The following is a 66939-nucleotide window of genomic DNA, read 5'->3' as shown; positions in this document are numbered from 1 at the left end:
ATATATTCTTCCATTGTTTTGAACTTAATTCACGCTGACCTTCATGATATTTCATTTGCACTTTTTCAAGTTAAAGGATTTAACAAGCTCGTGTGATTCCGCTATATTTCGCCATTTTCTGTCATCTTTTAGTCTTTCACCTGCTGAATTTCATAAATGGACTAGACCAATTTCCACATTTTTGAACAGTCCGTTCCATGAAATAAAGATGACAATAGGAAGCCATCAGTTTCTACAAGGTTCCGACAAGGCAAGGTTTAATAATTATACTATTCAAAATTTGATAAGGACCAGTTTTATAGTCTATAGATTTTTTCGTGCATTGAATAGTTTATGATATGTTTTGTTCGTTTATTTAATGAAACCGATGAAGAATGAATTTTTCTCACTAAAACCATGAAAGACTCTCCACAGTTACTGTCATGTTCCGAGATAAAAGCATGTGCAGAACGTTTCTTTCTTGTCTTCTTCACTCTCTGGCGCGTGTCAGTAAAGACAACAGGGGTCCAAATGCTGGGTCTTTATTGCACATGGTCAGGGGCACAACTTTGGCGTTTTCAGTACGGAGCATGTGTTGTAGATCAGAACGAACACCACTGTGTAAAGTAACGTGCTACAATTCCTACGATTTGAATAAAATACCACATTTGTGAAACAAAACTTTTGGTAAACATTCAAGTTTCTGACAACTTGCCTCTGAGACATGCCTGTCTGCAACATAACACTCCCCCTCACCGCCTATTTATCTCGTCAAGCATATGGCGTAGTCTTTAATTTTAATTCATTATATTGAACATTATATTGAGATGTTTTTGTCTTCATTTCTTAATCTATTAAACCTATTTGTAGAATCAAAACGGAAATGACATCTCAGTTCTGTGTGACTATATTTCAGGGTATCAGAGACAATGTGGGCTCTCCTCACCAGCTGGCAATTACAGATAACAAGACAACAACATTTTTTTTGCGAGATTATTTTATTAGACGATTTTAAAAACTCATAAGCAGAATAAAACCAAACCCGAACAGAAAATCTATTGTATTTGATTTGCGTATAAAACATCACCAAAATCAGTTTAAATACGATCCAATATATTAGTTAAGTTTATGCAAGCAATACAGTGAATAATAGAATAGCATTTTTATACTAATCAAATATGTATTGGATATATGAAATATTATATTTTGATAAAGTTTTTTGCAAGGGTATATTACTATAACACATACTTCGTCATCTATGTCTCTCACAGTTGTGTGATATATACATGTATGTAAATAATAGAAAGGGCATCGAAACACGAGGTTATCTGATTTTTACGAGGGGGCGTAGCTCCCGAGTAAAAATCAGATTGCCGAGTGTTTTGATGTTCTTTCTCTTTTGTGTAACTAATACCTGCACTCCAGTTAACGTACTATGCATGTATATGTATACGATTTAACTCTGACACATTTTCAACAGAATGGTCCCCAAACTATGATACAATACTAAATTAACGTAGCAGTGCAAGACTATGACACGTTATTAAACGTTGTGTCGCTATCATATATTATTTGCATTGTAATCAAATATTTAACATTATCATTTATCATCATGCAACTCTTTCTATTATCTTCAACAATAATTTGGTTAACAACATTATTTTTTTTTAAATCATTGTTCAATATTTAAAGTATAGTTAATGTATCTATTACAGTTTAACACTTTCTTTAAAATTAAAAATATCGCACATTTCAGTCCACCAGGCTAAAACTGTATTTTCCCTTTTCCCTTGCTTTACTTTTTAAGATATTCAAGACAATCCTGATTACATAATTATGAGAACATTTATGGAAGCACTAGATGGCCCTTTTGACTTCTGACTTAATGACTTTTGACTATTGACTTGGGAGTTATGACTTGTGACTTCTAAGTTGTGGCTTGTAATTTGTGATGATGCATTGCCGCTCATTTTAAGCCAGGAGATGCAACATGGCGGACAGCGATTTGTCAGATGATGTAAGTTTTTATAGTTTGCTTGAATATTCTTCTTCAATAATGTAATTTAGCGATGATATACATATCCATCACTAATCGAGCAATACAATTTGGACGGTCTGTGTATTTTTGTTCACTGAGATCTAGATGCGTTTAACCTAAGAAATTAACACTCTCCCTCAATGTGAGAAAAGTGACTCATTTCAAGCCTCACGGGGGAACCGAGTCTAACTTCCATCAATCAAACAATCTATACTTAATGAAACTTATAAGTGCTAAGATTTAACCTTGCAGATAAGGTCGAGTTTTCAAAATATATGCCAAATCATTGGCTTCTTGTTAAGATTGAATTATTACAAAATGCATTTACTGATATAAAATCATGATACTATGATAAGTGTTTATACAAGAATCGTTGTAATTATTCTATACAAGTATATATATTCATAATTATTCTGATCAATTATATATACATGTACATATAAAAGGTTGTCGGAATGATCGATTTCGTTTAGTGTATTAATACCATTCACAAAACTAAAAAACAAAGAAACATTCTTCTTTAAATGACTGATTATGCATAAAATACAATTACACACCAATTTTATTCATCAGTCCTTTCCATGTATATGAGAATTAGATTTATCACTGGATTCGGTTGGTCAAACACATTCGATGTTCCCATATTTATAGTTTACTGTACATTACGGGAACAAAATGCCTCCTCAGATGAAAAAAAAACGGCATATTATATTTGAAAGCCAGAACTAGACACAGGAGGCCATGAGTGGCTCAAAAACACTTTGGTTCAGCTAGCTAGTTGATCAGCTAGACCTTGTCAGAAATCAAAATAAAAAAAACAACTTTGCTATCAGTAATACTGTACAGAATACCGTTAGGGCAATCATGGTTGAACGTTATAATCCAAAGGGCGACAATGTGATAGTGCGACAACGCGATGGCGATAGTACGAGAGTACAGTGACGATAGTACGATAGTGCGATGATGACAACGCGACAATGCAATGGCGACAATGCGATGACGACAGTACGACAATGCGACAGTGCGATAATGCGATGGCGACAATGCGATAGTACGATGACAATAATGTGAAAGTCTATAGCATTGTCGTCCTCGTGTTATCGCGTTGTCGTCATCGTACTATTACCATTGTGTTGTCGCACTATCACATTGTCGCCCTCTGGAATATAACGTACAACCACGGTGGCCCTAACGGTATTCCGTAATACTGTGCTTTTCGCTTCATAGATTCATTGAATTTAAGCTTACTTGAAAGAAGAATTAACTTTGATAAAGTTAGTCCTTCTAAACTAAAGTGATTCAGTTTTTAATTGTGCTTAGGACAAGTAAAAAAAATATGTTGGTTTGTTGTACCCGCTACCTTCCCATCTTCAATTGACTTGATTTTGTTTATTTTCCGATATGTATCCTGTTCTCCCATAATTACCTCCCCTTAATAAGAATATGCCATTATTAATAAAGATTAGTAACGGAATATATTTGCTTTGTTTTATTAAAACAACTAAACAATGTGTAATCTGATTATCTCATGACAGTATACTTTGTGTCGTTAATGGTTAGTATTAGAAAATTGTAATTCTGAAACTTCAATTAATTGAGAATGTTTGAATGAAGGACACAAAATCACTCTTGTGCAACAGTGATTAAATAATATTATTAAAACACCAGGTAAACAATGTTGATAAAATGAAGCACAGAATGAAGCACCTTTCGAAATTTTATCTTTTTGCTATTTACAGGACATACATAGGAAACAACGTATAAAGGAAGTCATAGACAACATTAAAAATAAAAAAGGCAAAGAAGAAAAACAGCCCCTGGCAACTACTAGTTCGCTGCTCCAAGAAATGGAACAAACTTCTACTTCAATTGTTAATTGTTAAATAAAAACTCTTTTTTAAATCAATATTGTAATAAATACTAACATTTTTAAAAAGATATTGTCATGTTGTGCTTTTATAACACAATTGTGTTAATCGTCCTTTTACATCCTGTAATTTATAGCTCGACTATTCGAACAATAAGGACGGCTTTCTCCTCATCCGGGCGTCGGCGTTAGTTTAATGTTCTGTCCAATTTTTCATACCACATCAATTATGTTCCAAGTATCGCTTTGAAATTTTGCAGACTTGTTAACCACCATGACCCCAACCCCTAGACATGGGTAGATAACTCTGTCAAGCATTTTGTTAAAATTGACTGCCTTGTCGACTAAGATGGTTTTCATTTAGAATAGTCGAGTGTGCTGCCCATGACGCTCTTATTGTAGTTTTTAATTCGTGTGAGCTTAAGTAGAAGCTTTGCTGAGAATGATATTGTTGTCATCTAGTTTTCTTTTTAGGAAAATATAACAAAAAGAACCACCTTCCGTGTGCTGGTGTCTCATATCCAAAGCTTTGCTATGTCAAGCTTAAATTTGCTATAGGAAATAGGACTGGTGGAATAAGAACAAAAAATCATAGTTTTGGTGCATGACCTTGCCCTACACGGGCGCTTTATACTAGGGGTAGAAAAGGTCTAGTTGTTTAATCCATTTTGAGGGCTTTTTACGAAACGGTTGTATCTTAAACTATTTGTAATAGAGGTCGATACGTAAAAAGTCAAGACCACAAGTGTTTGAAGTCACTACTCACAAGTTGGAAGTCAACAGTCACAAGTAGGAAGTCACAAGTAAGAAGTCAAAAGTCACAAATACGAAGTCACAAGTCAGACCATTGTGCACGAAGTGTCATTGCACTATCGTTTAAAACGTCCTAAGCTTTACAAATGCGTCATCCTGGAAATTCTTGAAGCTGACCTTACCACGGATAACTACCTATTCGAGCTAATAAGAGCCAATGCTTCTATAAGCGCCCATCCCTTCTTTTCCATTTGTAAAAGGTTAAGCGCCCAGGATAAATTGTCTTAAAAGAAAAAAAAAACAACTGACCACAATCGACATTTAAAATTTTTATGCATGTCCGCGGGCCTAGAAAATTTCACTGTACAAGGAAAGACTGTGGATATTTACATTTCAAACCCACTGTAGTGATTTGTCAGTAAACGGGACCACTTTAAATACGAGATATCAACAGAAATTGCATAGCTGCGACTCTTACATATTGTATACTATTGTAAGACCTGACTCCTTATAAGCGCCCACCTTTCACAATTTTCTAAGCGCCCTGGGCGATTACTAGGAAGAATACGGTAGTACTGGCTAGATATCCTGTGCAAGTTTCGTACTAGGGCATTTGGTCTACAAAGATGAACGTGAGACAGTAAATGTATTTTAATAGCCAGATTCTAATTAACTGAAAGTTAAGTACATAGGCCCTAGTAAGTCTGCACACCTGCACAGACTAATTCGGTCTACACTTGTCACAGGTCCGTAGTTTTTCTTGACTGAAACGTTAACGGTTACAAACAGAGCTTTGTGAGCCATGATGTATTTGAACGTAGAAATAACATTTGACTTTCGTGATATATACGTTTGTTATAATTGACTGTCAAACATAAGAATAAACATATGCCACTTACGTTATGAACTATAAAATATATTATACTATAGTTTACAGCATCATCACGATCATCATCCTTAATATAGTTATCATCATCGTCATGATTATAATCATTATCATCGAAATTAACTTCTGCTTATCATCAAGAACATAATTATTTAAATTATATAGTCGACCTTCATCATGAGGAGCAGCATCATGACAATCATCATTGCAGTCAACATACTTATAATGATAATCATGATGATGTAGATGATGATGATGATGATGATAATGATGGATCGTGTTGATCATTTATTCTCTCACAAAACAACTTTATGGCTAAAAAAGACTTTAGTCTTCATACGAGTTTGCCACTAAATCATTCAACTCCAGGAACCAATTCAATGCTGAATCGGCATATACTGGCATTTGGAGGTCGGGCTTTAACAGATAAGCCAATTCGCTGAATTCGTCAAACTTTCTCTTTGGAACTGAATACATGTCTTTAAAACAGGTCACATCACGTTTGTCAACCGCAGTACCATAATCAAGCGTGCCAAACGTTTCAGGTAGAAAATACATAATGTCAGGTTTTCCGTAATGTGCATCGGAATTGTGCTGAGGTCTAATTTCATGTACATTCCACTGTTTAGCAATTCTATCCAGGTGTGTTTGTATTAGATTCATAATTTTTTTTTTCAAATTTTCACAATGTATCTGGTCGAGTTCATTGAAACGACCAGAATCGCGCAAATCCTTTAAAAAGTTAATCCACTACTGTATTCCTTGTTGACGTAGCTTACCCCACCATCTTTCAATGCGCTGGTAAGAAGTGCTTCTTCCAACAATAACGCTGCGACTACTAGCAAAGTGGTCGGTTGCTTCATTCCGAAAGAACTGCTGTAGAAGACAAACAACACTGTTTTCTGCTCCAGCATCGCAACGAAGTATGCGAGGTGTTTTTTCAATGCGTTTCAATGCATCCAAATAATATATCGCAATCAGTTTTGGATCGTTGTTAGTGTCAGAAACTTCCAACCAGATAACTTTCCTGCTAAAACCATCTACCGCTCCGTGTATACAAAATCCGAATGGTTTCAACTTATCATAACCATCTAAATGCCAAATATTGTTTGGCCCTTTTGCACAACAGAAACGTCTTTCAAGTCGATGTGCTTTTCTCAGTCCATCACATTTTGGATCTATTGCTTTCATTATGTCCATAACATCTCTATGGCTTAATTTACATCCATATTATGACTCACTTTCAGCCGGCGCCATATCGTCCGATAACCGACAGACTGTCCACTATAATGCATTTCCGTGCCAATTACACGAACAACGTTTTTCAACTGCGATTGCAAATGTACACCTCGACGTTTCAGGTTCAACTTCTTCAAGATTCTTTTCAGCTGACGCAGTGACAACAAAATACCATGCTTAAGTAGCAAAAATCCAAGAATTTCACTGTATTTAAAACCTTGTTTGAAATATTCTTCAATGAGTGATGCTTTATCAACATTCGGAGACGACAAAGGCAGGTAAGCTGGTACCACACCAGCTGTTATCTTCAACAGAGTGCACAGAAAACAACACGCAAACACGAATTTCATATTTTGGCACAACACAGCCATCTTCGCTTATTACTCACGTGCTCTCTTAAAGTGTGGTTCAATTAATTAATTTCACAACCAAGACGTAATAAGTCTCGAGTTAAAAGTCAAAACTCCCAAGTCAAAAGTCATAACTCTCAAGTCAAAAGTCATAAAGTCAGAAGTCAAAAGGGCCCTCCAGTGCTTCCATAACAACATAATGGAAAAAAGTAAAAAAGAAATACAAAAAAATAGAATGCAACTACGACTCTACAAATTATGAGAGGTCTTTCAAAACTTTATCAACCGATGCTAGCTGACTCTTCAGCCTTTTGTATTGGTCCAAAGTTAAAGATATTCCTGAAATGTTAAGAATACAGAGTCCGTCATAACACCTTTTTCTCGAAAAGCAGGTAAACAGTTAATTTCGACAACAGACGTATGGCCGGTACAGACCGGAGTATCTAGCTTGAGTGTAACTGTTTATGGCGTTAACGATGCTCTGTCAAGTTTCTGCTCAACAGCTACCCGAGAGCTAGACAGTCCCGTCTTCAAAAAGACACCTGGTTTCTTACTTTGATTCATTTTCTTGCATCCTACATGCTAATTATATTTCAAAAAGAAACTATGAAAACTAATGTTCGAATATACGAATTTTTTTACACAAGTAGTGTATAAACTTAACAAAATATTCATTTTCCTTGAGAATAACTTTGGGTTTTAGTGTTGAGACTCACGTGTCTATAAATATTTTACTTAATAGTTGATTGTTGGTACATAATAATGTACAATAAAACAATCAGAAATTATATATGCATAACTTTATGGAATAGCAACCATTTTTCAACTTTATAAAGACAAAAAGCTTTTTGTTAACGGTAAGCATAAATAATAACGGCAAGAAATGGAAGTTACCTTCTTTACTTGGCAGTAACTGCCCATCATCATGGTAAAATTCTCTGATACCAACCGTTAATTTTCCGTCCTTTTTATTTGCTGTCAAATACTTCATCATCGAAAGCTGTCCAAAATGATTAAAATAATTACAATAAATGACATACTAGTAGTAGAATTTATTATAACAATAACTTATACATTTTTTAACTTTATTTAAAGAAAAAAAACTAGCCTAAAAAGGATAAATATTGTTTTTCTATTCAACTTTCATTTATAAATGTTTTAAGGAATGCGAAATTAATTGCCTGTTTAAAAATTTCACCAGTTTTATATTTCTTTCTTCTCTTTTTTCAGGCTATGGTGTCACTTTCTCACGTGACTAAAATTGTACTTATATGAGTGTTACAAAAACTGTCAAAAGAAGGTGACATCGGCTTTAGATTTAAAACGATATTACGTTTTTAAGATATTTCTGGAAATATTGGTAGAGATAGTGGTTCACAAATCGGAGTACTAATATTAATGTATATCAATTAATACCTCAAACATGATCTCGCCACCATGACCCATTTCAGAGCCTTCATACGCCTTCTTTTTCTTACTGGTGGATGGTCCCGCTGTTAACGCCTTTCTTTTTGCACCTGTCACGCCCTCTGTCTTCTTTGGTTTTGCTTTCTCGCCTGGTGTCTTCTTTTTTGGTGTTTCTGGTTTCTTTGTTGTCGGTAAATCATCGAGAAACGAAAAAAACTGGAAAAAGAATTAAATGCACAAGTTCTTTGATTCTAATTACATTTTAACCAATTTTTTGATAACAAAATAAATGACAGATTTATGACAGAAAGATATTTCTAAAAATAGGTAGAAAATTTCAATATATCCAGTACATGATTTTTACCGTCTAACCTTAAGTGTTGGTTGTATGTGTATGTCTATAAGACTGTTGTACCGGTTCTAGAATTGTCAGACAAGCTGACATAACTCAAGCATTTTTATGAACGAATACTTAGTATGACGTCATTTCTCCACTATAATTGAAATTGTATATATATATAAGCTATTTAGAAAAAAATGAAAGAGAAAATTATAAAAATTCGTAATTTCTATCCGATGTTTAAAGTATAGTTACAACGTTAGAAAAGGAATTTTAAAAAATGGGAAACTGTTTTGCGAAAACAGCCGGCGCTTTTAACGCATACTCTCGAGCTAGATATTTTGGTCTGTACTGATACGTGCACCGAAGTGAAATGGCCCCTAAGTGACTCCCGGTCAATATTCTCTCTGTTCTTGAGATATTTAATGAAAAGGTGTAAAAATCTTTCACACACCCTAGCACCGTTTTAGGCGATATTCAATCCTCAATATTGTTGATCCCGAAAGATAATAAGACCACAGTGAGATAAAGTAAGGGACATTTTACAGCTGTCAGATTTTATTACAGTCAATACAATCGGAACGATCGGCTATTATGACCGACTAAAAGGCCCGAGAAGTTGCAATTGCCCTTTCTCATTCCATAAGAGGCGCCGCGCTTCGGCGCGGACGCCAAATAGACATTGTCATTTTGTACAAGGTATTCATTTTTTTTTAGATTACAGGATCATAGTCAACGGCATAAGTATCAAGTTCTAATTTTACTTCAGACGTCCAACATGTTCGACATACATTGTGAAATTTACTATGTACAAATATTTTACGTTGCATAAAGTTAATCATTATGAAATACAACATCTGATAATTGCGGTGGTTCCTCTAAATAAAATAGAAATTGCATGGTAATTTTTTTAGACACGCTTGTATTTGATGAAATATTTTCTTAAAAAGAGCTGTATGTCCTTTTAAATGTTTACCCGTTTTATGACACTGTCAATTAGAACTTAATTTACACCATATATACAGGTACTGAGTCATTGACTTTCCGTATGAATATCATAAACATACATTTTCACGAGTAATAGTGGAAGTTTTATTATACCCTAAGATAAAAATGTTTTTGTGTAATATTTAAAGTAAAGTGATAATTCATACCTGGGAGCTCGAAGAGTCAATCCTTGAAAGTTCTTTTTCTTCCGACTCTTGTTGTTGGAAAACATTATTGGATGACGTTTTCTGCACCTGAACTTTTTTTGAGCCTATATTAGAAAAAAACAACAATTCTGACTATATTAAGAGAGAGACACTACGTGATGCAAGAGTATGCTGGGTAAAGACATTTGAGAAAAGGATCGTTTGGAAAGAATACAAAATACAAAAGACTACAAAGTCAAAACTTAGCTCAAAATGCAGTTACTATTTTCACAAAGGAGCAAAAGAAATTTGTCACTTCTGTTATATTTTAAAGAATGAACCGTTTATTTGACCATTGAAAACTAGGATACTGATGTACATATGAGATTCTATTTGCATTTTTAGCGAAATCTCTCAAATATACAAAACTTTGGTCCGATGGAAAGATATAAAATGACTCTAAAACAACTACTCCTTTGATACTGCGGATGATCACGTGACCAAAATCGTACAATGGGCTCATAAAATGGCGGCCTAAACGATCGGTAAAAGCAGTGAAATTGTGGTAAGCATACAGTTAACGTTAAGTTTATATGTAAAACCAAGCCGCACGGAACCCCTATATAATCAAAGTGCTGAAGGCACTGCAGTTGGGACGTATGAAGGATCAAATAACTATTTTTTCTATTTCGGGGCAGATAATTCAATGAGTGAAGGGTGTTGCCGGTTGATAAATATAAAGTGCACAATTCAGTAAATGAACAGTAGATGATACAATTATTCTATGACACACATGTTAAATATAATATTTAGGTTACATGTATGTGTAGGTCCATCATAAACCGTTATTGGCCTTTTTTGACAAGAGCAACAAGTGAAATTAGAGCTACCAGAGGAAACTGCAAGCTTGACTATTTTAACACATGACATTATAAAGGGAGACAAAGCTATGAAAAAATAATCAATTGTGATATATATCAAATTTTCTGTATCAGTATCAAGTAAACACTCAAATGGTCAATATTTTTTGCATCACATTATATGAATGTGACCATGTCATTAGAACTTATAATGGCCTTTGTTTACTGCAATTCTCATGCTAATCTCTTTCACTGTATAACGTTTATAAAGTTTCAATTAAATTCCTTCAATATTTTAATCCTCTCTCTGAACAGTATCATGAAATATATACGGAGATAATTCAAAAACTAAGTAATGTAAAATTTTGGTTATTTGACACAAGACTTTTTCTCACTAGTCTCTACAACTGTATTTTAAGTTTGAGTGTGATATCATTGAAAAGACTTACTCCAGACAACCATTATTTTGAAAGTTGTAGTACATGTATTTTAAGAAATGATAATTGTAAAATTAAGCTAGAAACTAGAACTCCGCAAGTCGGATGTGTCGCCTTTAAACAATGTAGTTTAGGAGAAATGGCCAGGACAAAAATGAAATATGAAAAATAACAAAGGGCAATAACTAAAAAAATAATAAGTGCAGAGCAGCAGTTTCTGAACACTGCACTTCTTATCAATAAGATCTATCATTCTATGATGGTTCAAGTCCATAGCTTTCATACTTGAGGAGAAATGACCAGGACAAAAATAAAGAAAGAAAATCAACAAAGGGCAATAACTCAAAAAATAAGAAATGCAGAGTACCAGTTCTTGTGCACTGCACATCTTCTTAATGAGATCTATCATCCTATGAGGTTTCAAGTCCATAGCTTTTATACTTAAGGAGAAATGGCCCGGACAAAATTAAAGTATGAAAATAAACAAAGGGCAATAACTCAAAAAATAAGAAATGCAGAGTACTGGTTCTTGTGCACTGCACTTCTTCTTAATGAGACCTATCATCCTATGAAGTTTCAAGTCCATGGCTTTTATTCATTAGAAGAAATGGCCTGGACAAAAATAAAGTATGAAAATTAACAAAGGGCAATAACTCAAAAATTAGGAAGTACAAAGTACTGGTTCTTGTGTACTGCACTTCTTCTTAATGAGATCTATCATCCTATGAAGTATCAAGTCCATAGCTTTTTTAGTTGAAGAGAAATGGCCCGGACAAAATTAAAGTATGAAAATTAACAAAGGGCAATAACTCAAAAAATAAGAACTGCAGAGTACCGGTCCTTGTGCACTGCATTTCGGGTTATTAAAAGAAGCATGCATACCAAGTTTGAAGTCAATCAGACTTATAGTGACTGAGTTATGCTCCGGGACGCCGACAACGACACCGACAAAAGTAACCCCTATATGTCACCTTTTCAAGGCGACACAAAAATTAGGGTTATTTGAAAAAACACTTTCTTTCACTTGATTATTTTCGCTGTGTAAAAGTTTAATCAAATTTCATCAACTCTTTTTCCAGTATTTCTCTGGACAAGCATAATTAAGTACATGTATAATAAAGGTAGATAATTAAATAAGAGGGCCATGATGGCTCTGAGGTTGCTCACCTGTATATACCCCCCCCCCACACCCTGCAGGGCCAGTTTTAACCCAAGGGCTTTTATTTGAACAAACTTGGAAGACATCCATAAGAAAATGATTCATGCTAAACATCAAAGCTCTAGCTTATTGGGTTTTTTTAAAGAAGATTTTTTAAGTTTTTACTAACACATACTGTTAAAAACAATGACAACCCTGGAGCAGGGCCAGTTTTGACCCCAGGGCTTTTATTTGAACAAACTTTGTAGACACTCACTAGAAGATGTTTCAACTTATAATATAAACTCTAGCTATTTGGGTTCTTTAAAAAAGATTTTTGAAGTTCTTACTATATGCATATAGGGAAAATCAATGATCCCCTTGGGCAGGGCCAATTTTGACCCCGGGGCTTTTATTTGAACAAACTTGGTAGACACTCATTAGAAGATGTTCATGCTAAATATCTTAGCTCTAGCTCTTTGGGTTCTTTAAAAGAAGATTTTTAAGTTTTTACTATTTGCATTTAAAGAAAATTAATGACCCCCTGGGGCAGGACCAATTTTGACCCCGGGCCTTTTATTTGAACAAACTTGGTAAACACTCATTAGATGATGTTTCATGCTTAATATCTTAAGTGAAGTTTACATAAAATCCCTTCAATACATATCTAGTTATATTCATATTTCGGACAAGAGTGTGAAGGACAAATGTCTTCCTAAGTTCAGACTATGTTTTTTTTCCTTTATCAACTAAAATCTCAAAAACACCATTAAAAACATATTTTCCTCCCATGAGCAACCTTTTTCCCCAAAAGTACAAGTCTGTATGGAATGAACACAGATATTTATCCAGAATATTACTTGAGTCCATACCGACAGATGGTTAAGACCGCAACTATATTCTCTCCCTTTCAGGAGCATAAATTATAATAACATGCTAAATCTCTGTATAGTTCTATATCAGATACCAGTATGATGAACCTTACTTTTGTACCATTTAAGTTATAGCAAAATTCAGCTTTCATTGACATACAGAAATGGGTCAGCCTTTAGTCCCCTCTTAATGAAAATAGAAGGGGACTAATAACAACAATTTATTCTCATAGTTTCAATTCTCAGGTTTATTACTTATCATTACACCAGGCAAGCTAAGATACATGTTAAAACCACAGGCACTATATACCACATTTACCCATATACGCTCATAATACTATATATAAAGAATAAAGGTCCCTAACGAGAGAAAAATATCATGCAAAACAAACAAGAACTGTTCGGTAAAAATACACCAGATCACTATTTTATTTTTGTGGTTGTCTCTAGGAATAATGTATCCTATCATAAACACTTTACTTCATCGAAATCCTACAAAATGCTCCAAAATACGAGCAAGTTTCCAAATTTCACTGAAATGTCATTGCATGTCGTTTTCGACGTCCAAGCAATGCGTGTAAACAAAGGTGAATTCTGGTCAATTTCTACAAAATCAACGAATAACTGTTAAGATTTCGACATACTTTCTTTAAGGCAACTTTTATACAGTCAAACTGCGATGTCTTTACTTCACAACTGTCCGACGATAACACTAACAAGCTAAAAAATTAAAAATAATTGACAGCTCCGTTCCAGAAAGTAACCATTTCCTACATTACCGCACTGAATATAAGGTAAAGTAATGATTGGTTAAGCGGGAAATCCGAGTTTTAACATTTTCCTTTAACACAATGTTCATGACTGGCCTTTACTATTGACAGGGGATTCAATTCAGACTAGCCCTCTAAAATACTCCAACTAGTCCAAAGTGTTAATGGTGCCTATACAGTTTATGATCACTACATCTGGAAACTGGAGATTCCCACCGAGTGTGATGCTTATCTTCATTCGCTTGACAGTGACACATGTCCACCTTAAAAAAAAGCAATAAAAATTATATGAAGTGCAATAATTTGCAAAAAAATGCTTATCTTATTTGTCTCTTCTTACATTTATAATGCAGAGCACTAGATTTGTGTGTCTGTCATACAAAATGACTTTCAATAATACTATTTAAATATATTTGAAATACAATTTCTTTAATAAATACTCATAGTAATAATAAATTCCTTTTTTGTGATATTTTTTCTGACACATATGTGCAGACAGTACATTGTGTACACCGGTCTTACTGACCTGTGTGAAACCACTCTAAGCATGATGGAACGCACTACTTTTACATGGCGGCTTTAACACCGAAGTGATAGAACAAAACGGAAATCAGGCCACTTGAAAATTTAAACTTTTTCCATACTCTGTTGGTGTAATAGCCTTTACATCATTTTTTACTCAAAACATGCGCAAAACACTCCTTCTGACAATCCTTTAATGGTATTCGTTCAACACTCGTATTTCGTCAATTGTTAGTTTAAATTAAAACCGAAAGTGAAAGTAGTTTTGAATATTTTAATACATAGTAACACAGTGGAACTATCAAATTTGCACTTGCAATATTAAACTATGAAAAACAATGAGCAATGAACAATATATTGTGTTTTATTAATAAAATTGTCATCCCTACGCAGACTTTTTTTATGTCAGAGTTATTTTTACCCTCATTTGGGGTGAGTCATGCATTGTGAGAGACTGGTGTGTATACAATTCAAGACAGTATACAATTAATTTGTTTCGACGGCATACAATTTAAAGGTATAATTACTTATTGGCTACAAAATAAAGTAAATAATGGTTAGTTTAATAACCAATCTGAATGTTTCAAAGATTATCCCTTCAAACTTTAAAAACAGTCTGTCAATTAAATAGATCTTAGCAATAAAGGCACACTAAGAAGAAAACTAGAAATGTGTCCATTAGGACACGGGGATGCCCCCACAAGCCACTGCTCTGTCAATCTTATGACTCTAGGTCAAATATTTTTTGGACTACATGTGCCACAAGTTGAAAACTAAAAATCATCAAAAAAGGGCCATAATTCTCTAAAAAATTTGGTCACAGCAAAAATTCCTTCCTTTACTACCATCTTACACATTAAGGTTGTTCATCCCTGGAAGTTTAAGAAAAAATCTGCCATCTGGTTTAAGAGGAGTTGCGTTCACAAAATTTCTACATAGTATATATAATGAAAAAATAAAAAAGGGCCATAATTCTGTTAAATTTGGTTGCAGCAAAAATGTCTTTCTTTACTACCATCTACACATTAAGGTTGTTCATCCCTGGAAGTTTAAGCAAAATCTGCCATCCGGTTTAAGAGGAGTTGCATTCACAAAATTTCTACATAGTAATTATTGTGAAAAAATCAACAAAGGGCCATAATTCTGTAAAATTTGGTCGCAGCAAAAATTTTCTTTCCTTTACTACCATCTACACCTGAAGGTTGTTCATCCCTGTAAGTTTAAGCAAAATCTGCCATCCGGTTTAAGAGGAGTTGCGTTCACAAAATTTCTACATAGTATATAAGTGAAACTAGAAATGTGTCCATAGGACACACGGATGCCCCCACACGCCACTGTTCTGTCAATCTTATGACTCTAGGTCAAATATTGTTTTCATTAATTTTTTTTTGGAAAATTCAGTTTGGTTTGTGAAATATACATTAAATATTATATAAGTACCTGTTGTTTGTAATAATCTTCTAGTCTTTGTTTAATCTTATACTGTACTTTTTTTCTAGCTACATGTACCAGCCTTTCCAAGTGAATATTAAAGTAAATGATCTTTTATTTCCCTGAAAATATCAATTTAGAGATTTCATTTTCAAATTCATCTAATACTACTCTCTTAGTGTGTGTATATACAATGTATATATGTGTCTATACAATGTATATATATGGTTTACACAATAATATGATTGTGTACAGCATGTAATGACATAATTAAAATTTGAAAAATTTATGATAATAAAATATTAATAATATTTCTTCATATTACTCCACAGTATTACCACTAAAATAGAAAATGTTCTATCATTTTATTATGATCTTTATTTTTTACATGTAGATTTGTGAAAAAATGTGAATATCAGTAGTGTCAAAAATTGTTAAATCATATAAAATGTCTAATTTAAACACTGATAAATTACTTCAACCATGTATTGAGAACAGGTATAGATCATTTCCAACAGTCTTGCTGTTGTGTTGACATTTTTCGCGACATGGTTGTGTGTCTGCCTTGTAATCAAGAGGTCTGGGGTTCAAATCCCTTTAAGTGCCTGAAGATTTTTCAGGTTAACAATTATCAAGGTGGCAGTGATTTTTTTTTCAACTTTCAAAACAAACCTGTGGCTTTATAAATGGGAAACTATAGCTTGATTAATGAGAAAAGAGGAAAAATTTCAACCACTGAAAATGGAATTTACCCATACATTAAAAAAAAGTGTAATTCAATTTAAAGGGGTTCCATTGAGGTATTTTGTCATGATGGAACTGAAATATTTTTTCCAGATAAATGTACCATTTGATGAATGTTTAGAACACTAATCTTTGTACAAACCTTTAGATCATTTGCGCACTTTGTTTTTTCCAGAATAATTATTCAAATTGTAAAAAGATGACCCAAAATGAAATGGCTAGACTTTAAATAGATATATTTTTTCCAGATATAATAATTTATAAAGGTCAAAATAAAATTATTCTGAAATATTCAAGAATGTGCCCCATTTGGTAGAGACGTAACGGCCGTGACAAGACCAAAAAATTGTAGGCATATATGCCGGTTTTCCTGTAAAGGCAGACATCTGTGTAATATCAATTTGTAAAATCTGTCGATTTGCAGTCTAAGTATGATCGAAATGTCTTGGGTACGAAAGACTCGAGATCTCCAAATTACTTCGAAATCACAGGCAAAAGTATCGGACCTGGGAAGAAAAAATATGACCAGATTGATAAAAAAACCTGTGTTCATCTTAAAAGTGTCAAAAAAACAAAAAAAAAATGTATATAATGACCCCCTTTAAAAATATACTATAAGTTAAGAGAAGGCCGGAAACTCCAGATTCGAGCCTACGAGCAAGGGATTCATTTCCCGGGCCGTTGTGAAAACGATTGGCCAGACAATTAAAAAAAAACTTTTATCAATATTTCACGTTTATATAAAGCTTCAAAATGAGACCAACCCCAAGTCTCTAGCCCTTCCCGTTCATGAAATATCTATCAAGAAACGAGCGACTTCATGCTAAAAATCATTGGTAGACATAATTGCGGCACAACAATTCGGTACGTAAACATAGACTAATACATGTATGTCAGCTGACTACGTGTAAAAATTACTTGAATTTACTAAATAATATTACTAAATACATTAAGTTGGACCACTCACAACCGTCAGTAGCATCTGATATTTCTACAAACGGCTTATGTGGAAAAGATGGAAAGAACACAAAGAAATGGTTACATACAGAAAATGTATTAAGAAAACGAAATAAGGTAATCCTGGAGCAATATATTGCCCTATTATTTGCAGCGGCATACAATGTACCCTTTGTGTTGAGAAATGATAGCATTACACATGTTCCTAAAAGGATTCAGTTGAAGTACAAAATTTTTTATGAGATCAAATATTATGAAACCCGGTTATTATAGCTCCAATACCGTTAAACATAACATGGAATATTTACATCAATAATCTGATAGTATTTCTAAAATTCTAATGTGTTTCAGTTGTTTCAGAGCAAACAACCATGGCAGATGAAACTGTTTCAGGCAGTCAGTTCGCGACAAAATCTGAACTTGAGCAACACAAGTTATTCACTCAATAAATTTCATTGACGTTTCTGCACGTGACAAAAGTCAACTGAAGCAAATTAGAATTTATAAATACTATCAGATTATTGATGTAAATATAGCTTCAATGTTGTGTTTAACGATGTTGGAGCTAATATAACTGGGTTTCGTAATATTTGTCCTCATAAGAAATTTTGTATACTTTAATTGTTCCTATTTAGAAACATAATTATATAATGCGTTCATTTCTCAACACAAATGGTACATTGTATGTCGCTGCTTAAAGCAAATAATGGGGCAATATATTGCTCCAGGGTTATCTTATTTCGTTTTCTTAATAGCTTTTCTTTATTTACATGTAACCTATTTACATGAAACCATTTCTTTGTGTTCTTCCCATCTTAGACACTCAATCCGTATGTAGAAATATCAGACAGCTATGTACTTCATGTATAATATGCAATTTACAAACCAATGTCTTTGCAATTTGCCGAAACTAAGGAACCATGTCCCACAGCATGTATGGGGTACTTTCCTCTTGTGTGCCGGCTCGTGACGACATGAAGCTGATCGTCTTCTAAACGATTTGACATAATGCCGGCAAATAAACACATCAGAATTTCCGATTCCTGTAAAGATATTGAATTCCTTAATATGGTGTGATGAAGTATTTAACGATAATATAAGCACAATTTATTATAGTAAAATTCAAAATATACAATACATGTATATATTCCTTAGATATACGTATAATATAATGTTAATGTTTGTATTTTATTTTTGTATTGTAAATTATTTTACGCTGATGAACATGTATGTTATCAAAGCAGAATACTATTATGATGAGAATTTATAGCAAGCAAACTGAATTCATTTAATTTAATACTTCTTTCTACTTTTCACTTTCAAATATTATATTTGTATGATTTCAAAGACAGGAAGCGAGAAACAAGCATAATTAAATGAAAAAATTAACAAAATAGGACAGGCAATAAAATCGTTCGGCCATTGTACTCATTAAATTTGATTCGACCATTGTACTCGTTTTTTAAAAATATGCACAACTTCGTTATGCAACTTTACAAAGGATGGAATTTGTTCTTGACGGGCAAACTTGCAATTGTGCACAAGATGTCATTGATAATTTTGCTCAGAATGCGTTTCTTTTACTGAAAACAATGCATTTTAGTAACTGTTCGGCCATTGTACTCATCACCCAAAACAACTTTTTCGACTTTCAGGCTAAACAGAGAGATAGTTACAAAGTAACCAATAACAGAACAGTACGTGGTTTTTATATAGGGGTTCCGTGCGGCCTAGTTTTACAACAAAGCTTGACGCCATATTAGCATGTTGATCATGACGTCGCTATATACCGTCACAAATGTTGACACACCTGACAAGTCCAACATATTTATTCATTCATACTTCAACCTGGGAAGACGTAAAAGAGGACTGGAAGCACCCTATTTATTACAAATAGACACACATGCATCCATTTGCACTTGCAAAACTATTTGTTAAGGACTAATATTAATAAAACTAAAACTGATAACCATAATAATATCTTCCATGAATGTGCTAAATTTCTGAAGTAAAATATTTTGCAAGGTTCTATGTAGAATCCATGAATGGCAAAATCCAGTTTAAAGTCTGTGGTTGTCCAGGGGAATGCTATTTTTGCAATAAAGACAAAGAACTTGCAAAATCTTAATTCTAAAAAAGCAGTATTTCATGTCATCTACTAGTATTATTATTGGTAAAAAGTAGTGTATGAAGGCGATCAGCATTAAGAACTACCATTATAACGAAAACAGCATTCAAAGTTTAAAATTAAACGTATTTATTACATGCTTTTCGGTGGTTTATAGAAATATATCAGTGATATAAAACGGGTAATTTCACTGTTTGAAACAGTGAAATTACCACTTTGATAATTTCACTGTTTTGAATTTAAGCCCCTTACGTTGTTTCAGTGAAATAGCAGCGTGCACAGTACTGGGTACCAACTTAATGACGTGACGTCGTAAATGACGTCACGTTGCATTATTATTTTGGCGCGCTTTTCATTAATTATTAGATTAATTGTCTTTTTAAAACGTTTCTTTGCATGTAATAAAAAGAAAATTTGTTTAGTTTAGTGTAAGATTGAAATATATTTCACCTTGTGAACACCAAAAGTTCATATTTCACTCGTGGCTGCGCCACTCGTGAAATATACCTTTTGGTGCTCACTCGGTGAAATATATTCCGATCTTACACTGAACTAAACAAATATCCTCTATATATTTTGTTACAATGGTGTATCTACGACAGATTAAATATCTTGTTTAAATAGCCTGACTTTTGGAGTATGGAGAGCTATTGTACTCAGTCAAGCGTCCATGTTGGCGTCACAATTTGGTTAAATATTTGTGTGCAAGATGGTTTCCCCAAAACTACTGAAGGAAGTTGAATGATACTTCAAACAATTATTTGAGAGCATAATAGGTCAAAATCTAAGGCCTAAAACTCTACAGAACTATGGTCCTTTTTGAACTTAGTAAATTCTACATTATTCAGGCTCTTGTTTCAAGCACTGAGAATAGTCGAGCGCATTCCTCTTGTTAATAGATAAGTAGCGATTTTTTTTATAATAATAACATTCTGTTTCGAAGAACATTCACTATAGCTACAATTTACGAAAGAAACATGCGAGAATTAAAGTTAATCATCGCGTTTATTATTAAATTTCAATTCTCGTGGGCAGTTAAACATGCGAGAAATTCAACGTTGAAAGGCGCAAAATATGTTTCATGGGAGAATCTCGCTTCTAAAATACAAAAGGGTAACACAAAACTTTTAGGAAAAAAATGTGTGTCAATAGGTGTCATTTAATTGGCCTAAGCCGGACACTTTATATTACGGCTGCACTAACAGTTGTAAGACACATTTGGAATAGCTCTGCTGGGGGTATATAGTCGTATAAATACCGATGTTTTGTACACTTTAATGAAATGTTTGCTTTTTACAAAAAAATACTAAAGTTGAAAACGGAAGGTGATGCAAAAAACTAATTATGCTGTCCACATGATGAAATCACTCGTTCATTTTAGCCCAAATACACGGGGGAGGAAGTGTTACACGAAGGATGGAGTTCTTATGATAACTTGTTTGGAGTTCTTATGATAACTGTCACGGGGTTCCTGGAAAACGTTACGGATTTCTGTGGAAAACTTTTCTATATACTTGGAGAACTCGCGTAAAAAATGGTTATTTTTAACTTTAAATGGGGAGTTTGAAGTGCTAAATTAAACATTGATAATTAAGCTTGCCCTACATATTGTATTATGTTTCAGAAAACATCTTTTAGTCCATATTTTGTCGCCTTTTTTTAAAAGATCGGGTAGTTTTGAGAAAAATTTCCAAATTACTGGCTATAATTCGTACATATTGACCTTTTCATTTGTGATCTTCTTCGTTGCTATACCTAATTACCTGATTATTATAGAGAGTTGCAAACATAAATCCCGGGCTAATAAATGTATACCCGATTTTTCAAATGTTACGGAGTTCTTGCGATAACTCAAAATATGTCCTGGAGTTCTTATGATAACTTTTGTTACTGCCAGTGTGTTTTTGTGCCTAATCACGGCACGTTTAAGCGTATTTTATTAGTCATAAGTGTGTAAATCATTATGAAGCATAATACGCTTATCATTTGCACAAAAATTTGGTTATATAACGTTGGTTTTTCAGTTCAAGAGATATTTTTCTTACTTCCGTTTCTTGTGTTTTTTGTGTTTGTTTTGGTCTTTGTGTGTGTGTGTTTTGTTTTATTTTATTGGAATGACTGTAAACATACTTGATGAAGAGCATTTACTTACAGGATAAAAATACGCTTTGAATTTAATACTCAAGCATGATTTCGCCATATATACATTATTCCTGGCAGTTTTAGAGAACATTAAGTAACTATGCTATCGGTATGCATGTAAATGGTTTTCAGCAAAATAGGAGGTAGTAGCACTACTAAATTTAATGAGGTGGGTGTCGTCTTTATGTAATCAACGGGTATTTCAATTTCTAAAAGGTATCAGTTTTTGTCATAAAACGTATAAAAGTTCTATGGACAATGATATGACGATAGAACGTAAGTCTTCAATAAGATATGTGAGTCACCGTAAGGTTCATGCCGTTTATCGACCTTGTTCCTTTCTCTATTAAATCCAATGTAGCATCACGTGACGTACAGCAATCTCCATATTTCGGAAAATTACTGCATACATTTTTCTTATCAAAGTTGGAGTCCTAGTTGTGGAAATTTTGCAACAACTTTTGCTGTAATTGATTACAAAAATATATTGTCGAACTTCTTTCGCTCGAACCCGTAGGGCACGTGCAAATCTGTCGAAGAGATCGGTAGTAATCGGTTGATTTTTTATGCATAAAAAGACCATACATTTCGGGTGCATGGGTGTGAAGGGTATCCCGGTTATATACGATACATGGTATATAATGATAAAATTTACTTAGCCGCTTCTTGTGGGAAGCCCAACTACTTATTGTCTGCTTTAGAAAGGCGGTTGCTTAAACCATGTAACTGAGAAAAAGTGTAAGTTTTAAACAATTTTTCCTTGGCGGTTTAAGCCATGTTTGCTGAATACAGGTGACCGCTGATTCAGGTTTCTCTGAAGATTTTTGTTTGCTTGTTTGTTTCATTTTACGCCTTTTCCCAACAGTATTTCAGTCATATGGGCGGGTAGTTTCCTAACCATCGTTCCTGGAGAGTTACACCAGTACTAGACTACCTTCCTCTGTGCTAAACTACCAAACATCTCCTAGGGGATCGAACCCACGCCAGAGAGGTAACTGGATTAGAAGTCATCGACTCAAACCCCTCGGCCACGGAGGCGGTCCTTCCTGAAGATAGCTTAGCACCTGTTTATCCTATGTAGACTGTACACCAAAGCAGTTTCATGTCTTCTCCAGATATATTGAATGATCGTGTTTTAATTTTGCCACATGGCCTCAATGTTGCATTTGCGGAAACTTATGACATAAAAATTTTGTTGACGAACAGTATACACAGAAACATTTAGTGCATTCGTTGGGTTTTATAATGTCAATATGATTTCGCACAACTTTAATTAGGAACTAAAACACGATCAAAACCAACGTGATATAACCAAATTTTTGTGCAAATGATAAGCGTATTGTGTTTCATAATGATTTACACATTTATTGACTAATAAAATACGCTAAGACGTGCCGCGATTAGGCACAAAAACACACTGGCAGTAACAAAAGTTATCATAAGAACCCCAGGACATATTTTGAGTTATCACAAGAACTCCGTAACATTTGAAAAATCGGGTATACATTTATTAGCCCGGGCTTTATGTTTGCAACTCTCCACTATAATTAGGTGATTATGTATAGCAACGAAGAAGATCACAAATGAAAAGGTCAATATGTACGAATTAGCAAGTAATTTGGAAATTTTTCTCAAAACTACCAGATTTTTTTTAAACGGCGACGAAATATGGACTAAAAGATTTTTTCTGAAACATAATACAATATGTAGGGCAAGCTTAATTATCAAAGTTTAATTTAGCACCTCAAACTCCCCATTTAAAGTTAAAAATAACCATTTTTTACGCGAGTTCTCCAAGTATATAGAAAAGTTTTCCACAGAAATCCGTAACGTTTTCCAGGAACTCCGTGACAGTTATCATAAGAACTCCAAACAAGTTATCATAAGAACTCCATCCTTCGTGTAACACTTCCTCCCCCGTGAAATACACATTCATGAGAAAGATTCTTTTGTTCCGCTGTATACTTCTTTTTCACTGAACATTCACTGAATTGGTATATGTCACCGATTTGTTTTTCAGCGCATATGCAAAAATGATGCCGCTTTAGTAGATCTCGCAAAGGGGTACACACCGTGTAAAATTCTTCCTTGTTTAAAAAAAACACTGTGTTAGATTGGTAAAACCTTTACTTGTATGCTTAACGGGTTGTCAATGGGGCACTCGGGCACTGAGAGTACGGAACACGGACATGTCATTACTCATGTCCTTAACGGTTATTATCTGCCAAAAGTTGGCCTTCAGCAATTTACTGCTGAATTATACTAAATATGTTTCAAGTGCGATTTTGTAATATTTATTATTTTGATGCACACGAGGCCAATGGGACCACACCACTTGGGTCAGGAGCTCAAAGCGCCTTTAGAATCCAAATAAAAAATATATTTGTCAATCCCAGCACATGTACTGATCATATATTTAAATAAAACTTAATATTAGCCGTTTTTTTTTTAAAACAAATAATATTTTAACATTTTCAAATAATACATATATTTAAGATATACATTTATTTGGATTTTAAAGGCGTTTTGAACTCCACAACCAAGTGTCTGTGATAATGTCAACCAAATTCTTTATCATTATTCACATTTTATTTGATGTTCTTTGGTAAAAGAAAAACGTGGATTTTAATACTTACTTACATAGAATAATTGTTTAAAATCTTTTGCGAACACTTTTTTTCAGATGGTATATCACATCTAACATTTATCAGGGCAATAGTGTAAATAAATATATTGCAATGCAAAACACTGATAAAACCTATATCAAGATACAAAGTCAAAAATACAATCCACCATATCTCAAAAGAAACCAGGTTATGCATACATTTTGTATTTAGCTATCATTTTCGGAAAATAAATAAACGTTGAGTGTTCGAAATTATTTTTACCAATCAGATTGCAGTGTTTCAAATGAAAATGAATACATTTTCTTTGTACATAACATTTTTGAAAAATAAATAACCGCTTAATGTTTGAAATTATTTTTGTCCAATCATATTGCAGTATTTGAAATGAAAATTAATAAATTTATGATTTAATTTCAAACTGGTACATCGGCTTTCCATTAAAATCAGTTTTAGTTAATTTTTAAACATATTTACAAAATTAAATTGGTCGTGTGGCTACGTCGCCCCCGAGTTATTTAACTTTAATGTTTATAATATTATAATGAACACTTAAACGAAAAATCAATTTCAGGAGAATGTCTTTTATAGTTGCTATATCAGTAACCTTGTATATCATTCAGAATTAAAAGATGAGGAAAAAGATAATAATCATAATACCATATATTGATAAAAGTAATCCATCTTTTTAACCTTCGCTTTTTAAACCAGGATATTTAAACACGACAAAATTATTGTAAACAAGACATATTCCGATTACGTCGGCTATCATGCAAATGATAAAGATTTGTGTATTGTCGTATGCTTTAAATGCAATCAATTGCAATCGCAACAGTTCGACACTTTCCGTTAAGTAATAGAAAGAGCATCGAAACACGAGGCTAACTGATTTGTACGAGGGGGCGTAGCCTCCGAGTATTTATCAGATTGCCTAGTGTTTTGATGTTCTTTCTCATTTGAAACATAAAAATACGTTCCCTGTTGTCACAATATGAAACCCCGGTATAAGTAACCAATGAACGCGCATCTGAATATCATATTTCTGTCGCTTTCCCTTTCTCTTCCGTCACAATATGTAAACAACAGCAAAAATGTGCCAATCAATGGGCATGCTCTGGAGTGCAGGTAACTAATACCTGCACTCCAGTTAACGCACTGTGCATGTACACGGCGGTATACATTACCCTGGATATTGCTCGATATTATGAGGGCTTCTCATCCCATTTCAAGACTTTGAACGGGGAAGGAAGGAAAGTTCAGCGACGATTTTTTCCAAACTTTTAGCTATTTCATTTATCTGAACGAGTTTTTTGTATCTAGAGGTATTTTTTGTATATCTAAAAGACATCAAAGTATTACATATATTTGTAAAATTGATTAAACTACCCTACCCCTAAACGATCGAAAAACTGAACGCGATACTGTAGAATCGTTTGAGATTATTATATTACCAAGATAAAAACATTGAATCGAGCATTTTTTTCATTGATAATCCAAGTATACTTAGTCCAAATTTCAGGAAAACAGTGTGAAAGTTCAAAAAGATACAGGAAAGTGTACCGAATATTGATTTTTAAGTGTACAGAGTATTGTGAGCAAATTAGAATGGAAAATCGATATTTTTTATCTAATTTTACGTCTGTTTATTGATACTATTTCATTTTGCTGATAATGTACTGTCTATGATATTTATTCAAATATTTCATATTCAACAATGCATATTCAGTGTTATAACTCTTTTTTTCTACGGACATACAGAGATTTAATTCCCCATTTGATAGACAATCACACTATGGGTGAAATAAAAGTTAAAGCGTGTAAACGAATTGCGTTTAAGTGCGTGCTTATAGTCGGGAGCAGGGTCAGGAGCAGGGTAGAACCATCAAAAATGGACGATAAAAATATTTAAATACATGTTTCAAGAAACTGTGATCAGGGATACCCATCTCTAAAAGGAAGAAAAAATATTTAGATGACATTAATTACAGGTTTTTACAGGACAAGTGTGCCTTAAGAAACATGTCGACACACTTAGTAAAATATTGGCCCGTGGGCTAATGCCATCCAAGTATGCCGGTATCGCCTTGACCTTTTACTGCATGTGCATATTGCGAAAAAAGCTGTTTTCATCGAAAAGCCTCCTGTCACAAGTTCAAACTGCTATGAAACTATAAAAAAGGCTTCAATACTAGTCAAACTTTGCACAAAGCCTGTGGAACTTCATGCTCAATCTTAAATTTCCAGTTTCCATGGCAACGGGGACGTTTTAAGATTGCCAAAAAAATCACTATTTTGCGACATTAGACACACCAATATTTTGCAAGTATAAAATTGTAACGTCTGTTTAACTTCATTCTTAGGCAGAAACTCATTATTAGTTGCATGTGTATATACATATAAGCTAAGCTTGAAAGGACTCGGCCCGGTGAATTTTCATATGCACTCTTTAATTATGACCAATCTAACTAGTGATGACTTAAATTGGACCACTTTTTAAAGAACATCTATCTAGACTACAACGGGTTGGGTCTAATTCGTACCGGGTTGAGACCGGAAGGACCCTCGATACCGGAAGGAATATACTGTGCAAAATAAGAGCGCATCTTTTTGAGTTCGAGTTTAAACTTGATTTGGAAGTAAAAATAGTGTAAAAGAAAAATAGCATTATTAAATGTATAGTCCTATGCATGTTTGATGCTAATATTTTTCAAGTAAAACTTGTGCGTACGTTTCTTTGTAAATAAAACCAGCTTTATTTCCTCTTTTTCAAACGGAAAATATTGTTTTGTTGTTAGTCCCCTACTGGTTTACCGGAGGGGACTTTAGGTTTACCCTCCGTCCGTCTGTCCGTCCGTCAGTCTGTCCGTCCGTCTGTCAGTCCGTCCGTCCACAAAACTGAATCACGCGATAACTTGAAAAGTACTGAAAATATTTTTATGAAACTTGGTATATGGATAGATGGCAGTATGGAGATTATGCACGTCTTTTTCTTTTCTTCCTAAGTTGAAAATTCTGGTTGCTATGGCAACAAATAGGCTGAAAATATGGCAAATTTTACACATAAACTTGATCCAGTGATAACGCAAAAAGTACTGGAAATATTTTTATGAAACTTGACATATGGGTAGATGGCAGTCTTGAGATAATGCACGTCTTTTTCTTTTCTTCCTATGTTGAAAATTCTGGTTGCTATGACAACAAATATGCTGAAAATATGGCAAATTTTACACATAAAATGGATCCAGTGATAACGCAAAAAGTACTGGAAATATTTTTATGAAACTTGACATATGGGTAGATGGCGGTCTTGAGATTATGCACGTTTTTTTCTTTTCTTCCTATGTTGAAAATTCTGGTTGCTATGGCAACACATAGACTGAAAATTTGGCAAATTTTACACATAAACTGAATCCAGTGATAACTCAAAAAGTACTGGAAATATTTTTATGAAACTTGACATATGGGTAGATAGCAGTCTTGAGATTATGCATGTTTTATCTGTTCTTCCTATTTTGATAAAATATCAGTTGCCTTGGCAACAAATAGGCTTAAAACATGGCAAATATAACAATATTTGTGATTAGTCAAAAAGAGCTGAAAATTTTTATGAAATTGCATCTTTAATTTAAGAGTTATCTCCTCTTTAAGAATTTTGCTTTTAAAATGTTATATTTTGGTAACAGGGATGTTTCAAATATTAACTTTAGAGTGTCCTCAGTCCGTCTGTCTGTCTGTTCATAAAAACTGTTTCCTGTGATCACTTTTAAAGAACTTTTCCAACAAATTTACTTAAAATAGAGAAAAATTGAAACATTAGTGAATGGCCAATGGCCCTTCAGAATGTTGATGGGGTTCTAACCGGTAGGGGACTTATGGATTGCTTGCAATACTATGATAATTGCTTGTTTAAACTAATTGGACATACCTTACGCTATCGTTTTAAATTTGAATATCATTTTTTTCACTGTTCACAATGCAATTGAAAAATAGTATTTTGATGATGTTTTTGTATGTATGTATATTCTTCCATTGTTTTGAACTTAATTCACGCTGACCTTCATGATATATTCATTTGCACTTTTTCAAGTTAAAGGATTTAACAAGCTCGTATGATTCCGCTATATTTCGCCATTTTCTGTTATCTTTTAGTCTTTCACCTGCTGAATTTCATAAATGGACTAGACCCATTTCCACATTTTTGAACTGTCCGTTCCATGAAATAAAGATGACAATAGGAAGCCATCAGTTTCTACAAGGTTCCAACAATGCAAGGTTTAATAATTATACTATTCAAAATATGATAAGGACCAGCTTTATAGTCTATATATTTTTTCGTGCATTGATAGTGTTTATGATAGTTTATGATATGTTTTGTTCGTTTATTAAATGAAATCGATGCAGAATGAGTTTTTCTCACTAAAACATTGAAAGACCCTCCACAGTTACTGTCATGTTCCGAGATAAAAGCAGGTGCAGAACATTTCTTTCTGGTCTTCTCCACCATCTGGCGCGTGTCAGTAAAGAAAACAGGGGTCCAAATGCTGGGTCTTTATTGCACATGGTCAGGGGCACAACTTTGGCGTTTTCAGTCCTGAGCATGTGTTGTAGATCAGAACGAACACCACTGTGTAAAGTAACGTGCTACAATTCCTACGATTTGAAGAAAATACCACATTTGTGAAACAACACTTCTGGTAAACATTCAAGTTTCTGACAACTTGCCTCTGAGATATGCCTGTCTGCAACATACCACTCCCCCCTCACCGTCTATTTATCTCGTCAGGCATATGGCGCCGTCTTTAATTCTAATTCATTATATCTAACATTATATTGAGATGTTTTTGTCTTCAATTCTTAATCTATTAAACCTATTTGTAGAATCCGATCAATATAAAATCGTTCGGTTTTTTGTTTAACTTTTTGTTCGTTTCCATCATATACTAGTATCAGGAAAAAACCTCGTACACATGCGTGCTACCGACAGTAATTACGCGTAACCAGAGAGGTGTTCCGGAAGCGGAAATGATATGAGCCGCGTCACGACAAAACCAACACAGCGGGTTGGCGACCAGCATGGATCCAGACAAGCCTGCGCATCCCCGCAGTCTAATCAGGATCCATGCTGTTCGCTAGCAGTTTCTTTACTTGTTATAGGGTCTCTAAGCGAACAGCATGGATCCTGATCAGACTGCCTGGATGCGCAGGCTGGTCTGGATCCATGCTGGTCGCAAACCTACTATGTTGGTTTTGTCGTGACGCGGCTCATATCTCAGTTCTGTTTGACTATTGAAAATTCTACGAGCGTGCAATATTTCAGGGTATCAGAGACAGAGTGTGCTCTCCTCATCAGCTGGATATTAAAGACAACAACCTTTTTTGCGGGATTATTTTATTAGTGGATTATAAAAAAAAACTCATAAACAGAATAAAACCAGACCCGAACATAAAGTTTATTGTATTGATTTGCATATTCATATACATCACCAAAATCAGTTTAAATGCGATCCAGTGTACTAATTTATGCAAGCAATAAAATAAATAATAGAATAACATTTTTATACTAATCAAATAATTGCTAATTTATTAAGAAATGCGATTTTGATTGAGTTATTATTATTTACTATGCTTTAAAATATTGATTACAATGTCTATGTTAATCATATAAAGTAATTGTTATTTTGCAACAATGCAATAAACTTATTTGATACATAATTATAGGTTATTTAAAATTAACTGTACAATTCGGGAATATATACGAACATATACCACTAAAGATAAAGCCGTTATTTATCGGAATAGAAAATGTGTTTAGCGTCTTGCGAAAACGAAACCACGAAGAAATTTTCAATGTAAGGACAAGATAAATTAGAATATGATATTTGATCACCTTTTTCATTTCTTGTTTCTCAATAATTTGGGTATTCAATCATACGATATACTTCGTCCATTCTTCAGCTTTGTACATGTTCTTTGTCGATTCCAGTTATCTGGTTCATTCAAACCGCACCAACTTAAGTTTTGAACTTTTTGTGCTCTTGTGCATGCAATACTGCTATATAATTTGAACGATCACTTGACGTTCAAAAATCTTACGATTGAACAATTAAAAATACATATAATTATGTAGAATAATTGGATATATGAAATATTATATTTTGATAAAGTTTTTGCATGTTTAACAAGGGTATATTACAATAACACAAACTGTGTCATCTATGTCTCTCACAGTTGTTGGCGTCCGCGCCGAAGCGCAATGAAATCAGATTTTGTGAAAGGGCGACAGCAACTTCTCGAGCCTTTTAGTCGGCCATAATAAAAGCCGATTATTCTGATCGGTATGAGGGTGCTTGATTATTATTAATCAAAAATGAAATGCCGCGATATGTACAATGAATAGCGAACTGGAACATTTCGCAATGCAAACATTTTCAAATGAAATAACCTTTTTCCGTCTCTTCGGGGTTTTTTATTTATCATTTTGTAGTACACATTGGGTTATTAATATGGTATGTTAAAATAAAAAAAAACGATGAGTTGATGACCTAAACATTCCGAAAATCTATTTATAGAGGGATTTTCTATCGGTAATTCCAGGTCTCTCCCGGTCTATTTTGATCGAGATTCACTAGTGACCGGCGAATAGTATCACACGTTTATTGTCCGGTCTCTCCCGGTTTTGGAGTAGATGTTTGATATCGTTACAGAACAGAACAAATATTTTACAGATAAATTAGCTTTTTTTCCAAAATGAATGTTTGTTACTTAGTATGGTTACAATAATTAATAAACATAGACCAACTCTCAAATTTATTGATTATTATTATACAAAAACATACAATTCGAAAAAAAAACAACAATAGCATGTTTCATTTTATCTATATGAGATAAAAACAATAAATATGTACAATAATTGAGAAAAAAGGTACATTTTTATCGTATTAATATGACACTTTCAACTTTGAAACATTTTATTTAATTTGTCATTCGTGTTTAGTAAAGATGCCGAGGAATTATTCAAAGTTACAAATTAGATTTTATGAATTATTCAATTGATTGATAATTTAAAAAAAGATAAAGAAAAATACAAATGTACATGTACATGGTTTAAGAATAAACAACATTATATATTGAAAGATTAACCATAATTTACTGACTTTTTCCAGTTAAGTTTTGACTTATAATCATCGGTCAATATGACAATTGAATTCTTAAAATTTATTTTACAATGTTTATAAGAAAAAGAGAGTAGTAAACGTAAAAACTCAAAAACACAAAAAAGAGAGGAAAACAATATTCATAAAATTTGTATTTTTTTATATTGAAATAGATATAACAATTATTGTATTTATAATAAACAATTATGCTCAAAATAATCAACATGGTAATATAGCCAGTGCCATATTTTTACTAAGTGTGAACAGATACCTTAAGATGTGGTCTTCCATAATAAGGGACAATTACACAAGTGTGGTACGTGTTGATCATGCGTTACACATATGAATTATAAATGATTGTATACATGTATATCCGTTGCTATTAAAAATCACGATCATAAAGAAATAACAAGTAATATTCTAATCTCTAGCATGTCAATCAAAGTTCATAATGAACAATGTCTTTCATCTGTTCATTTTGGTAAAAACCAATTAACCATTGAAAAGTTTATAAGAATATCTTGTCATCATATGTCTACTAGTTCATCTTCACTTTCTGCATTTCTTGCTTGGACGTTTTGCTTTTCTTGTATAATATATATGTAATACAAAATTAACGTAGCAGTGTATGACTAAAACAAGTTATTAAACGTTGTGTCCCTTATCATTTATAATTTGCATTGTATTCAAATATTTAACAATACCATTTATCATCATGCAATTTTTTCTATTATCTTCAACAATAATTTGGTTAACAACATTATTTTTTTTTAATCATTGTTCAATATTTATGTATCTATTACAGTTTAACACTTTCTTTAAATTAAAAATATCGCACATTTCAGTCCACCAGGCTAAAACTATATTTTCCCTTTTCTCTTCCTTTACTTTTTAATATATTCAAGACAATCCTGATTACATATGATATATGAATATAGAACATTGGTTACAATGATAAGTATTTTACCTGTCAGAGACGTTAATAATATGAAACGCCTTGTATAAAGCAGAGCATAAAGATAAGAAGAGATACAAAAAAATAGAATGTAACTACGACTCTACAAATTACGAGAGGTTCTTCAACACTTTATCAACCGATGCTAGCTGACTCTTCAGCCTTTGGTATTGGTCCAAAGTTAAAGATATTCCTGAAATGTTAAGAATACAGAGCCCGTAATAACGTCTTTTTCTCGAAAAGCAGGTAAACAGTTAATTTCGGCAACAGACGTATGGCCGGTACAGACCGGAGTATCTAGCTCAAGGGTAACTGTTTATGTCGTTAACGAGGCTCTGTCAAGTTTCCGCTCAACAGCAACCCGAGAGCTAGATAGTCCCGTCTTCAAAAAGACACCTGGTTTCTTACTTTGATTCATTTTCTTGCATCTTACATGCTAATTATATTTCAAAAAGAAACTATGAAAACTAATGTTCGAATATACGAATGTTTTAACCAAGTAGTGTATAAACTTAACACAATGCTCATTTTCCTTGAGAATTACCCTGGGTTTCAGTGTTGAAACTCACGTGCATAGAAATATTTTACTTAGTTGATTGTTGGTACAATAAAAAAATCAGAAATTATATATGCATAACTTTATGGAATAGCAACAATTTTTCAACTTTATAAAAACAAAAAGCTTTTTGTTTACGTTTAAATTGACCATGTAAGCATAAATAATAACGGCAAGAAATGCAAGTTACCTTCTTTACTTGGCAGTAACTTCCCATCATCATGGTAATATTCTCTGATACCAACCGTTAATTTTCCATCCTTTTTATTTGCTGTCAAATACTTCATCATCGAAAGCTGTCCAAAATGATTAAAATAATTACAATAAATGATATAGTATAACAATAACTTATACATTTTTTAACTTTATTTAAAGGAAAAAAAAATAGCCTAAAAAAGATAAATATTGTTTTTCTATTCAACTTTCACTTATAAATGTTTTAAGGAATGCGAAATTAATTGCCCCTTTAGAAGTTTCACCAGTTTTATATTTCTTTCTTCTCATTTTTTTAGGTTATGGTGTCACTTTCTCACGTGACTAAAATTGTACTAAAATGAATGATACAAAAACTGTCAAAAGAATGTGACACCGGCTTAAGATTTAAAACGGCATTACGTTTTAAGAAATTTCTGGAAATATTGGTAGAAATAGTGGTTCACAAATCGGAGTACTAAAATCAATGTATATCAATTGATACCTCAAACATGATCTCGCCACCATGACCCATTTCAGAGCCTTCATACGCCTTCTTTTTTTTCTTACTGGTGGATGGTCCCGCTGTTACCGCCTTTCTTTTAACAGTTGTCACGCCCTCTGTCTTTTTTGGTTTTGCTTTCTCGCCTGGTGTCTTCTTTTTTGGTGTTTCTGGTTTCTTTGTTGTCGGTAAATCATCGAGAAACGAAAAAAACTGGAAAAAGAATTCAATGCACAAGTTCTTTGATTCTAATTACATTTTAACCAATTTTTTGATAACAAAATAAATGACAGATTTATGACAGAAAGATATTTCTAAAAATAGGTAGAAAATTTCAATATATCCAGTACATGATTTTTACCGTCTAACCTTAAGTGTTGGTTGTATGTGTATGTCTATAAGACTGTTGTACCGGTTCTAGAATTGTCAGACAAGCCAACATAACTCAAGCATTGTTATGAACGAATACTAAGTATGACGTCATTTCTCCACTATAATTGAAATTGTATATATATAAGCTACTTTTAGAAAAATAATGATAGAGAAAATGATAAATTTCGTAATTTCTTTCGATTTTTAAAGTACAGTTACAACGTAAGAAAAGGAATTTTAAAAAATGGTCGACGTTAAAGCTTTATGGAAACTCTTTTGCGAAAACTGCAGAACCTCGTTACCGAGGCGCTTATAACTCATACTCTCGAGCTAGATATTTTGGTCTGTACTGATACGTGCACCGAAGTGAAATGGCCCCTAAGTGACTCCCGGTCAATATTCTCTCTGTTCTTGAGATATTAAATGAAAAGGTGCAAAATCTCTCACACACCCTAGCACCGTTTTAGGCGGTATTCAATCCTCAATATTGATGATCCCGAAAGAAAATAAGACTACAGTGAGATAAAGTAATGGACATGTTACAGCTGTCAGATTTTATTACAGTCAATACAATCGGAACGATCGGCTATTATGACCGACAAAAAGGCTCGAGAAGTTGCAATTGCCCTTTCACAAAATCTGATTTCATTCCATAAGAGGCGCCGCGCTTCGGCGCGGACGCCAAATAGACATTGACATTTTGTACAAGGTATTCATTTTTTTAGATTACAGGATCATAGTGATCGGCTTAAGTATCAAGTAGTTATTTTACTTCAGATGCCCAACATGTTCGACTTACATTATGAAATTTACTATGTACTAATATTTTACGTTGCATAAAGTTAATCATTATGAAATACAACATCTGACAATTGCGGTGGTTCCTCAAAAGAAAATAAAAAATTGAATGGTAATTTTTTTAGACACGCTTGTATTTGATGACACATTTTCTTAAAAAGAGCTGCGTGTCCTTTTGAATGTTTACCCGTTTTATGACACTGTCAATTAGAACTTAATTTACACCATATATACAGGTACTGAGTCCTTGACTTTTCGTATGAATATTATAAGGATAAATTTTCACGAGTAATAGCGGAAGTTTTATTATACCCTAAGATAAAAATGTTTAGCGTAATATTTAAAGCAAAACTTGTGATAATTCATACCTGGGAGCTCGAAGAGTCACTCACACTTGAAAGTTCTTCTTCTTTCGACTCTTGTTGATGTAAAACATTATTGGATGACGTTTTCTGCACCTGAACTTTTTTTTGAGACTGTATAAGAAAACAAAAACAATTCTGACTATATTTAGAGAGAGACACTACGTGATGCAAGAGTATGCGGGATAAGGACATTTGAGAAAAAGATCGTTTGGAAAGGATACAAAATACAAAAGACTACCAAGTCAAAATTTAGCTCAAAATACAGTGACTTTTTTCACAAGGAGCAAAAGAAATTGGCTGTATTTGTCACTTCTGTAATATTTTGAAGAATGAACCGTTCATATGACCATTGAAAACTAGGAGACTGATGTAAATATTAGATTTTATTTGCACTTTTAGCGAAATCTCTCAAATATACAAAACTTTGGTCCGATGGAAAAATATAAAATGACTATAAAACAACTGCTCCTTTGATACTGCGGATGATCACGTGACCAACATCGTACAATGGGCTCATAAAATGGCTGCCTAAACGCTCGGTAAAAGCAGTGAAATTGAGGTAAGCATACAGTTAACGTTCATGTCAATATTCATGTCCTTAAAGATTATAATGTCCCAAAAGTTGGCCTTCAGCAATTTACTGCTGAATTATACTAAATATGTTTCAAGTGCGATTTTGTAATATTTATTATTTTGATGCACAGGAAGCCAATGGGACCACAAACACTTGGGTCAGGAGCTCAAAACGCCTTCAAAATCCAAATAAAATATATATTTGTCAATCCCAGCACATGTACTGATCATATATTTAAATAAAAACTTAATATTAGCCGTTTTTTAACATCATATTTCAACATTTTTAAATAACACATATATTTAAGATATACATTTTATTTGGATTTTAAAGGCGTTTTAAGCTCCACAACCAAGTGTCTTTGGAAATGTCAACCAAATTCTATATCATTATTCACATTTTATTTGATCTTCTTTGGTAAAAGAAAAACGTGGATTTTAATACTTACTTACATAGAATAAGTGTTTAAAATCATTTGCGAACACTTTTTTTTTTTCAGATGGTATATCACATCTAACATTTATCAGGGCAATAGTGTAAATAAATAAATTGCAATGCAAAACACTGATTAAACCCATGTCAAAATACAAAGTCAGAAATACAATCGAGCATATCTCCGAAGTAACTAGGTTATGCAAACATTTTGTACTTAGCTATCATTTTCGGAAAATAAATAAACGTTGAGTGTTCGAAATTATTTTACCAATCAGACTGCAGTGTTTCAAATGAAAATGAATACATTTCCTTTGTACATAACAATTTTGAAAAATAAATAACCGTTTAATGTTTAAAAATGTTTTTGTCCAATCAAACTTGTACATCTGCTTTCTATTAAAGTCAGTTCTAGTAAATTTTAAGCATATTTACAAAATTAAATTGGTCGTGCGGCTACGTCACCCCCGACCTATTTAACTTAACTTAACTTTTATAATAATGAACACTTAAACGAAATATCAAATTCAGGAGAAAATCTTTTATAGTTGCTATATCAGTAACCTTGTATATCATTCAGAATTAAAAGATGAGGAAAAAGATAATAATCATAATACCATATATTGATAAAAGTAATCCATCTTTTTAATCTTGAAAGTCGCTTTTTAAACCAGGATATTTAAACACGACAAACTTATTGTTAACATGACATATTCCGATTACCTCGGCTATCATGCAAATGATAAAGATACGTGTATTGTCGAATGCTTTAAATGTAATCAAGTGCAATCGCATCAGTTTCGATACTTTCCGTTACGTAATAGAAAGAGCATCGAAACACGAGGCTATCTGATTTGTACGATATTAATCAGATTGCCGAGTGTTTTGATGTTCTTTCTCTTTTGCATTATAGTCAAACATAAAAAAACACGTTCCCTGTTGTCACAATATGAAACCCCGGGAAAAGGTAACCAAAGAACGCGCATCTGAATATCACATTTCTGTCGCTTTCCCTTTCTCTTCCGTCACAACATGTAAACCCCAGCAAAAATGAGGCAATCAATGGGCATGCTCTAGAGTGCGGGTAACTAATACCTGCACTCCAGTTAACTCACTGTGCATGTACACTGCGGTATACCTTACCTCGTATATTGCTATATATTATGAGGACTTTTATCCCATTTCGCGACCTTGAACGGGGAACGAAGGTAAGTTTAGCGACGATTTTTTTTAAAACTATTGGCTATTTCATTTATCACAACAAGTTTTATATATCTAGAGGTATTTTTGTATATCTAAAAGACATCAAAGTGTTACAGATATTTGTAAAATTGATTAAATTACCCCTAAACGATCGGCTGCTCACTAGAAAAAACTGAACGCAATAGTGTAGAACCGTTAGAGATTATTATATTACCAAGATAAAAAAAATTGAAACTAGAATTTTTTTCATTCATTATCCAAGTATGCTAAGTCCAAATTTCAGGCAAACAGTGTGAAAGTTCAAAAAGATACAGGCCAAAAAAGATACCGAGTATTGATTTTAAGTGTACATAGTATTGCACAATAGCCCAACTTTAGTGTACAGTGTATTGCAAAACAGAATGAGCAAATTAGAAGGGAATATTTTTATCTAATTTTCACCTCTGTTTATTGATGCCATTTTATTTTGCTGATAATGTACTGATTTCATATTCAACAATGCATATTCAGTCTTGATACCCATCTCTAAAAAGAAGAACAAAAACTATTTAGATGACATTAATTATAGGTTTTTACAGGGCAAGTGTGCCTTAAGACACACTTTGTAAAATATTGGCCCGAGGGCTAATGCCATCCAAGTATGCCGGTATCGCCTTAACCTTTTACTGCATGAGTATATTGCGAAAAAAACTGTTTTCATCGAAAAGCCTCCAGTCACAAGTTCAAACTGCTTTGAAACTATAAACAAAGCTTCAATACTAGTCAAACTTTGCACAAAGTGTTGACTGGACCATAGCCTGTGGAACAGCATGCTCAATCTTAAATTTCCAGTTTCCATGGCAACGGGGACGTTTCAAGATTGCCAAAAAAATCACTATTTTGCGACATGAGACACACCAATATTTTGCAAGTATAAAATTGTAACGTCTGTTTAACTTCATTCTTAGGCAGAAACTCATTATTAGTTACATGTGTATAAACATGATATTTACACAAACATATATGGCAGGATAGCTATTTCATTTAAATAAGATTTATTTTAAACATAAACAATGGAAAAAAAGAAAAAGAAATTAGAAATGCAACTAAATAAGACAATTTCCAGATGAGTACTAAGCATAAGAAAACAGACAAAAATAAGTATTTTTTTATTTAGACTGGCACTTAAAGTAAATTTAGCAAGAGTCTAGAAATTAACTATTTCAAGCTAACCAGAAAAATATTATATGTATATTAAATATATATCAAAAGAAGACAAAAAATATTGGAAAGACCAGACTAATGAACAGAGGTCAAATTGGAGATATTGCAGTATATTAAATGTTGGTAGTATAAAAAACATCTAGTGGAAACGTCCGCTGCTATTTATAAATTCAAATACTGCATCTTATATCCATGTGTTTTTGTTTTTTTTTATAATGATTTGACGGATCTCCATATAGATGGGTTAGGAGATCAATGGAACATATTGAAGTCAAAGATTAAAAAAGTGCATTTCTTATTTGTGTGTAATTCTTGCAAGTAAAGAAAAAGTGGTGGTTGTCTTCAATTAGGCCACAACTGCATAATAGAGATGATATTATGTTTTTTTAAGAATAAATGGTGATTAAAAGAGCTGCATTTCGTTCTAAATCTTGTATGAAGAATTTGTGACCGTCTATCTCCATAATAGAAGTGTCGGGGAGTTTTAATTTTGTCTTCGTTCAAAAAGCTTTTGAAAGAATTCAATGACCATAGCTGACGGCTTTCAATCGGTAAGGAATTCCATTCACGATGTGCCGTTGGTAGAAAGGAGTTATAGTATAGAGTTGTTCTTGTACGAATTGTATCGATATTTTGAGAATTATGTAAGTTATATGTAGTATTCAGGTCAACAAGATCTGGTACAACAGACGATAGATGGGATGGCGTGAGACAATTTTTCATTTTGTAAAGTTGAATAAGCTTATGTTTCCTTCTTCTGTCAGAAAATGATTCCCAATTTACATCATTGTATAAATCAGCTAACGATATCAGCTTTGTTGCACCCGTCACAATACGTGCTGCTTCATTTTGAAATTTTGTCTAATTCTTGTTTTTCGTAGGATGTACGATTGTCCCATATTATATCAGCATATTCAATAATATGACGAATAAAGGATGTAATTATGATTTCTAGAGCCCTGCGGTCTAGTTTGAATTAAAGTTTACGCATTATGTTTATTCTATTCCATGCCTTTTCTTTTATAATTGATATGGGAATGCCAAGAGCAATCATCATAAAAAAAACACTCCTAGATGTTTGTGATCAGAAACTTGAGGGATTTGTTGGCCATGCATGGAGAAAGGTGTATGATGTGGTTTATTAATTCTTATTGATATAATCATGAACTCGGAGTTAGATGGATTAAAGTGAACAAGCCATTTATCAGCCCAAAGACAAATCTTTTGTATGTCATTTTGCATGGCATCATGTGTTTCAGAAGGTGTTTCAACTATCAGATGGAGACTAGTGTCATCTGCAAAAAGATTGATGTTGGAACCAATATCTTGAACGATATCGTTGATATAAACAAGAAATAGAAGAGGCCCAAGTATTGATCCTTGGGGGACTCCAGATGCAATTGTAACACAGTCCGACATGGTACCAGGAAGAACAACCTGTTGTCTACGATTTGTTAATTAATCAGAAAGCCATTGGTGTACATTTCCACGAATTCCAGATTCATGAAGTTTCACTAACAAACCTTGGTGCCAAATTTTATCAAATGCTTTACTAATATCAAAAAATACAACCCTCACCTCCAGGCCATCATCTAAAGCCTTGAAAAAATTATTGTTAAGATACGCAAGTTGGTAAACCTGGCAAGAATCCCGACTGATATGGAGTGAAGAATGAAATGTGTCTGTAAAAGTTAAAGATATGTTAATAGACTACTCGTTCAAATATTTTTTCAATAGTGTTGAGTAAAGATATAGGTCTATGATTGTTTACAACAGCAGGATCACCTTTCTTATATACAACACAGACATTTGACAACTTCCAGGATATCGGCATTTTCTTGGATCTTAGTGAGAAGTTAAAGAGCTTGTGAAAGGGATGAGAAAGTTGTTGGTAGGCCTCATGTAAAACTCGATAACTGATAGTGTCAGGTCCAGATGCTTTATCGGTTTTTAAAGATTTCAGTACATCCTCAATTTCAGAAGGAGATATATAAATCGTTTCCAAGGTCTGTTGATTGTCTGTGTCTGAGGGTCTGGGGGATTCCTGTTAGAGTCGTCAACCATTGTCTGGTTCTTGAAAGTAGATTAGCCTTTTCACGTTCTTCAGATACAATGGAATTAGTAATTGGATCAATAAGAGAAGGAATACCTTTTTTGATGAATATGATACAAAGGAGTTGAGGATTTTCCAATAATCTTTTGATGATATGGAAGTTGATTTAAAATTGTCAGACAATGAAAGAAAGTAACGAGATTTGCTGTCTTTGACTAGCTGAACTGCTTCATTTCTGAGTCTACGAAATTTTAACCAATGATGTTGACTTTGAGAAATTTTTGCTTTTCTGTAGGCGCGCTTACGTTGCCTTATTTTTGTTTTTATTTGATTGTTCATCCACGGAGAGTCATTAGGCTTGATTTTTACATTTTTGTTTGGAATACAAAATTTTGATATGTTTATGATCATAGTGTTTGTAATATTCTCAATAAAGGTGTCAATATCATCATCTTGAAGTTCGTCCCAGTTAACTAGATTCATCTTGCTACGCAGCAAGTCATAGTTGCCTTTCTCATAGAGCCACACATATCTATCAAAAGACTTAGCTTTGGGTTTTATGTAGGTAAAAACAGCAAAGATTGGGCAGTGATACCTGACATGTTGCTGCAGAAACGGATCACCAACATCAGCCTTTATAAAATTGTCTATGTTGTTAGTAAAGAACAGGTCAATTAGTAAAGAAGAATTTTCTGTAGAGTGTGTGTGTTCATCAATGATTTGGTTCATTTTGTTGACATAGTGCTTGTTCTTTTCGGGGAGAAGTCTGAGAGTCAATGTTCAAATTGAAATCACCTGCTAATATCACATCTGAAATGCCAGTATCTATGGCTAGTCCCAATGAATCTTCAATAAGAGAATAATAAATCATATCGGAACTAGGGGGGGGGGGGCGATAGAAAACGCCAAACAAAACTTTCTTAACGCTAGACAATCTGAGTTCGAGCCATATGCATTCTAGATGATTTAGCTCAAGGTCGGTTCTACGTACATATGAGATAGATTCTTTGACATAAATAAGAACCCCAACATGATTATCGTTGGTGCGATCTTTTCTAATGGGTTCATGGAATCCAGTAAACAAGAGATCCACTGTAGACACTGTGTCACCTTGATTTGGAAGTAAAAGTAGTGTAAAAGAAAAATAGCATTATTAAAAGTATAGTCCTATGCATGTTTGATGCTAATATACTTCAAGTAAAACTTCTGCGTACGTTTCTTTGTAAATACAACCAGCTTTATTTCCTCTTTTTCAAACGGAAAATATTGTTTTGTTGTTTAAACTAATTGGACATACCTTACGCTATCGTTTTAAATTTGAATATCATTTTTTTCACTGTTCACAATGCAATTGAAAAATAGTATTTTGATGTTGTTGTTTTATGTATAACTATATTCTTTCATTGTTTTGAACTTAATTCACGCTAACATTCATGCTATTCATTTGCACTTTTTCAAGTTAAAGGATTTAACAAGCTCGTGTGATTCCGCTATTTTTCGCCATTTTCTGTCATCTTTTACTCTTTCATCTGCTTAATTTTTTTTTATAAATGGACTAGACCAATTTCCATATTTTTGAACAGTCCATTCCATGACATAAAGATGACAATAGGAAGCCATTAGTTTCTACAAGGTTCCGACAAGGCAAGGTTAAATATTTATACTATTCAAAATTTGATATGGACCAGTTTTATAGTCTGTAAATTTTTTCGTGCATTGAATAATTTATGATATGGTTTGTTTGTTTATTTAATGACTTTTTGTTCGTTACCATCATATACTTGTATCAGGAAATCATCTCGTACACATGAGTTCTGCCGACAGTAATTACGCGTAACCAGAGAGGTGTTCCAATTGATTGTAAGGAAGCGGAAATGATATAAGAGGCGTCACGACAAAACCAACATGGTGTGTTTGCGACCAGCATGGATCCAGACCAGCATGCGCATCCGCGCAGTCTGATCAGGATTCATGCTGTTCGCTTACCAACTCTATAACAAGTAGAGAAACTGATAGCGAACAGTATGGATCCTGATCAGACTGTTGATTTTGTCATGATGCAGCTCATACATCAGTCCTGTTTGACTATTGAACATTCTACGAGCGTTAAATATTTCAGGGTATCGGAGACAGAGTGTGCTCTCCTCATCAGCTGGAAATTAAAGACAACAACCTTTTTGCGAGATAATTTTATTAGTGGATTTAAAAAACTCATTAGCAGAATAAAACCAGACCTGAACATAAAGTTTATTGTATTGATTTGCATATTCAAATACATCACCAAATCAGTTAAAATGCGATCCAGTGTACTAATTTATGAAAGCAATACAATAAATAATAGAATAACATTTTTATACTTACCAAATAATTGCTAATTCATGAAAGAAACGCGATTTTGATTGAGTTATTATTATTTACTATGATTTAAAATATTGATTACAATGTCTATGTTAATCATATAAAGTAATTGTTATTTTGCAACAATGCTAAAACTATTTTCCTTTTTTCCTTCCTTTACTTCGACAATCCTGATGACACATGATATATGAATATAGAAAATTGGTTTCAATAATAAGTGTTTTACCTGCCAGACACGTTAATAATTTGAAACGCCTTGTATAAAGCACAACATAAATGGGAAAAGGTAAAAAGAGATACAAAAAAAATAGAATGCAACTTCAACTCTACAAATTACGAGAGGTCCTTCAAAACTTTATCAACCGATGCTAGCTGACCCTTCAGCCTTTTGTATTGGTCCAAAGTTAAAGATATTCCTGAAATGTTAAGAATACAGAGTCCGTAATAACACCTTTTCTCGAAAAGCAGGTTAACAGTTAATTTCGATAACGCACATATGTCCGGTACAGACCGGATTATATTTCTGGAAATAACTGTTTATGGCATTAACGAGGCTATGTCAAGAGGCCGCTCAACAGCTACCCGAGAGCTAGATAGTCTTAAAAAAGACACAAGGTTTCTTACTTTGATTCATTTTCTTGCATCTTACATAATAATTATATTTCAAAAAAGAAACGATGAAACTAATGTTCGAACATACGAATTTTTTACGCAAGTAGTGTATAAACTTAACACAATATTCAGTTTCCTTAAGAATTACTTTGGGCTTTAGCATTGAGACTCACGTGTCTAGAAATATTTTACTTAGTTGATTGTTGGTACAATAAAAATCAGAAATTATATATGCATAACTTTAAGGAATAGCAACATTTTTTCAACTTTATAAAAACAAAAAGCTTTTTGTTAACGGTAAGCATAAATAATCACGGCAAGAAATGCAAGTTACCTTCTTTACTTGGCAGTAACTGTCCATCATCATGGTAATATTCTCTGATACCAACCAATAATTTTCCATTCTTTTTATTTGCTGTCAAATACTTCATCATCGAAAGCTGTCCAGAATGATTAAAAAATTACAATAAATGGAATTAATTGCCCGTTTAAAAGTTTCACCAGTTTTATTTTTCTTTCTTCTCTTTTTTTCAGGTTATGGTGTCACTTTCTCACGTGACTAAAATTGTACTAAAATGAATGATACAAAAACTGTCAAAAGAAGGTGCCACCGGCTTAAGATTTAAAACGGTATTACGTTTTAAGAAATTTCTGGAAATATTGGTAGAAATAGTGGTTCAAAATTCGGAGTACTAAAATCAATGTATATCAATTGATACCTCAAACATGATCTCGCCACCATGACCCATTTCAGTGCCTTCATACGCCTTCTTTTTCTTACTGGTGGATGGTCCAGCTGTTAACGCCTTTCTTTTTGCACCTGTCACGCCCTCTTTATTCTTTGGTTTTGCTTTCTCGTCTGGTGTCTTCTTTTTTGGTGTTTCTGGTTTCTTTGTTGTCGGTAAATCATCGAGAAACGAAAAAAACTGGAAAAAGAATTAAATGCACAAGTTCTTTGATTCTAATTACATTTTAACCATTTTTTTTATAACAAAATAAATGACAGATTTATGACAGAAAGATATTTCTAAAATTAGGTAGAAAATAAGACCACAGTTAGATAAAATAAAAGACATTTTACAGCTGTCAGATTTTATTACAGTCAATAATAGTCATTGTCATTTTGTACAAGGTATTCATATTTTTTGTAGATTACAGGATCATAGTCATCTGCATAAGTATCAAGTAGTAATTTTACTTCAGATGCCCAACATGTTCGACTTACATTGTGATATTTACTATGTACAAATATTTTACGTTGCATAAAGTTAATCATTATGAAATACAACATCTGATAATTGCGGTAGTTCCTCTCAAGAAAATAGAAATTGCATGGTAATTGTTTTTAGACACGCTTGTATTTGATGACACATAACTTAAAAAGAGCTGTGTGTCCTTTCAAATGTTTTCCCGTTTTATGACACTGTCAATTAGAACTTAATTTACACCATATATACAGGTACTGAGTCCTTGACTTTCCGTATGAATATTATAAGGATAAATTTTCACGAGTAATAGCGGAAGTGTTATTATACCCTGATATAAAATTGTGTTTTTGTGTAATATTTAAGCAAAACTTGTGATAATTCATACCTCGGAGTCCACAGAGTGACTTGAAATTTCTTCTTCTTTCGACTCTTGTTGTTGTAAACAATTATTGAATAACGTTTTCTCCACCTGAACTTGTTTTTCGGCCTATATTAGAAAACAAAATCTATTCAGACTATATTTAGAGAGAGACACTACTTGAGGGGTTAAGACATTTGAGAAAAAGATCGTTTGGAAAGAATACAAAATACAAATGACTACCAAGTCAACACTTAACTCAAAATGCAGTTACATTTTCACAAAGGAGCAAAACAAATTGGCTTGATTTGTCACTTCTGATATATTTTAAAGGATGAACCGTTTATCTGACCATTGAAAACTATGAGACTGATGTACATATGAGATTCTATTTGCACTTTTAGCGAAATCTCTCAAATATACAAAGCTTTGGTCCGATGGAAAAAAATATAAAATGACTCTAAAACAACTAAATAAAATAGTTGTGTGTCCTTTTAAAAGTTTACCCGTTTCATGATACTGTCAATTAGAACCTACTTTACACCATATATACAGGTACTGAGTCCTTGACTTTTCACAACTACACAGCCACGCTTATTACCAACCGAATTTCGGCTGAAATATACATGCATGCATAGTAAATAGTTCCGTATGTTCGGTACCAATTTAGAAAATCCGTACATTCATTCATTACAGGAGGGTTATCATACATTTGAAATGTACTGGGTATCATGTTATCAAAATTACAGTTAATTTGTGCTGTGTGCAAAAAATATATGAATGTGCGACTGAATCGAATCACGTGACGGGTCAGCTGTAAACATGCTGTTATTTGATACAGACATCCAGGATATTTTGAAGAAATTGTAAGTTCTTTATTAATTTTGACCATAGGTGTTCGGCGCGTTGATTGGTCATTACCCCCGGGGCAACGCCCCCACCCACTCACTCTTCAACCCTCCTACATCTCCAAACCATGTAAAATGCAGTATTTTTCATTTTAAACATGTTTTAATATTTGGTATATGCTTTTAATTCAATAACCTACATCTCCCACAAAAAATTTAAAAAAATGATATATATACTAAATATACATATTATATCATTTTTTTAGTTTTTTTTGGGGATTTTAAAAGGAAATTTGGGTGCAAATTTTTATTTTTTAAATTCCCGATAAAACAAATAAATAAAAAAGTTTGGGGAAAAAATTTTTTGGGGACTTTTTTTCACTTTTCAAGTAATCATTTTTGGGAAACATAAACCCAAAAATTTTGCATATTTTTTTTTTGCCAAGACACATCAAATAGAATACAATCTTGAAAAATTTTTTTCCCAATCTGGTAAATGTCAAAAGCCTCAGTGGAGTCCCTTTAAGTAATTCAAATATGACATTGACCTCTAGATGACTGACCATCAAGGTCAAATACTGAATTAAACTTTGTGTCATATTGTTAATATTTATTTGTTTTGTGTTCATAAGAAGAATTCCTTGAAAAACATTCACCTCATTTTGACTTGAAAGTACATAATTTTATTATAACAACCTTAGAATTCAGAAACCAGAGGCCATTAATGCTAAAGGTATCAGAATATGACTCTGAAGTTTTCAATATTTATGATTTCTCTTGGGTTACAGTGATTTCTCTTGGGTTACAGTGATTTCTCTTGGGTTACAGTGATTTCTCTTGGGTTACAGTGTTTCCTCTTGGGTTACAGAGAGAAATAAGTTTCATTTTTGTATTTTATTATATTGAAAAAATGTATAATTTGCTGTCAAGTTGTGTGTAACTAAATGTGTAGTACATTTTACATTATTTTCTGTTCTTAGTAATCTATAGAATAAGTGTATATTTTAAAGAACCTCTGGTAAAAAATATTTAAAAAACTTATTTAGAGCATTTTAGATGTATAACAACTGAAAAGAGTAGCACTGAACACACAGTCATGTGTTGTAAAGGTAGCAAAATGTGAGCAAAGTATTATTTTGACTTCCATACAAAATACTGAATTAACAATTAATATAATCATACCCATTGCCAAAGGAAAAAGGAACTCAAGATAATTCTACATGGTCAATGAGTGCATATTACTATTTGAGAACTGCAACAAGATAAGTAAAAAATAAAAAATGTTATGTTTTCTAAGGCTTAATGGACCTTTAAAGGGTTATTATTTAATATTGCAGTTATCATCTGTGCAGACCAAATTGTGGTAACTTGCCTGGTTAATACTGATAACTTGTGCATGATCTTTAACGGAAGACATTAACTTTTGTTTTGCTTTTTTTTTTAGATGACTTCTGTCATGACAGTGAAGTTACAGTAGGTTCAGACAAGTTATATACATGTTTACAGGACAAGACAGCTCAGACTGGCAGTTTGTTATAATAGCAAAAGGTGATGAAGTTTCAGCCATGAAGTCTTCATCATGATGATGATGAGAGGTGATCCTATTTATAGATTCTTTGCAATTATCTGTAAGGAACAGCTTTCTGCTGTAGAGAAGAACAAAATCATATAGGTTTGTCATGATTTTGATAATAAATTTAGCTGTGTTGTTGATTGGATGTACAGAAAAGGTCTTTCCTTATAATACGGTTCTAAAGTATGCCATCTTGCGGTAATTACCTATCCCTTAGTAATTAATTAGAGTAATCAAACTTTTAAACATGTTTACTGTAATAACTTGTTACATGGGTGCAAGTTTTCAGGCATATGCCTGAAGCCCAGGTTTTTGTGATAAATTTCATTATGTTTAGATATTAGATTATGTGGGAAAATGAATAATAAATGAACTACAGTTTTCAGGTTTTTCCAAATTTTTAGCTTGCACCAATGTTGTGTGCATCAGGGTTTTACTATCTAATATTTTACTGATATCATTGCAGACCTTTACTTATTCAAAAACATTACAAAGTATTAACAATCTTAAATAATTTATTAAAATTCTCCTTTCCAGAATTACATTTATTCAATGTAGGACTAGTAATTATACAAAAATAATATTATTGTAAACATGTTACACTAGAAAATTAAAAAAAAACTGAAATGCCTGCTTATAGTGAACATCCATTCAAAAGTTAAATTTTCAATCATTTTTCTGAAAAAACAATAACAGATTATGCCCTGCTTCTAGTTTCTTGTATTCGAATAAATCATGCTGTTTAATTCTTTTACTAAACCTTGCTCACCCTTTGCAGTAAGAAGTTGCCCACACCATTCAAATGAAGCTGTCTGAAGTACCCAGTAGAACAATGTATTATTTCTGGAACAACTTAAAGTGAAGCTTACTTTTTGAAGGAGTTATTTATGTATTCAAAAGGAAACTTCAGCATACAGAATACCAATTGAGGCTTTAAATTTTTACTTTTATCCATCTAAAGAAAGTATGAGATACAAAAATAAGCGATAATAATTATTTTCCTGACACCAGAATACACTATGCTTCTGCTTGCAGTTAGAAGTGATATTCTATATTTTTATTACAGCAGCATTAATGGAAAACAATATGTGTCCTATCATTATATTGGAAGTGATTGTCAATACTCTTGTTTGTTTTTCAGCGGCGTTTGTGAAGTTAATTAAGTCTGAATATCACACCATGCATTGCTTTTGATTTTTCTTGTGACTAGTAACTAGCATTTTACGTGGTGTAAGCTTACTATGGTAATTGATGCAAAGATATGATAACAAAAAATATAGAAGAAATATGTCTTCGATTTTACTAGTAAATTGTTAAGTATGGATCACATTGTCTTTTATGATGTTGAATATATTCAGTGCCAGATAAACAATAACTTGCAACATGACAAATATATTTTATTTTCAGATATTTGTAGCTTCAGTTATGGGAGACAAGATTAATTGAACTGGAATCCCTTCAAAAGTTGACAAAGCTGAATTCCGGTGTTTCAACTATAAATTTACATTAAATTAATGTACATGGGTTTTATTTTATACACGTATTTGTTAATTATTTTGTTTTCCATTATTTCACAATATTGTTAATTTTGGTTAATATAATAACAGAAAACTTGTCAGTCTTGGAGTATGGCTGTTTAATAAAAACACTCCAGTTGTTCGTCAAAACAATGAAATTACAGTTTTGCGTGTTAATAAGCTAATTTACATAAATATATGATTTTTGTAAGCATGAAGAAATTTGGAACCTATCATATAATGTGTATTTGTTTCTTTTGCATGAAAGATCCGAATATATATTTCATAGAGTGAACACCAGATTCAATATTATCATGAATGGTATTGAAAAACATAAACAATTTATAACTTTGCCACAATGGTGGTAAATGGAGACTGCTATTTACTTTGACTGAAAGTAGTTCAGATATGATGCCTTATTATGTCAAAGGTCTATTGTCCATCATACAAGTCAAAGAGAGCAGATTTTTTCTGTGAAAAACAAATAATTCTCAATGTTCATATTTGACAGTGATTCTATTATTTTCCTGAATTTGTTTAATTTTCTTTATGATTTGCAAAAATTAATTATCTAATCTTTATTTACCACATTTTTCTGAGAAACAAATTAGCTGCGTCATGACAAAACCAACATAATGGGTTTGCGAACAGCATGGATCCAAGACCTTCATCTATATCAAACTAAACATTGACCTAGACTCTTGTATGACCTTGACCCTGATGTTCAAATTATTTAATATTGACTGATTATCGCTCTTATTGGCTATAACTTTCTTATTAATCAATTGATTGACATAACAACCTTTTTGGGCAATACCTTCTAAAAGGTTGAACTGACCTTGAGCTCTTAATGACCTTGACTGCAAAGAACAAAGTATTGAATTTTGGTTAAAATAAGTTGTCATAGTTTTGTTATTTATGTCTGGATTTGATTCAAACGTGGACAAAAATACACTTGTGACCAAACAGACATGTTATATAATTTAGATATGTCCTTGACCTTTAATTGGCCTTCATCTCAAATGATTATATTTTCTTAACTTTGCCACTTGTTTATGGAAATGATTCATATTATGGAAAGGATTTATACTAAGACAAAACAACAAGTGTTACTACACTGACCTATTAAAATTTAAAAAAGGAAACGATTTTTTATGTAAAATTGTCTTTTTTGAAATATTTGTTTAAAACATTTATTTGTTTGCTTTTAGAAAAATGTTGAGAATTGAATGTTGTTTAGCAAATTTTCTAGTGGCGTTTGTATGATTTCCATGATAGTGTTTATTTTAGGCATGCAAAACACTTGGCCATCTTTTAGAATTATAATAGAAAATTCAATGTTTTGAAGTATTAAAATAGCATAAATGTTTACTTTCCTTTAAATTGCTATTTTGATACCTTGCTTTGTCAGTTTTTTAAAACTTTTGCTGTTATTATTTTTTTATCATTTTTTTTGCAATATTGATCTCCATTTCAAATTAACAATTTTAATAAATCATTTAAACTGATCATGCTTGGCTTATTGTTTTGTGAGAATTTCATGAATCTCTGAGAATGAAATTTTGACATTGATCAGTAATGTACTAGTATTCACAATCACTGATAGTTTATCCCTGATGGAACACTGATTATGCATATTAAATGAAAGATATTTCCTCCATTTTCTGAACACTATCCAGTCTATATACACATGGGTTAATGATAACTTGTATATCAGATTGATAATAACTATACTCCCAAAGAATGAGCATGTTTTTCATATGCCATATAAGTAGATGAAATTAACAAAGCTTATCCATTGTTTAATAGAGGACTTGGATATATACTTCCAGCTTCTGCTTCTGTTATTAGTGTACTCTTAAAATTTATTAAACTTTCAAAGTATTATTTTGAAGATATTTTTCGATCTCAACTGAAGCACTTGAGAAAAGATACTGGTTTTTAGTACTTTTGATAGACCGTGTTGTAATTGTTGGATTGATAAATCAACCTGAATTAAATCATATGGCAACATATTGCACTTTCCTTTGTACTTAATCATTTCCACTTGAATATGTCATGAACTTATTCAAAAAGTTGCAAACGCTAAAATCTGACTGGAAAGTTGGCCTATCAAGTGATCATCAGCGGTATAATGTCATATAAATTTGTCAGCGCAAGCGACCCTCCAGTGCTTTCAGTGCTTTGATTCACAAAGGAGCAAAACAAATTGGTTGTATTTGTCACTTCTGATATATTTTGAAGGATGAACCGTTTATCTGACCATTGGAAACTATGTAACTGATGTACATATGAGATTCTATTTGCACTTTTAGCGAAATCTCTCATATATACAAAGCTTTGGTCCGATGGAAAAAATATAAAATGACTCTAAAACAACTTTTCCTTTGATATTGTTACACCATTGTTTAATTGTTTAAATAATTCCATTTCTTAAAAAACTTTGTTTTGCAATGGCAACAGAAAGCAAAAACTTTAAAATGTAAAAGATCTTCTTGGGGAAATATGTGTGTCCTCAAGCTCTGATATTATTGTCATTTAGTATTATTTCTTTATGGCTCTCTACCAAGTTTGACGTACCTATGTCAAGCAATTTTTATCCAAATGATGACGGCAAGATGAAGATCTAAATGAGTTTGATGATATAGTATAATATACTATTAAAGAGAATACAACAAAACTAGACGCCATGTTAGCATTTTGATCGCTATATAGCGTCACAAATGTTTACATACCTGACATGTCCCACATATTTATTCATTCATACTTCAACCTGGGAAGACCTAAAAGGGGACTGGGAGCACGCTATTTATTACTAGTATGTAAAGCTATCGATGATTCTTGTCATCCAAACAGACTACACATGCATCGATTTACACTGGCAAATTCATTTTTTAAGACTTAATATCAATAAAACTAAAAATGATAACCATAATTATATCTCCATTGAATGTGCTAAATTTCTGAAGACCAACGTAAATAGTTTGCAAGGTTCTATGTACAACTGGTGCAGTGCAGGGAAATGAATAAACACAAAGAACTTGCAAAATCTTAATTGTAAAAAAGCAGTATCTCATGCCCCTCTTATGTCTTCCATTATTGTTAGTAAAATAGTAGAGCATGAAGGCGATCAACATTAAGAACTACCATTATAATGAAAACAGCATTCAAAGTTTAAAATTAAACCTTTATATTTGGTTGCAATGGTGTCTCCAACTGATTAAATATCTTGTTTTAGCCTGACTTTTGGAGTATGGAGAGCTATATCGGTCAACCGACTATGTTGGCGTCACAATTTGGTTAAATATTTGTGTGCAAGTTGGTATCCCCTAAACTACTGAAGAAAATTGATTGATACTTCACACACTTATTTTACAGCATAATAGGTCAATATCAAAGACCTAATAAAAACTTTTAATCAGTATTTTGACAGAACTATGGTCCTTTTTGAACTTGTTTTACTATCACAGCACATCTCATTCGGAAAACCTACGCTATAGTTACTGGTATTGCAAATAAGCTACAATTTACAAAAGAAGCATGCGAGAATTAAAGTTAATAATCGTGTTTATGTTTAAATGCTTGTCCAGCTGATAAACATCTAAGTTAAACATGCTCTTAATTAACAATTTAACATTTAATTTTTAAACCATGTTTGATATTTCAAGATAAAAACTACGAATTTCCGAGGCATGATTTGCCTTAAAGTGACCTTGACTTGACCTTGTCATTGACCTACGTCCTCATCATAGCTTTAAGTCTATATGCCTCACACACACTAGCACCGTTTTAGGCGGTATTCAATCCTCAATTGATGATCCCGAAAGACCACAGTGAGATATAGTAAGGGTCACGTTACAGCTGTCAGATTTTATAACAGTCATTAACAGACATTATCATTTTTTTTTAAATACAGGATCATGGACATCGGCATAAGTATCAAGTAGTAATTCTACTTCAGATGCCCAACATGTTCGACTTGCTTTCCTTAGGATTCTGTATTTCTCTATTTTATTGTCACATCCGTGTTATTTGTGCAGTGTGGCGGCTGTAAAAAGTCTCCCCGTGCATTTAATCAATGATGTTATTTTTTTTATTCTTGAGGGTCGTTCGGCACAACATTCTTGTTGTGTATACTTGTTATGATGTGCTTTTGGTTTCTTCTTTTTGGCCGTTTTCAACTCGGTGGTTCCAGTATTCTAACTTGAATACTGTATAATCACCCTTAGAATTTGTTGCCTGCTATTTAAATTTGTCTTTTGACGTCTTGTCTGTGATACGCAGGCTTCATAAACTCAGATCCCCTTTCAGAATTCCATTTTTAGTTCCGACCATTGTCTTCTCGTTTAGGGCAGACGCATTCTTTTACTTGAGGTCCATACGCCGCTTTTCATGGAATGGCACTAATGTGTCACATTGAAGGTTCCATGATAATCGCCGTATGAACACATCTGCAGAAGTCTCTAAATTCTAAATTTCACCATTTTTCGTGTTGAAATGTTGTATTCTGCTTAAGCCGGTGCTATGGGACGTGGACGGTAACTGAAGGTTCCATGATAACTGCCGTATGAACACATCTGCGGAGGTTTCTAAATTCAAATTTTACTATTTCATGTTTAAATGTTGAATTCTGCTTAAGCCGGTGCTAGGGGACGTGGACGGTAACTTGCACTTTCCATTACCGTCTGTGAAGGCTCAATCAAACCCAGCCTGCAACATTTTCAATTTTGCCGTGTTAGGCTTTCTTTAGGGATTCTGTATTTATCATTTTTTTCATTTTCCAGTACCGTCCATGAACAGGCTCAATCAAATCTAGCCTGCAACATTTTCAATTTTGTCGTGATGGGCTTTCCTTTGGGATTCTGTATTTTTCTGTATTTTTCTATTTTACATTGTGAAATTTACAATGTGTACATATTTTACGCTGCAAAAGGTTAATCATTATGAAATACAACATCTGATAATTGCAGTGGTTCCTCAAAAGAAAATAGAAATTTGCATTGTATTTTTGCAAACACGTTTGTATATGATGACATTTTTTTTTTCTTTAAAAAAGTTGTGTATCCTTGTAAAAGTTTACCCGTTTAATGACACTGTCAAGTAGAACCTTCTTTACACCATATATACAGGTACTGAGTCCTTGACCTTTCATATGAATATTGTAAGGATAAATTGTAACGAGTAATGGCGGAAGTGTTATCATACCCTAAGATAGAAATGTTTTTTTGTAATATTTAAAGTAAAACTTGTGATAACTCATACCTCGGAGCTCGAAGAGTGACTCCTTGAAAGTTCTTCTTCTTTCGACTCTTGTTGTTGGAAACAATCATTGAATGACGTTTTCTGCTCATGAACTTGTTTTTGAGCCTATATTAGATAACAAAAACAATTTTGACTATACTTAGAGAGAGACACTTCGTGATGCATGAAAAATTTATGTAAAGACATTTGAGATAAAGATCGTTTGGAAAGAATACAAAATACAAATGACTACAAAGTCAAAACATAGCTTAAAATGCAGTTACATTTTCACAAAGGAGCAAAACAAATTGGCTTGATTTGTCACTTCTGATTTATTTTGAAGGATGAATCGTTTATCTAACCATTTAAAACTATGAGACTGATGTACATATGAGATTCTATTTGCACTTTTAGCGAAATCTCTCAAATATACAAAGCTTTGGTCCGATGGAAAAAAATACAAAATGACTCTAAAACAACTAAATAAAAAAGTTGTGTGTCCATTTAAAAGTTTACCCGTTTCATGATACTGTCAATTAGAACCTACTTTACACCATATATACAGGTACTGAGTCCTTGACTTTTCATATGAATATTATAAGGATAAATTTTAACGAGTAATGACGGAGGTGTTATCATTATCTAAGATAAAATGTTTTTGTGCAATATTGAAAGCAAAACTTGTGATAATTCATACCTGGGAGCTCGAAGAGTAACTCATTGAAAGTTCTTCTTCTTTCGTCTCTTGTTGTTGGAAACAATCATTGAATGACGTTTTCTGCAGATGAACTTGTTTTTGAGCCTATATTAGATAACAAAAACAATTCTGACCATATTTAGAGAGAGACACTACGTGATGCATGAAAAATTTATGTAAAGACATTTGAGAAAAAGATCGTTTGGAAAGAATACAAAATACAAATGACTACCAAGTCAAAACATAGCTCAAAATGCAGTTACATTTTCACAGAGGAGCAAAACAAATTGGCTTGATTTGTCACTTCTGATATATTTTGAAGGATGAACCGTTTACCTGACCATTGAAAACTATGAGACTGTTGTACATATGAGATTCTATTTGCACTTTTAGCGAAATCTCTCAAATATACAAAGCTTTGGTCCGATGGAAAAAAATATAAAATGACTCTAAAACAACTAAATAAAAAAGATTGTGTGTCTTTTTAAAAGTTTACCCGTTTCATGATACTGTCAATTAGAACCTACTTTACACCATATATACAGGTACTGAGTCCTTGACTTTTCATATGAATATTATAAGGATAAATTTTAACGAGTAATGACGGAAGTGTTATCATACCCTAAGATAAAAATGTTTTTGTGTAATATTTAAAGCAAAACTTGTGATAATTCATACCTCGGAGCTCGAAGAGTAACTCATTGAAAGTTTTTCTTCTTTCGATTCTTGTTGTTGGAAACAATCATTGAATGACGTTTTCTGCAGATGAACTTGTTTTTGAGCCTATATTAGATAACAAAAACAATTCTGACTATATTTAGAGAGAGACACTACGTGATGCATGAATAATTTATGTAAAGACATTTGAGAAAAAGATCGTTTGGAAAGAATACAAAATACAAATGACTAGCAAGTCAAAACTTAGCTCAAAATGTTACATTTTCCCAAAGAAGCAAAACAAATCGTCTATATGTGTCACTTCTGATATATTTTGAAGGATGAACCGTTTATCTGACTATTGTGAACTAGGAGACTGATGTGCATATGAGATTATATTTGCACTTTTAGCGAAATCTCTCAAATATACAAAGCTTTGGTCCGATGGAAAAAATATAAAATGACTCTAAAACAAATTCTCCATTGATATTGTTATGCCATTGTTTAATTGCTTAAATAATTCTATTTCTTGAAAAACTTTGTTTTGCAATGGCAACAGAAAGCAAAAATTTTAAAATGTAACAGATCTTCTTGGGGAAATATTTGTGTCCTCAAGCTTTGTTAGTATTGGTATTTAGTATTATTTCTTGATGGCTCTCTACCAAGTTTGATATAATAGTGTAGCGTACCTATCTCAAGCAATTTTTATCTAAATGATGACGGCAAGATGAAGATCTAAATGAGTTTGAAGATATAGAATAATATACTATTAAAGCAAATACAACAAAACTTGACGCTATGCTAGCATCTTGATCGCTATATACCGTCACAAATGTTTATACACACCTGACATGTCCCACATATTTATTCATTCTTACTTTAACCTGGGAAGACATAAAAGGGAACTGGGAGCACCCTATTTATTACTAGTATGTAAAGCTATCGATGTTTCTTGTCGTCCAAACAGACTAAACATTAAGCATCGATTTACACTGGCATGTTATTTTTAAAGAACGTATATCAATAAAACAAAACATGATAACGATAATAATATCTCCCTTGAATGTGTACAATTTCTGAAGACCAAAGTAAAAGTTTTATGTACAGTCCATGAATGGCAAAATCAATTTTTAAAGTATGGTGTAGTGCAGAGAAATTCTTTTTTTTTTTTGCAATAAACACAAAGAACCTGCAATTTTAAATGTAAAAAAGCAGTATCTCATGCCCTTCTTATGTCCTCTATTATTGTTGGTAAAAAAGTAATTCATTAAGGCGATCACCATCAAGTTCTGTCATTATAATGAAAACAGCATTCAAAGTAAAAAATCAAACCTTTAAATTTGGTTGCAATGGTGTCTACAACTGATTAAATATCTTGTTTAACCTGACTTTTGGAGTATGGAGAGCTATATCGGTCAAGCGACGATGTTGACGTCAGAATTTGGTTAAATATTTGTGTGCAAATTGGTATTCCCAAAACTACTGAAGAAAATTGATTGATACTTCACACACTTATTTGTGAGCAGAATATGTCAATATCGAAGACCTAATTAAAACTCTAATCAGTATTTTGACAGAACTATGGTCCTTTTTTGATCGTAGGAAATTCTACATTATTCAGACTCTTCTTTTACTATCACCGCACTGAGAATAACGAGCGCACTCCTCTTGGTAATAGATAAGTAGCCATATTAAACATACTCTTTCGGAAAACTTCGGATCCGCTATAGTTACTGGTACTGCAAATAAGCTACAGTTTACGAAAGAAAAATGCGAAAATTTAAGTTTATAATCGCGTTTATGTTTCTCGTGGGCAGTTAAGCATGCGAGAAATTCAACGTTGAAAGGCGGAGAGAATCTCGCTACTATAATACAAAAGGGCAACACAAAACTTTTAGAAAAAATGCGTATACTTTGAAGGTAAAAGTTGTAAGACAACACAAAGTATTTTTAAATAACTCTGCTGGGGTATAAATACTGATGTTTTGTATTCATTTATGTAAATATTTGCTTTTTACAAAAACAGACTGAAGTTGAAAACGAAAATTGTTGCAATCAATCTAATTATGCTTTGTGCATAATCAAATCTCTGGGTCATTTCAGAGGGGGGGCGTGGCAAAACATCGCGATATTGTGTAGGTTTTTGTGACACATTCCTAAGAATGAATTAGTTTAATCATTCTAATGTTCCGCGGTATACTTCTTTTTCAACTACATGTAATCTTTAATCAGTAGAATGAACATTCTATGAAAGTGTATATGTCGTCGATTTGTTTTCAGCGCATATTTTAAGATACCGTTTCAGTAGATTTCGCAAGGGGATACGATAAGGATACGCACCGTGTAATAATTCTTTCTTGTTTGAAAAAAAACACTGATGTGTTAGATTGGTAAAACCTTTACTTGTCTGCTTAACTGGTGTCCATTGGACACCCGGGCATTGAGATTACGGACCCCGGACAGGTCACCATTTATGTCCTAAATCTGACAAAAGGTGGCCTTTTAATTTTGAGTTCAGCAATTTACTACTGAATTATACAAAATATATTTTAAATATGTTTTATGTGTTAAATGTTGAATTCTGCTTAAGCCGGTGCTAGGGGGCGTGGACGGTAACTTGCACTTTCCATTACCGTCCATGAACAGGCTCAATCAACCGAGCCTGCAACATTTTCAATTTTGTCGTGTTGGGCTTTCTTTAGGGATTCTGTATTTCTCTATTAAATTCGATTTTGTAATATTTACTATTTAAATGTACAGGAGGCCAATATAGATTAATATTTTCTGCATCATGGAGAAGAAATATTTGTTGCCGCCAAAATAAAGATAAAATCTTTTGGACGGGCTTGTCGGACTGATCAAATCGGAGTTTTTCCCGACAGATGTTCGGCAATCATAGCAGATCCTTTTCTCAAGTTCTTCCCAGTCTTCACCGGCTTTAGATTTAAAGCGATATTAAGATATTTCCGGATATATTGATGGTGATTGTGGTTCACAAGTTGAGGTACTAATATCAATGTATATCAATAAATACCTCAAACATGATCTCGCCACCATGGCCCATTCCAGAGCCTTCATACGCCGTCTTTTTCTTACTGGTTGATGGTCCCGCTTGTACCGCACCTGTCACGCCCTCTTTCTTCTTTGGTTTTGCTTTCTCGCTTGGTGTCTTCTTTTTCGGTGTTTTCTTTGTGGTCGATAAATCACCAAGAAACGAAAATAACTGGAAAAAGAATTAAATGCACAAGTTCTTTGATTCTAATTACATTTTAACCAATTTTTGGTAACAAATTAAATGACAGATTTATGGCAGAAAGATAGTTCTAAATATAAGCAGAAAATTTCAATATATCCAGTACATGATTTTAACCGTCTAATCTAAAGTGTTGGTTGTACGTGTATGTCTATTAGACTGCGTTTAATAGTGTTTGCACCGGTTCTAGAATTGTCAGACAAGCCGACATAATTCCAGCATTATTATGAACGAATACTTAGCATGAGGTCATGTATCAATTATAATTGAAATTGTATATATGTTAAAGCTACTTGAACTATAATTAGAAAAACGTGATAGAAAAAATTATAGAATTTCGTAATTTCTCTCCGATTTTTAAATCATAGTTACAACAACGTTAGAAAAGGAATTGTAAAAAAGTATGTGCTTTTAAAAGTTTACCCGTTTTATGATACTGTCAATTAGAACTTACTTTACACCATATATACAGGTACTGAGTTCTTGACTTTTCGTATAAATATTATCAGAATAAATGTTCACGAGTAATAGCGGAAGTGTTATCATAAATATCATCAGATAAAAATGTTTTTGTGATATATTTAAAGCAAAACTTGTGATAATTCATACCCGGGAGCTCGAAGAGTGACTCTTTGAACGTGCTTTTCCTTTCGACGTTTTCTGCACCTGAACTTGTTTTTTAGCCTATATTAGAAAACAAAAGCTATTCTTACTATATTTATAGAGAGACACTACGTGATGCAAGAGTATGCAGGATAAGTACATTTGAGAAAAAGATCGTTCGGAAAGAATACAAAATACAAAAGACTACCAAGTAAAACTTAGCTCAAAATGCAGTTACATTTTCACAAAGGAGCAAAAGAAATTGGCTATATTTGTCACTTCTGTTATATTTTAAAGAATGAACCGTTTATCTGACCATTGAAAACTAGGAGACTGGTGTAAATATGAGATTTTATTTGCACTTTTAGCGAAATCTCTCAAATATACAAAGCTTTGGTCCGATGGTAAAATATAAAATGACTCTAAAACAAATTCTCCTTTGATATTGTTATGTCACTGTTTAATTACTAAAATAATTCCATTTCTTGAAAAAAACTTTGTTCTGCCATGGCAACAGAAAGCAAAAACTTTATAAAGTAAAAGATCGTCTTGAGGAAAGATTAGTGTCCTCAAGCTTGGATAGTATAGACATTTAGTATTATTTCTTGATGGCTCTTTACGATATAATAGTGTAACGTACCTATATCAAGCAATTTTTATCCAAATAAGAGACAGCAAGATGAAATTCTAATTGATGTTTATAATTAAGTAATATACTATTAAAGAGAATACAACAAAACTTGACACTATGCTAGCATCTTGATCGCTATATAGCGTCACAAATGTTTATACACACCTGACATGTCCCACATATTTATTCATTCATACTTCAACCTGGGAAGACCTAAAAGTGACTGGGAGCACCCTATTTATTAGTAGTATGTAAAGCTATCGATGTTTCTTGTCGTCTAAACAGACACACATGCATCGATTTACACTGGCTAATTTATTTTTTAAGAACTATTATCAATAAAACTAAAAATGATAACCATAATAATATCTCCCTTGAATGTGATTAGTTTCTGAAGACCGACGTAAATATTTTGCAAGGTTCTATGTACAGTCCATGAATGGCAAAATCCAGTTTAAAGTCTGGTTAAGTGCAGGGAAATTCTATTTTTTGTAATAAACAAAAAGAACTTGCAATATCTTAATTGTTAAAAAAGCACTATCTCATGCCCTTCTTATGTCCTCTATTATTGTTGGTAAAAAGTAGTGCATGAAGGCGATCACCATCAAGTACTACCATTATAATGAAAACAGTATTCAAAGTTAAAAATTAAACCTTTATAGTTGGTTACGACTGATTAAATATCTTGTTTTAGCCTGACTTTTGGAGTATGAAGAGCTATTGTACTCGGTCAAGAGTCGATGTTGGCGTCACAATTTGGTTAAAATATTTGTGTGCAAGTTTGTATCATCAAAACTACTGAAGAAAATTGATTGATACTTCACACACTTATTTTGAGAGCATAATAGGTCAATATCAAAGACCTAATTAAAACTCTAATCAGTATTTTGACAGAACTATGGTCCTTTTTGAACGTAGGAAATTCTACATTATTCAGGCTCTTCTTCTTTAACTATCACAGCAATGAGAATAGTCGAGTGCACTCCTCATGGTAATAGATAGGTAGCCATATTAAACATACTCTTTCGGAAAACTTCGGATCCGCTATAGTTACTGATACCGCAAATAAGCTACAGTTTACGAAAGAAACATGCGAAAATTAAAGTTAGGAATCGCGTTTGTGTTTACATTACATTTCTCGTGGTCAGTTAACCATGCGAGAAATTCAACGTTGAAAGGCGCAAAAATGTTTCATGAGAGAATCTCGCTACTATAATACAAAAGGGCAACACAAAACGTTTAGAAAAAATGCGTATACGTTGAAGGTAAAAGTTGTAAGACAACACAAAGTCTTTTTAAATAGCACTGCTGGGGTATAAATACTGATGTTTTGTATTCATTAATGTAAATGTTTGCTTTTTTTTTTTTAAATAATGAAGTTGAAAACGGAAGTTGATGCATTAAATCTTATTATGCATTGTGCATTATCAAATCCCTGGTTCATTACAGAAGGGGTGGGCGAGGCAAAACATTGCGATATTGTATATGTTTTGTGCTTCTTATTTAACCACCAGTAGAATGAACAATCTCTGAATGTGTATAGGTCGCCGATTTTTTTCTGTGCATATTTTAAGATACCGTTTCAGTAGATTTCGCAAAGGGGGTACCGATATGGATACTCACCGTGTAATAATTCTTTCTTGTTTAAAAAAATACTGATGTGTTAGATTGGTAAAACCTTTAATTATATGCTTAACTGGTGTCCATGGGGCATTGAGAGTACGGACCCCGGACAGGTCATCATTTATGTCCTTAATCTGCCAAAAGGTGGCCTTTTAATTTTGAGTGCAACAAATAATTACTGAATTATACAAAATAATTATGTTTTAAATTCGATTTTGTAATATTTACTATTTTCATGTACAGGAGGCCGATAGGGATTATTATATTCTGCATCATGGAGAAGAAATATGTGTTGCCGCCAAAATAAAGGATAAATCTTTTGGACGACCTTGTCGGACTGATCAGCTTTTGCAATTCGGAGTGATACCCGACAGATGTTCGGCATGCATAGCAGATTTCTTCAAAGTCAAATTTTGAATGAAATGTCTGCAAAATGCCTTTTCTATATTACTTTTCACATTTTATTTGATGAACTTTGGTTTTTTAATATCTATATGAAATAATTGTTTAAAAATCATTTTGCGAACACTTCTGTTCCGCTGGTATATCACATCTAACATAAATCAGGGCAAAAGTGTAAATAAATCAATTGCAATGTAAAACACTGATAAAGCCCATATCAAGATAAAAAGTAAAACAATACAATCCGTCATATCTCCGAAGTGACCAGGTTATGCATACATTTTGAATTTAGCTATCATTTTCTGAAAATAAAAACGTTTCGTGTTCGAAATTATATTTAATACAATCATATTGCAGTATTTCAAATGAAAATGAATACATTTCCTTCAGTACATAACATTTTTTGAAAATGAATAACCGTTTTATGTTTGCTAATCATATTGCAGTATTTCAAATGAAAACTAACAAACTAATGATTTACTTTCAAATCGGTTTTCTATTAAAATCGGTTTAAGTAGATTTTAAGCATATTTACAAAATTGAATTGGTCCTGCGGCTGCGTCGCCCCGACTTTTTACTTTAATGTTTATAATAATGAACACTTGAACGAAATATCAATTTAAGGAGATTGTCTATTATAGTTGCTATATAAGTAACTTTGTATATCATTCAGAAGTAAAATAATAATATTCATAATACCGTAAACATGTATTTATATAAATAATCCATTTTTTGACCTTCGCTTTTTAAACCAGGATATTTAAACACGACAAACTTATTGTTAACATGACATATTCCGATTACCTCGGCTATCATGCAATTGATAAAGATCCGTGTTTTGTCGTATGTTTTAAATGCAATCAATTGCAATCGCGCAACAGTTCGACACTTTCCGTTAAGGAGGATATGTTGTGTTCAAATAAAGAAGCCGTCAATGTGATCTTGTAATTTACAGATATACCCGACGTACACTAGATAATTAGTTACAGTAAAAACCCTCAATTAAGACCATCATCGGGAATGGACCAAAGTGGTCTTAATTGCGGGGTGGTCTTAATTGTGAATATTATTATCATTTCTTACATACTTTGTGATCATTATTTATTATGAACAAACAATATATATACCTGTAAATACAACATTAAACTATGTTATAAATTAATATCTGATGGGAAGAAAGAAATTTAATATCAAATTCCATTTTTTTCTGATTTCAATATCAATTTCAATATGAATTATTATATGCTGTTCACAAGCTTCAACACTCCAGCTTCTTCAGAGCAGAACTGTCAATTTGCCATCAAATACAGACCTGTATCTACTTCAAGCTGAAGTGGTAAAGCTGAATAAACATCTCTCAAAATATGACGAAAACAGTTAAAGGAAACCTCAAGCTCAAATCCAGAAGTATAACACAACCTTAACTCATCCTCCTACTGACAAAGTAACTGCATCAGAATTACAAGAAAACACCCATGTTGCATCGATAGATCCCAACCGAAAACCAAACATCTGTATTTCTTTGAGACTCAGTGACAAAAATTATCAATAGAAATACTTTCTCAGCAGAAATCTTGGACACCCAAATTAAATCACATCCTGCTGCAAAATTTCAAGACATAATCAACAATCGAAATTCTGGAAATACCAAAGAACATTTATCTCAGAGTGATGCTACTGTAATTCATGGACCTGTATATTCTGTAATAACTTATAGAAATTTAAAATTTAACGAAAATGAATATTTCATTGAATTACAGAAATCAACCTTGGTCAGTACTTGAAATATTTACCGCTATTGATGATGCATTATACTATTTTATAAATACCTTAAAATCAGTCTTAAACAGTCATGCACCACACATAACAAAGCGGGTTAAACATGTAAATCAGCCAGACTGGTTCACTCATGAAATAGCCGAAACAATTAAAGAAAGAGATAAAGCAAAACAGGCCGGTAAATGTGATACTTATAAAATACTTCGCTCAAAAGTCAAGTAACTTACTGCAGAAGCTAAAAAGAACTTTTTCAGTAATCAATGAAAACAAAAAAGATTGAACAAAAATGTGGCAAAATTAAAACATATCAGGGAAAAATACTCATTCTCAAACTCAATACATTAACGATGAAAATGGAAAACCACTCACTTATCCTGCTGAACAAGTATCTTAAAAGGGCAGTCCTTTGTGTCCTCTTAGCAGTCCGTAGCAGTCCGTAGCAGTCTTGCAACTCAACGAAAATAATCATTTCTATCACCAAAATATATATTTTTTTCTTAAAATAATACATTATATCACTAAATACATATTATAAGCACGCCCTAGGAGGTATTTTAAGGTCCTTTAAAAGTGTCATTAGCTGTTATGTGTGTCTCCTAATCAATACCAAGCGGTCCTGCAACTAATCGAAAGCATAATTCTATCAACAAAATTATGTTTTTTCTTAAAATATTTCATTTCGATCATTTAAAGATATACTTAAATATATATTACTAGCAATATCACGGACCTTAGTACTTTGTAATACACCTAATACCTCAATAGTAGTCCTTTGTGCCTTTGTGTAACAATTTATCTCACCGAAAACATACTTTACATCACTAAAATACCATTTATTAAATTGATTTTTGATAGGATTAAAATTAATAAGAAGATCCTAGGAGGTATTTAAGGTCTTTTGTGGCTCTTAAGCAGTCCTTTGTGCGCATTAGCAGTCCTAAGCAGTGTTTAGTGGGACCAGTGGAATTCTGGCGGGCTAAAAATAGTAAAGAGGGCAGTTTACCCTGCATAGAAATCAACTAACAGCATCAACATATTGTCGTACATGTACGTCAAGAATCTCGGGAAATACCTTTCTGCTGTCAATTTGCCGATACAAAAAAATATGAAAGTCCGTTTGCCACCACTGATACTTTTTCTCCCGAAGGTCCGTTTGCGAATGACACTTTTTCTCCCTAGAACCATGAGAGACTCTCCACAATATCGGTCATGTTCCGAGATAAAAGCAGGTGCAGAACGTTCCTTTCTGGTCTTCTCCTTCAGTAAATAAAACAGGGGTGCAATTGCTGGGTCTTTATTTGATATGGTCAGGGGCCCAACTTGAGCGTTTTCAGACGTTGTTATTTGCCAAAGGACGAATAAAAGGGCGTCTGGCTTTCATGCAGAGCATCATGCAATCCATCCTTTATTGCGTACACATTTGTTGTATTTTGCAAGCTACTATTCTCTTACGAAGTGGCGTTCTGGTACAGTATATATCGGTTTTGTGCGTGTATTGTTGACATAGAACGAAGACCACCGTATAAATGTCTCGTAAGGTCTTAGATATTATATTGATGATCATGTTGAGATGTTTTTGTTTTTATTTCTTAACCTATGTGTAGAATCTGGATATCAAAATCGTTCGTTTCCGTCACATACCAGAAAAAAACCTCGAACACATGTGGGCTACAGACAGTAATTACGTATAATCGCCGAGGTGTTCCAATTGATTATACTGAAGCGGAAATGACGTTTGGTTGGGGTAGTCGCCCAATTGTATGATATATGGGGAAACAGGACTTTGTCCCCTAGTACTGCAGGTTAAAACAAGAATATTGTGTTATTGGAGTAAGTTGATAACCTCAAAAAATGATAAAATATGTAAAATATTGTATAATACAGTTCTTTCTTTACATGTTAATAATGTCATGACTTCTCCTTGGATCTCATTTGTTAAAAATACTCTTGATGAGCTTGGCTTATCAAACTATTTTTGTGATCAATATGTTGGTAACTTGAATAGTTTTAAAACTATTGTGAAACAGAGATTGAAAGACCAGTTCTTACAGAACTGGAAAGGAACCGTAAATGAATCTTCTAAATGTTTAATTTATCGTGTGTATAAGAAAGATTTTTGTTTTGAGAAATACTTAGATATATTACCTTTCAATCTTTGTAGAATACTTTGTAAATTCAGAACTATGAACCACCTTTTACCTATAGAGAAAGGTAGACATTTACATATTGAAAGAAATCAAAGAATATGTCATTTATGTCCAAAACAATCTCTTGGGGATGAATTCCATTACTTATTTGAATGTCACTTTTTTAACTCTCTTCGTAAAAAGTTTATTGATTCGAAATTCTCAAATCATCCTAATATTTATAAATTAGAATCTTTAATGAATAGCTTTGACCATTCAATTTTATTAAAACTTGCATTATTCTGCAAAATTATTATTTCAAAATTTAAATAACTCATTCTCCCGTAAGTCATTAATTTTTCAACTTTATGAATGTATTTACATAGAAACAATTTAGATAACTTCTGTATAAGACAAATCATGTCCAAAAAGTAGAGTCTAGTCATATGTTATATGTTAGTCAAATTGATTTCCTTA

General features: G+C 32.9%; 1 protein-coding gene and 2 long non-coding RNA genes across 5 annotated transcripts; all 3 read right to left on the bottom strand.

Moving 5' to 3' along the window:
• Nucleotides 1-7981: 7981 nt before the first annotated feature.
• On the bottom strand, nucleotides 7982-10152 carry LOC132757529 (uncharacterized). Its single transcript, XR_009629468.1, has 3 exons — nucleotides 10014-10152; nucleotides 8529-8735; nucleotides 7982-8112 (listed from the first exon to the last, which is right to left on the bottom strand). It is a non-coding gene; the product is annotated as an uncharacterized LOC132757529 (long non-coding RNA).
• A 3367-nt stretch (nucleotides 10153-13519) lies between these two features.
• LOC132757521 (uncharacterized) lies at nucleotides 13520-17240 on the bottom strand. Its single transcript, XR_009629467.1, has 2 exons — nucleotides 16032-17240; nucleotides 13520-14332 (listed from the first exon to the last, which is right to left on the bottom strand). It is a non-coding gene; the product is annotated as an uncharacterized LOC132757521 (long non-coding RNA).
• Nucleotides 17241-31411: 14171 nt separating this feature from the next.
• On the bottom strand, nucleotides 31412-63384 carry LOC132757520 (uncharacterized). 3 transcript variants are annotated; one of them, XM_060748827.1, is made up of 10 exons: nucleotides 63257-63377; nucleotides 59908-59982; nucleotides 59080-59268; nucleotides 56067-56171; nucleotides 55389-55493; nucleotides 54713-54817; nucleotides 45540-45641; nucleotides 33980-34189; nucleotides 33473-33578; nucleotides 31412-32919 (listed from the first exon to the last, which is right to left on the bottom strand). In XM_060748827.1, exons 1-10 carry the CDS (start codon nucleotides 63371-63373, stop codon nucleotides 32837-32839), a joined length of 1197 nt encoding a protein of 398 aa, XP_060604810.1. In that variant the 5' UTR covers nucleotides 63374-63377; the 3' UTR covers nucleotides 31412-32836. The 3 variants fall into 3 exon arrangements, with proteins under 3 accessions (XP_060604810.1, XP_060604812.1, XP_060604811.1); XM_060748828.1 differs by lacking the exons at nucleotides 31412-32919; nucleotides 33473-33578; nucleotides 33980-34189 and adding exons at nucleotides 43463-43750; nucleotides 44281-44386; nucleotides 44666-44872 and having other exon boundaries at nucleotides 63257-63384; XM_060748829.1 differs by lacking the exon at nucleotides 59908-59982 and having other exon boundaries at nucleotides 63257-63345.
• Between the last annotated feature and the right edge of the window lie 3555 nt (nucleotides 63385-66939).

This window comes from Ruditapes philippinarum, unplaced genomic scaffold (assembly GCF_026571515.1).
Source record: "Ruditapes philippinarum isolate M1 unplaced genomic scaffold, ASM2657151v2 ctg1934_1_1_1_1, whole genome shotgun sequence".
Taxonomy (NCBI): Eukaryota; Metazoa; Mollusca; class Bivalvia; order Venerida; family Veneridae; genus Ruditapes; species Ruditapes philippinarum.
This window is presented reverse-complemented; position numbering and strand designations above follow the sequence as displayed.

Excerpts from the sequence above, each read along its gene's own strand:
- LOC132757520 (XM_060748827.1), bottom strand. The coding sequence starts at position 63,373 with ATGATAGCCGAGGTAATCGGAATATGTCATGTTAACAATAAGTTTGTC. Across the intron at positions 59,983-63,256 it reads TATATAAATACATGTTTACG|GCTAAAAAACAAGTTCAGGT; the intron begins GTATTATGAATA and ends TTTCTAATATAG. Across the intron at positions 59,269-59,907 it reads GTCACTCTTCGAGCTCCCGG|TTATTTTCGTTTCTTGGTGA; the intron begins GTATGAATTATC and ends TTCTTTTTCCAG.